Raw genomic sequence first — 72,089 nt, forward strand, 5'->3', positions numbered from 1 at the left:
ACACGAGGTAACGGGCAGAAAATATGTACATAAATTACGTTAAGTCGTAAAAGTATACTGATATCCTGAGGGAAATATATATTTTGCAATATATTGCATTGGTGTCACCCCCCCCCCCCCTAAATGGTGTCGGCCGGTGCGGTTCGCACCCCCCACCCCGCCCTCGGTATACCTCTGATGATGGCTTCGTAGTAACTATTATTTTATTATTATATTTTTATTCTTTTATTGAAGTTATACAAATTTCCAGAAAATTAGTGTTTTTTAATTCTTTTATGGTTTTTTAATTATTTTATGGTTGATATAAAAAATTTCCAAGAAAGTTCCCTAGCCTTTGTTCTTCGAAGCCTAAACTACAAGGCAGCAGTTATTTGATTGAGCTTATCAGAACCCTAAACTTAGGCTAAAATAACAGAGCACAGAAAAAAAGGTCTAGTCAGAATACAAAATACAGACTGCAAGAGTAATCTGCAAGTATAACTCTAGACACATTACTACCCGAGTTTAAAATCACTCGTAAAGTGTGTGATCGGGTTTTATTTCGCTATAACATTTGCAAAGATAAGATATGAGCTGAACCATAGTTTTATGGCTCAACGTTGAAGTGTTTGAGGTTATTTTAATAGCCCATCTCTCCACTCCCACACCCAATGACGTAGTAATCCTACCCATACATGATCACCCAACCGTGGCCTGGGTTTTCATTATAAAAGCGGACGTACTAACGTTTGGCCGAGTATTCAGCTCGTAATATATGACCTGGTAAATGATAAGCTCTTGACTTTTATACAACGTCACAATTTGTTCCTACGACGGTAGGCCATTTTTTGGCTCAATATTTTACTTATATTTCTTTATTAGTAAGTAAATTTATTGAGAATTTTTTTAAATTGTGTAATACGTTCATTTTAGCGATTAGTATTCCCACTAATTATACTTAATTATTAATTTGTTTGTTGTTTTCTTATGGTTAAAAAAAAAATTATGCACAACATTCAAATAGGCACATTTGTAAAATAGACACATTCATCACTACAAAAATGGCTCTAAATATTTAATGTTACGCCAAAGAGATCGTAAGCGTCCATGTCCACTAACAAGAGAAATAGACTTTGAACCCAGAAGGCGGATGCAGACAACGTCGCTATTTTTTAAAGTACATTTTATTTTGATACTTTTTCATAATTAGAGAGGGGATAAAATAACTGGAAGTTTTAAATAAGAGGAGAACAATTTATATTTGTCAACAAGTTTTTCTTTTCTTGCATCTGGCCTATTTGCTATAAATAGATGTGTTTACCTGTTGTATTTTAGGCCACGTTTTAGGCCACGTACATACAACGATACAATGTGCTAACTTATGTTATCAAGTACACAAATGTAACCTATAAAAACATACATTTAAAACCATCTATTGTTTCTAGTCGTTTCTATCTATTTATAAATCTACATTCCACTAACTGTAATATTTTTTATTCCCTTTTGTAAAGTTGGAGAGTCTCTGTTTTTCCAACCAGGTAATTTCGTATGGTGTGCCACTAAAGAATGTATTGTAATTGAAACGAACTTGTATTATATTACTGTAGTTAATCCATTATAAGCGTTAGGGACTGTGAATAACAACTTTTACTGCAAAGGGTACTAAACATATAAGGCATATTCGTATAAAAAAACACTATAAAAACATAGAACCACATTGCCAATGATAAAAGGTAGCTTAAATCCTCTTAAAAAATACAATGTATATATATATATATATATATATATATATATATATATATATATATATATATATATATATATATATATATATATATATATATTTACATTTGAACAAAAATATTGTACAGCAAAATTTCAAATACCTAGACTAGCATTTATTTATTTTATTTAGATGGCTTGATGTCAGTGTATACATTATTCAATATTTACATAGACAAATAATTGAGTTGTACAAATGTTAGAAACCCAATGCTTTGTCTTTTAAATTTCTGTAATTATTATAAATGTTATTTGTCAATAAATGTGAATAAGCAAATTGAAAAAAAAAAAAAAAAAAAAATATATATATATATATATATATATATATATATATATATATATATATATATATATATATATATATATATATATATATATATATGTGTGTGTGTGTGTGTGTGTGTGTATGTGTGTGTGAGTGTGGAAAGAGAAAAAAGACATTTTCCTGTTCATTCAGCAATGTTCTTTGTTTCAGGTGAGGCCTTAAAAGCATTTTGATCTACTGACTTAGTTAACACAATGTCCGGAAAGCTGTATTTTGCAGCATTGGCTGTTTTCACTTCTGTTTATTCTCAATCGGATGGTATGATTTTAATTGCTAAATTTTCTATAAACAAGGAGTCCAATAGAACTGAGTTTAGAATTTTTAAAAATGTATCACTCAACCAAACCGTGTAATAGTTATTTAAATAGTAGTGTGTTATTATATATTTAAAAAAATAATATTTTTTTCCCTTTTTAATGCATTACTAAATAAAAGCTTGTTATTAAAACGTTTATATGCATTATTTTTACAATATTTTTTCTAGCATTTTTTAAATTAAAAAAAACTACTATTTAAATAACTATAAACAAAAGCGTGGGTCGCTTCCTAAATATTAGTAAAAGTATCCGATACATATTATAGTGACCAACTCATTTCTGAATAATTATTTAAATAGTACAGTGTTAAAAATTTTAATACATTTAAAGGGGAAAAAAATTCTCCTTTTAGTGGATTATTGCATAGAAGCTTGTTATTAATACGTTTTATACAATTTGTTTAGCACTTTAACATGTTTAATATAATAGAGCAGCACGACTAAAAACTATTATTGTGTAAGAGTAGCACAAGTCTGCCTACCAATTTTAGAAAATTTTAATTAGCTCATTAAAAATATATTAGGCATCCGATTATGTCCAATTTAATGACATATTGCATTTGCTTCAAGTCTTGACCCACGTGCCTACTTTGAAACGAATCTGTCAGTTAGAGGTGTCCGAAATTTCGCGCGCCCGTTTCGATCTATGACGACCGACAGACTGAGGACAGACAGACGGCAGACAAAGGAAGCAAGTTAAATAAAAGCTTGTTAAAACTGAGAAATATATAATAGACTATAGGAAAACTGATACCTAGACCGTAGAGACGTTTATTAAAAATACACTTTATACGTTCTTACATATTTCACGTCAACTCTACAGTTCGCTTGCCACCCAATGTGATAATTCCTGACGCCCCAAAAGTCGTATATAAGAATACTAAAGATGGTTTTAGTTTACCATGTCAAGCCAAGGGAATACCAGAGCCCAGGTATTTTTAGGTTTTATTTTTTTATAGTTCATAAAATTCTAAAGCGATGTGTACACGATTCATGGTGCAAGGATGATAATTTTACTGTTTGTTTTCTACATAGAGCTTGGTAGAGTAGTAGTACTTAGTGCTCTAACCAAGTCTTGTACGATAACCCATGAAATATTATATATATATATACGAACATCATACGAACCCCTCCTCTCCCCCACCCCCATCCCATTCCTCATCCCGCAAAATAACAACGCCTAGATTACGTTTCCGTATGATACCGTCTATATGAAAAATTGTATGCTTATATGTATTACACACATAATTTTGAGTATGTGTTATATGGAAAGATACATAGTTTAATACATACATTTCATAAGATAATTAAAAACATGTTTTATGTTATTCAACTTTGCACGATATAACATTAGTTTGCTTCAATGTAGTCCTATATTAAAAATCAATTTTCCTTCCTTAGCTATGCATGGTTGAGAGACGGGATACCTCTTATAGCAAGTCCTCAGATCACATTTGATTCAGTAGAAGGGGACATAACCTTCAATGATTTTACAACCAGAGAAGAAGGTGTTTTTACATGTGTGGCAAGGTCAATGTTTGGCACAACAATAGTCAAAAGTTTTGCTCCAACATACACATTAAAGCAATCTCGTAAGTTTATTGTAACAACAGTTAGATACTCTCATATTTTCATGATTTGGTAAAGGAAACTGATAATTGAATAGGTATTGGATGTTATTACCTTTCTTTATTTACATTTACCAGGGGTAGATGAGTTCAAATCAAACGCCACCAGCTCTGTAGTAGCGGATGAGTACTCCTACATCAAGCTAGATTGTGCTAATAAAGGTGAAGCTGTTGGTGAAGAAATTGGTTACGACTGGTATGATGTCAATTATACTCAAATTAAAATAGATGACCGTCAGTTTATTGATCAAAACGGTTAGTATTATGTAAACAAATGATAAAGTTTGTTTGTTCAAATGGATTTGTTTTTGCACAGGATTAACATAACAATAGATGTTATAATTTGTGTTATATTTTTGAGTGATATGTGTAAAGAACAAATAATGGAAGAGGAAAAGCAATAGACAAAATTAAATTTTAAATTACTCAAATTGTTTTAAATACATCTTAAACAATGTTAATTAGCTTGCCGTCTGAGTTAAATATATTTTTCCGATAGAAACAAGATTAGCACATCATTTATTTTGTGCATGTTTTACAGAAACAGTTCTAAAATTGTGTGTAAGAAACCATGCTACTGTGCTATAGCCCTGCTACACTATTGTTAGGGAATACAAGTTGGATTATGTTAAAATATTTACTTGACCAATTGTTTTTTCTGATCGCCAGGAAACCTGCATTTTGCTTACGTTACGACAGTAGACGGCAATATAAGACAGTACAAGTGTGGCATTTCAGCCATTGGTTTGTCATACATTACGTTTGGTGGATCGGTTCTACTTTCTATCAAAACAGTAGCTTGTAAGTTTTTACAGTAATAATAGTTTGACATCAAAGACAATATGTACACAAACACAAGCTATTTCAAGTACACAAAACTAAGAAACAGTGGCTATAGACTTAAAGTACTGTCCTACGCTAACCTTGTAGAGGTAACGTAGTGGATTGAGGCGATCGTACACGTTCTCACACACCTTATATACACGTACACAAACAGGTACAAACCTGATTATGATTACGTGATTGACACAACTCACAGCATGAGGAATAAACAAGGAGAAATGGGGAAAAATACAAGACTTTTGAGTGTATCAAAATTAAAGAGAGATAAAGTAACATATATTATTTACTTCCAGCGCCAACTGCCATTGCTCCACAAGTGCAGTACACAAACTCTGGCACCAAGTTTATTAGATTTTCGACAGCTACACTGGAATGTTTTTTCTCAGGATAGTATGCGTATAATACATTTTAATTTCTCATACTATACAACATTTTCCTATCGATGTAAGATGAACATTATTTTATAAACATGCTTTCTATTAATAACTGACATTTCAGTGAGTTTATTAGTTTACCTGTTTTGCTCTAAATAGGTCTACTATATATTATTTTGATCCTATTAGCTAATAAATATTATACTTTTCAGGCCGGTTTAAATGTAATTTATGCTATGTATTACCAGTGACCCTCAATACCCGAATGTTCCTGTGACCAAATGGTATTTTGATGACGGCAATGAGATCAAAGCAAGCGGCAGATATTCTTTTTCTGCGGATCATCGCCGTCTAATCATCTATAATGTAGATGAACAAGATGAGAAAAACTATTACTGCCAAGCACAAAATACCAGAGGAACATCTAACAAAGAGGCTGTGTTTCTTGATATTACTGGTTAGTAACATTCTGTTTACACGGCTACAGGACATTACCCCCCTGGATATTTCCCCCCGGACATTTCCCCCCCGTATTTACCCCCCCCCCCCCGGAGCAATTACCCCCCCCTGTCAATTATCCCCTGTCAATTACCCCCCCCCCCCTCTCAAGTTAAAATCCTAACTCTAACTTGAATTTTATACCTATATACTACTTTAATCCAAAACTTAAGAAAAAGACCAAAACCTAAGCATCCACCTTAGCCTACAACGTCACACAAATCCAAAACCAAAGCTAAACACAACCCTAACCCTAAAACTAGCTCTAACCCTAACCCTAACCCTAACCCTAACCCTAACCCTAACCCTAACCCTAACCCTAGCCCTAACCCTAATCTTAATCCTAACCCTAACCCTAACCCTAACCCTAACCCTAACCCTAACCCTAACCCTAACCCTAACCCTAACCCTAACCCTAACCCTAACCCTAACCCTAACCCTAATCCTAACCCTAACCCTAACCCTAACCCTAACCCTAACCCTAACCCTAACCCTAACCCTAACCCTAACCCTAACCCTAGCCCTAGCCCTAGCCCTAACCATAGCCCTAACCATAGCCCTAATCCCTAATCCCTAGCCCTAGCCCTAGCCCTAGCCCTAGCCCTAGCCCTAGCCCTAGCCCTAGCCCTAGCCCTAGCCCTAGCCCTAGCCCTAGCCCTAGCCCTAGCCCTAGCCCTAGCCCTAGCCCTAGCCCTAGCCCTAGCCCTAGCCCTAGCCCTAGCCCTAGCCCTAGCCCTAGCCCTAGCCCTAGCCCTAGCCCTAGCCCTAGCCCTAGCCCTAGCCCTAGCCCTAGCCCTAGCCCTAGCCCTAGCCCTAGCCCTAGCCCTAGCCCTAGCCCTAGCCCTAGCCCTAGCCCTAGCCCTAGCCCTAGCCCTAGCCCTAGCCCTAGCCCTAGCCCTAGCCCTAGCCCTAGCCCTAGCCCTAGCCCTAGCCCTAGCCCTAGCCCTAGCCCTAGCCCTAGCCCTAGCCCTAGCCCTAGCCCTAGCCCTAGCCCTAGCCCTAGCCCTAGCCCTAACCATGTCCGGGGGGGGGTAAAGTCCTACTGGGAAGTGGGTAATTGACAGGGGGGTAATTGACAGGGGGGGTAATTACTCTGGGGGGTAATGTCGGGGGGGGGGGGGGAAATATCCGGGGGGTAATTGACAGGGGGGAAATGCCCTGTTCCCGTTTACACATATAGGTTAAACTAATTTTTATATAGTTTTTTTGTAATATTGAGTTTAACATCTAAATTAAAAAAAAAACTAGCCATCGGTTAAAACAAGTATGTAAATAGTACTTAAATTTTGAACAGCCTCACCAATCTTTTACCCAAACGGAGCACCAGTGGACCAAACTATGTCAGAAGGTAAAGATGCCGTGTTTAACTGTAATGCCAGATCAGCACGTGGAGAAACAGAGCCTGATCCACCTGTGTGGTACATTAATGGAGAGCAAGTTGGTGCACAAATAGGTGGGTTTGTTACGTAGACTGGCAGCTATTGTGTAGACTGGTAGCTATTGTGTAGACTGGTAGCTATTGTGTAGACTGGTAGCTATTGTGTAGACTGATAGCTATTGTGTAGACTGGTAGCTATTTTGTAGACTGGTAGCTATTGTGTAGACTGGTAGCTATTGTGTAGACTGGTAGCTATTGTGTAGACTGGTAGCTATTGTGTAGACTGGTAGCTATTGTGTAGACTGGTAGCTATTGTGTACATCACAGAACCAGTTGTATTTTCTTGGATTGTACATAGTTAAAAATAGATTAATAATTATACACTACAGATGATTCAATTTAGCATCAGCTGCTTTCTATTGTCTTTTAAATTTATGCAAAGTCTTGAACATCAAAATTATCTAGTCAAGGGAATTTAGAGTGTCTCCGTAGATGCACTATGGCTATTATTCGCTGGTGTGCAACGTACGGTCTTTGAATTAGTACAATTTCGCTAAGATTTATCTACGTTATATTCCAATACAGTTGGGACTAAATGCAAAACGAGTTAAACTTTGCTGCTGTGAATTTGCCATTTGATTATTTATTTATACACTTTGCTGCTATTACACATTTGCCATTTCGTTATTTCTATATTTCAGACACGACAAAATTTGTATTTAGTGATGGGAACAAAACGTTAACCATAAAATCTTTAAAGAAAGTTACAGACATCATGTGCATTCAGTGTTCTGTTTCTAACCTAGTTGGTACTACATGGGCCGATGGATGCTTAAATGTGCTCTGTAAGATTATCTTTGAATTTCAGCTATCTTTTTATCCATATCTCTCTTACTTATATATATATATATATATATATATATATATATATATATATATATATATATATATATATATATATATATATGCTTGTGTGTGTGTACAGTTTCACAAGTCAAATGCTCCCCTGTTTGGATATAAAGTGACTTAGGTGACAATTCGTATTTATATTTACATATATTCGAATCGTGTCATTTCTAGAATGTCAGTGATCCATAACTTATATACCAATGCATTTATTTATTTTCTGTCCTGACAGTGCCCATTATAATTTTGTACCAGCCACCATCCACACAGAACATTGATTTTGGAGATGTAATAGACCTCACTGTGATGGCTATAACTGATCCATCTCAAAATATAATATACAGGTATTTGCTGTATTGCTTGTCAAGCTATTTGTCAATGATATTTGATAGACCCTATGCTGCTTTTTAAATGGATAATTAGGTTTATTCTTTAGATTATTATGTATAATATTTATAGTTCTGTTTTTGTATGGTTTTGAGGGATATTTACTGGATTAAATGAATTCAATATTCAACACTGAAACGCTAATCTGTGTTTATTTAGTTTAAGTTTTAACTTCACACCTAAAAGGCTACTTGTATCAGTTCTACTTTTGATTACACTTATTCCACTGATCAGATGGAAACACAACAACGTGGAATCCCTCAACCCTCCGCCATTTGTCGTCTACAATACAACGACTAGAGAGGCCTACATCAACACAAGCAATCTAAACACTGATCAGTACGAATCTGTGAGGGGAACCTACATCATCAATGTGACGCATGTCTTTGACTACAGTGTGGTAGAAGTGAATGTTGTACTGAGGGATACACCAGATGAAAGTGGTGAGTGATACATTTAGTTAAATTGATAGTGTGTTTATAAGTCAAACATTATTGTGTTTTTGAAAATCTGTGTATTTGAATGCTATTTGACACTTAGTGCTCATTTTTCTTTATCTTTAAGGAATTATGGTAAAAAAAGGAATTAATTTAAAATCAATTCTCAAAACATTATTTTTTAAAAACATTTGGTTAATAAAATTGAACGTTAATATTAACGATTCAATAGATTAGCTAGTTTCCAAACATAAGTTATAACTGTAAAGAACTATTGGTCAGGAAAGTAGTCATTTAAAAAAAAAATACTATTATTTTTGTATTTCAGTAACTAAAACTGGAGTCAGAATATCAACCGAAACCGGAGCTGTTGCAGAAACCAGCACAGGTTTAACATTAATCAAAACTGTAACTGTAACCGTAAATGTAACAGCACATATATTCTTAACTTCAAACCTGAACAGGAACCTGAACTTTAACCTTGGCCTAAACATGAACTTTAACCTGATTCTAAACCGCAACTATCACCGAATTCGTAACCCTAACCCTAGGCGTAATCATAAAGCTAATCGTACCATAAAGCAGTCACGCTCATCTTCTTGAACCTTATTCCATCGCTGCTTACTTTTTTTTTGCCTTTCTTACATTATCGTTAGTTTTTGTATTTATCTTTTAATATTTGCCGTATAAATTAGAAGTAATTGAGAAAATTTAATGCCTGACATTTGTTTTTGTGTGTGTATTTTCTGGTGTCTTATTATTTTATTTTTACTTTTTGTGTTCACTTGACTTAGTATTTTTATTGTGCTTACATTATGCGTCGGTGCAAAATTTTCAAATCCAACGACACATTCACTAAATTAATATAGAGATTTTTCGATTATTAAAGCTTTAAAATATAGACATTATTATATTTAACATACTATACTTATTACAATAAAAAAGAAATAACTTTTACCATTACAAGCTTTCAAATGCACATGTATTAAATAAATAAATATTTACTTTATTACCCATTAACATTCTGTATTTATTAGAAATGAGAAAAATGGCCCGTTGAGGAAGGATACAACGGGCGCTAGGTTGATAGTGCTGTCTATTTTCTCTAAACTAAAACCAACACCCCCCCCCCACACACACACCTTAAAACATGTCTACCGTCCCATTCAACGAAATATTAAATTTATACTTTTTCCAGTGTCCCCCCTCCCAGAAAATTCCCTCTCCGGGGAGAAAAAGTCTGAAAGAAACACTGGCCGCATTTGTAGATCATACAAACTAAAAGAAGAACCCGGGCGGGGCTTCGCCCCTACCAGAAGAGATGCATGAAAAAAACTGTGCACGCTAAACACATTTTTTATATTAGAAAAAGTTCCTCCCTCCGGGAAGGAAAAAGTCTGAAAGAAACACCGGTGTCGCGCTTAGCCACTACCCGGAGAATTGCATGAAAGAAACTCTGCACGCAAACCACTTTTTAGATTAGACATATGAATTAGGCTGTAATTTTATTATAGAGTATCGATGACGACATTTCTTTTGATTTGAGGGCGAAGGGGGGGGGGGGGTCGGCTAGGATGTTCTTACGCCGGGGATGGGCTTCGCCCCTACCCGAAGAATTGTATGAAAGAAACTCTTCACGCAAGCCACTTTTAAGATTAGACAAAATTGGCTTTTTAAATCAATGTTTACTCGAGAATCGATGACGTCATATTACTGTGTGCACTCTCCGGCTTGATACTATTTTCTACTATATGCTAAATGTGACGTCATATTTCGCTTCCGCTTTACTGTGAAAGTTTTTAATTTGCTTGTGTTTTCTCTAGAGCGTTCTTGTCAGACATAGATAGAAACATAGATACATAGACAGCGAAACTATTATTATATATATGAGCTCTTTTCTGCCAACTATTTAAATGACACACACGATTGCTAACTTTGCAGATGAAATATTGCGAAGTCTATGTTTGTGTTATATGCCTGACCTGATGCAGAACGACAAATTACATAGTATGCTAATATATTGTTTTCTGCTTTAACACAGGACATGGAAGAAATGTTGCCACAGGTGTTGGTACAGGAACTGTTCTAATCCTGCTCTGTCTGGCACTTGTGGGAAGTTTCCAGATTTGGTCTACAGCCTGAGAGTCGGTGACCTACAACCAGATTTGAGGATTACATTTCTGTGTTGTATTTTACATTAATAATAGTGATTGAGAAAGTTTTTATTCTATTTTAATTTACACTAGCATTATTCTCAATGTAGCTTAGTATATATCATATATTTTTACTACAACAGCTTTGAAAATACCATTGTATTTTGAAACATTATTTACTTTCGATTTTTATAAGTCAATTAAAATATTTTTTATAATTAAGGCATAAGTAATTACTTCATAAAATCTATATGTGTAAGTTAAGTACAGGATTACACAATTTCACTTTATTACTTGTAAGCCACATCATAGTGCCTGGTAAAAATGCTTTAGTTTGATGATGAGCTTGTTTACTGTGTTTAGTTGGTGTTTGTTTGTTTTGCAGTTTTTACTTTCTCGTATAGAGAATGTATTGTAATTGTGCAGAAAAAATAAATCGTTTTACATCTCCCTGAGTCGGAAAACATTGTTTTGCAATCTTGTCCGTATGTCTCTCTGTGTGTGTATGTGTGTATATGTTTGTCTATGAATAAGATAACTTAAGTACCGTTACAGCTATGTTGATGAAATTTCATATATAAGTATTATATCAAATGTTTATTTCTGTATTAACTTTTCAGCGATTTCCGGTAACCGGAAGTGAAACGTATTCTACTGTTAGTTTTTCAAAAGCATATAACCTGAGTACTGTTTGAGATAAATAAATGAAATTTCACTCATAAGTAAAAGATCTAATTCTCTGCCTTCTGTCAAATTTTGAATACTTTCCGTTGACCGGAGTAATAATGTAGGCCTACGCTATTTCTGATTTCTCGAAAAATGAAAATGAATTTATAAAGTACTAATAATATTCCGCACTATTATACACATATAATATTGTTAACCATTCACTTGGTGCACAATTCTTTTTTTTTCTGCGATATTCTGTTCTATTTTTAAAAGTTTAAGTAATTTAAAATGAATTAAAAATCGTGTCTGTATCCCGCGTTGCCGTCTCCCGTAGTGTTAGAATAGAAGTTAAGGGGAGATCACTCCGGGTTTATTTTTTTGGAATAAAGATTAAGTAAAACTGATTGGCTTTTATTTTTTATCTATATTAAGGTTAAGGGGGCAGTATCACCCAGACTAAGGGAGGGAAACAAAAATATTCACGAAAAAAAAACTATTTGACATACGTATGTCAAAATTGTACAGCAGTAGTAACGTATCTTCTGCTATAATACAGTATATAAATTGTAGGGTATATGTATAGCAACATATTTGCAAAAAATTATTTTGTTAATATTTTATTACATTTTGAATTTTTTTTGTAAACAATTTTCCGAAACCATAAGTAAAGTACTTAAAATTTGGTATAAACCTTCCTTGCGTTTATGGCTATCGTCGGAACTAAATCATCGAATTCTGATGAAGGATAAATTTTTTAGAAAATTTCTAAGATCAATTTTTTTGGTCTGACTTTGAAAAATTCTAAAAATTTCAAAATTTGTAACAATGGATTTCTTCTAGTTCCAGCGATAGGCTATCCTGTTATGCATCTCCCAGTGTATTTTCAGCAGGAAGGGCCTAAATGTTGGAAAACCGCAGCCACAAATTACTTTGTAAAAATTTTTTTGTCAAATTATTTATAAAAAATGTTTGCATCATACGTTAACTTTCTTTTACGTGCTGTTTTATAGCTCCTTATTAATTACTATTATGGTAAAAAAATTGTGTGTGTATGTGTAATAGTTTTTTTTTGGCAAATTTTTTCGTCAATTTTCAAATATCTGGGTGATACTGCCCCCTTAAGGTTTAACCACCGTGGGTATAGCTACGGTAGTACTGACGCCTGATTGCTGATTAAATTTAGGGCTAGATTACAGTTGGGTTTTAGACACCCCCCTCCTGTTGTTGTTTACTTATGTAAATAAAATAATTAATAACGCCAAAGCTTACTGATATTATGCTGAAACATCACTTTGATAGCATGGATAAGAGTAAGTTATAATTACTAAGTATTTAAATATCTGACCTGTCATTGATGTGATCGACCACCTGACCTTGTACTTTAGAAAATCACAGATAAGTTCAGATTTTCTTTCTTAATTGTAATGTTGGACGGAATTTCCTCAAACACAGTTAATTGTTAGCTGTCAACATATTATGCGTCATATTGTTCATTTACTTCGTCTTAAGCCTGCTTTTCTTTCTGGATTAGCTTCCGTAGCCTTTGTCAATCCAAACGTAAACTAGAAGGCAGCAGTTTTTTTTTATTTAGCATAACACACCCGCCCACGCCTAAACTTAATTGGTTTAAATGACAGAGTTCAAGAAGTAGAAAAAAGTTCTAGTCCGACTACAAGAATACAGTTTACCCTAAGGACAAGAATATTAAATTTTAAGATCACCTAATGCCTAGGTTGTGATAATGTGTTCTTATTGTTTTGTTGAGATATGGGGTGAATCATAACTAATATGGCTTAACGTTTAAGCTTAAGACGTGTTGGAAAAACCCCTTCTCACCACTCCCACAACGGCAGACGGTGTAACCCTACCCATACAAGATCACTTGATCCTAGCCTGGGTTTTCAATATAAAAGCAAACGTGCTAACTTTAGGCCCAGTCATTTCTCAGAAAGCGTGACATAGTGAAGGGTGTGATCTTGTGATTTTTTTCAAAATATCTCTACAATCAGTATCTTTAACGGTAGGCCATTTTTTGTTGCTCAAAAGTTTACTTATGTTTCTTTATTAGTAAGATATAAATCACACCCTTGAGGATTTTGTTTATTAATTGTGTAATCTATTTCTTTTAGCAATTAGTATTCACACTAATTGTACTTAATAATTAATTTGTTTGTTGTTTTCTTATGGTTAAAAAATAAATTATGCACAACATTCAAATAGGCACATTTGTAAAATAGACAAATTCATCACTACAAAAAATGTTTATAAATATTTTATCTAACCTTTATATAACACTAAAGACGTCATAAGCGTTTATGTCCAAAGACCCTTGAAATATACTTTGAACCCACAAGGCTGATGTAGAAGACGTCGCTAATTTGCTAAAGTTAACTACATTTTTTCGTACACTTTTTTGTAGTTAGAGGGGGGGGGGGGGGGGGGAACTGAAAGTAAAATACAATATTTGTAAAACATGTAGCGTGCTAAAGAAAGTTCTCAACACTAGGAACCTGTGCCTTAGATACAGACGGGTTTTTAGAAAAGAAACGAAACAATTTATATTTGCCAAAAAAGTTTTTCTTAATTTGTATCTGACAGTTTATAAACTTTGACCTGATTTCTATAAATTAATATGTTTACTTTTTGTATTTAAGGCTACGTAAATACAATGGGTCAAATGAGCTAACTTATGACATCAGGTCAATAATATAGGCTTGTAAGGCCGTATAGGACGATGATTCACCACAAAACATTTTTTTAAATATAGTTTAGTATATAATAATATTAGTAAACATATTACCTATTTTAATAATTGGTATAACAAAATAACCTATAAAAACATAATTTAAAAAAAACGTTCTATTATTTCTCGTGGTTTCTATCTATTTACTATTCTACATATTGATGACGGTAATCTTCTTGGTTCCTGTTTGTAAATTTAGAGAGATCAAACACGGGTTCGTAGCCCCAGTTTTTCCAACCAGTTATTTCGTATGGTGGGCCACGATGTAATGTCCCATTTGCCACCTTTGATTTCAATGTTTAATCCAACCCTGAACCTAGCCCTAATTTTTAAATAATTTTAATCAATACTGAAACTGAACCAAAAAAAAAGCATTACTGAAGAAATCAATGTTGTCATTCAACTGCAACTCATATAAGCTAATGATTTTCTATAAGTTGAAAGATAATAGAACTAATGTGTATTTCTCATAAATAAGGTTCAGCAGTTCTTATAAAACGTACCAGATAAACATTTTTTCTTTCTCAATATTCGTTATATATATATATATATATATATATATATATATATATATATATATATATATATATATATATATATATATATATATATATATATATATAAAGATCTATCAATTAATGAAACAGTTTTACTACAGTTTTCTTGAAACAAAATTCTAAAGGAAGTGTTTAATATTAACAGCTGCTTAACATTGATCCTTGGGCATTAGCTACACTTATTTTTGGTGGCCTATTTGTACTATTGATTGTTTATATAAAGGACCACACAGTATCAACACAAGCGATATTCTATCATAACCATTGGTAGTTGGGGTAGGATTTATTACAAGGGTTAGTAGTAAGAAAAATGTCACTTGGCTTTAACTACCACAAAAGCCCGGGTCGACTACTACTGTAAATTCAATTTATTCTACTTACACCTAGACGATATAATAAATTTAAGTAACTTAGTTTTTAGCCTAATCTATTGTAATTCTTAACTCTCCATTATTTCATAGGCTAAATAATTAAAATACAACTAATGGCCTGTACAAATACTAAGTAGTTTTAAAAATTCTTTCAACATTTATAATTGGTCACTAGAAAGATGCGCAACGGAAAAAAAAAGTGCAACGAAAAAAAAAGCGCAAACAGAAAAAAGCGCACAGAAAAAAGCGCACACAGAAAAATGCACAAAAATAAATTTAAGCACAAAGACTTTATATGGACTAGATGACACATTTATGCATTGATTGTTAGGGCTGCTGTGAGAGGGTCGTGTTTGACATGACGGGATCTACTAAAATTTAAAGAATACCACTACCTTGAGCATTCACATCACAAAGATACAGGCGATAATCGCTTGACACAATGCCTACTATTTTCTTGTTCAATATTTATTTAACTAATATTCTCGTTTAAATAAATATAAAACTATACTTGATATCGGCATTACACGGAGTATCTGTTACCTACCTATATAAATTTACTGGTTGGTAGGTGGGTAAGTGGGTTGGTGGATTGGTAGTTTGTAAGGTGTGTCCGTGGGTAAATGTGTGGGTGGGTAGTTAGGTAGGTGGTTGGGTGTTTTTGTAGATGGTATAGATTATGCACATTTCCATTTTGCTAGCTTAAAAGTGTTACAAAACTCGAACTTTTAAACTGGTTTGGATTAAGGTTAGTTCATTGAGCCAATTGATCTCTACATTAAATAGTTAATCAGTTTAATAATGTAGACGCCATTTGAGTAGGTCTAAACCATAGCCTGATGTTATAATAAAACTTTTCTCTTTGTTTCGTTGTAAAAAAAAAAGTTATGGAATGTTTTTGAAGGTCTTTTTCTGAAAATGTTTACCGGACGAATGCAAAGTGATATTAATAACCATAGCTTTTCTGTTATATAGGCTACATGCTGCCAGTATGCTGTTCAGTACATGCTTTGGTTGGGTGACGCTAACCTTGTCATATAAAAACAAATAGCATGTAATTGAGTTAGTTCAGAGTGAGTTTTTATACTTGCTCAACACACTTATTAGGCTGTCGCAAGAGATGTAACATATATCAATGAATTTTCATTTTTCTGTCTGCACTTTATTCTATATGTAATTTTTCTGTGTGCGCATTTTTCTGTTTGCGCTTTTCTTCTGTGTGTGCATTATTTGGTGCACTCTTTTCTGGTTGCGCATTGTTCTGTTTGCGAATTTGTTCTTCATGCGCCTTTTTCCGTTGCGCAATTTTTTGCGCTTTTTTCCGTTGCGCTTTTTTCCGTTGCTCGTCTATTATTTTTTGGGTAATGTTGCTATTTAGACTAAATCTAATGCAATTAAAAAGCATATTCTAATAAGAAATCTAGCAAACTACATAAGGCATTCTATTTTTTGAGCTAAGTTATAGGCTATGTTGTTGATCTTGCAAGGGTAGTTAAGAAGGGTAATCCGTAGTATAGCAGTAATTAATAAATTAATATGTCAGGTAATAGAATTTGTCTAGCCTCGCCGGATCCCGCTGAGATTTGTTATATGTAAGTGGTTTATTGTTTTATGTAAAATCTATTAATAGTTTTAAATTATAACTCTACTACCCGCCATCCCTTGGATAACTGTGGGTTTCGGGGGTCATCCATAAAAAAACAACGCGTCCGTCACTTATCGTAACAAAAAACCAGACCCCACATTCAAAAAGACGTTTTTTTATCTTTTAAAAACACCGATTTCTGCTGAGCATGGGTCTGACCACACTATCCCTTCATATGCTGACGTCACATGTCACCTTTTAAAAGTTATATTAATTTTAATGACACCGACTTTAAAATTTAGCCTTCATTCTCCAAAGCAAATTTTAAAATGCTTTTCTGGTATATCTAGCCCTGGCCACATATAGTATTTTTATATAACGTGAAAACCCGCCATTTTGCTCGTGGTAAACATTTTTAATAGTAATTCTAAGAAGGTCTCTGGCATTTGGCCTAAAAATGGTCGGAAGTCATGCGTCCGGTTCGGACGCCATATTGTTGTTAGCAACCGACTACGCCTCCAAGTTAGCTAGTAATCCTACTGTATCTAGATCTAGAACCTAGATAGATAAATCCCATGCATTCTCAAATCAGATGATCATTGAAGCTCAACAAATATTTATATAAAATAATTAAGGCCTGAAATAGATTCTAGATCTAGAATTTAATAGAGAAATGTTTTGTATAATAAGATAAAAAGAACTGTTAAAACATTGATAATAGTGTTGAAATGTAATAAAAAATAGAAAACGGACGTATTGTTAAAGTTATAGCCGACAGAAAATTAGCTTTAGAACGCGTTAAGCATTGGAATGGGATAACAATCTTCGATAGAACCGCCATTGTTGTTTTAAAAAGTAAACAAAACATAAGACGTCACTATTCTTCGTAAGTAAAGTCATTGTTTAGAACTTTTAAAATTAATGTATCTACCAATGAATAAATCAATAAATTAATTAACTTCTTTCAATAAATTTGTGATTTACAGTCTCTCTGAAAAAAAAATTTTTTCTCTACCTACATACTATTTTACAGCTCTACAAATAGTGCAGATTCTCTCCAGTAGCCAATCAGACAAACAAATAAATATTCAAGCGTAAACAAACTTGAGCTTTAGTAGTATACTAGACTACCCGTCATCCCTTGGATAAATGTGGGTTTGTGGGGTCATCCATAAAAAACATCACGTCTGTCACTTATCGACACAAAAAACCAGACCCTACATTTAAAAAGATGATTTTTATCTTATAAAAACACCGATTTCGGACTATCCCTTCATATACTGACGTGACAGGTGACCTACACAACTCTATTTCACCTGCCCAGTGTCCCGCCAAGTCTCAGACAACATGTTTTTATCGTTTAGAAAACGATTCCAGCCAAGCATGTGTCTGACCACAATATCCCTTCATATGCTTAGGACAAAGTAACATATGAACTCTACTTCACCTGCCCTGTATCCCGCCAAGTTCAGATAGGCAAATTTATCATTCGCATGTAAAAAAAAAATAAAAAATTGAAAATTTTTTTTTTACATCGACGTATTGGTCTAGAACCCGTGCCACCCGCATGAATGCCGATTACACTAACAACTTAGCCATTTAACTCGTGACGTCACTGATGTTTTTTTATAGTATACTTTAATACTTTGAGTCTCCTTATGCAACTTGATTTACGCGCATAGATCTAGATCTAAGTCTAGTAGTAGTAACTTTCAAATTAAATTTTATCTTAAAATTAGCCAATTACATAGCTAAACAAAGATTTATATAAAATAATGAAGGTCTGAAATTATCTAGATCCTGATAGAATTATCTAGATCTAGATTCTAGGACTCGTTTGCTTAAGTATTGTGTCTAGTTTTTGCGTAACTCTTGCTAAATCTAGATCTAAACATTAGACCTATTCTAGCTAGATAGATCTAGATCTAGTTAGATAAAATCACAAAGATTTATATCAAATATTTAAGGACTAAAAATGTATTATGATTATAAAATGGATTGTATTTTTATCTAATTAATGTTTGGTTTGTATTTAATTAATCTTTGGTTTGACCTAGATTCTAGATCTAGATCTATAAATAACTTTCTTGGCCACCTGATATTTAGATCTTTAAATAATTAGATAACTTTCTTGGACAGATTGTAGAGCTAGAGAAATTTATTGTAAAACTAAATGAAAAAGACATCTGAAAATTTATATAAGTGTTGGAACGTAATAAAAACAGCAAAAGGACATATTGTTAAAGTTATGGCCGAAAGAAAATTAGCTTTAGAACGCGTTAAACTTTTCAATGGGCCACAAAGTCTTTTAAAATTTTTAAATTAATGTGGTTAATCTACGAATGAATAAATCAATAAAATAATTAACGTCTTTAAATTAATTTGTGATTAACAGTCTGTCTGGAAACAAAAATTGTTCTCTACCAACATACTATTTTACAGCTCTCCACCTAGCGCCGATTCTCTCCAAACAAATAAACAAACAAAAAAAAAACAAATAAATATTCAGACATGTAAACAAACTTGAGTTTTAGTAGTATACTAGACTACCCGTTATCTAGTTAGATAACTGTTGGTTTCGGGGGGTCATCCATAAATAACATCACGTCTGCTAGCATTTATCATCCCAAAATAACCAGACCCCACATTCAAAAAGACGTTTTTTATATTTTGAAAACTCTACTAAACTCTACTTCACATGTCCAGTGCCCCGCCAAGTCTCAGACATGTTTGTATTTAAAAAAAAACCATTCCGGCCGAGCATGGCTCTGACCACACTATCCCTTCATATGCTGAGAACATAGAAACAGGTGAACTCTACTTCACCTGCCCTGTGCCCCGCGAGGTCCTGATAGTCAATCTTATCATTCACATATAGGTCTTAAGAAAAAATAATTGAAATCATTGTTGTAAAAAGAAATTTTTTTTTTTTACTATTACTAAAGTCATTGTTCTAAACTTTTATAATTAATGTGGTTAATCTACCAATGAATATATCGATAAATTAATTAACTTCTTTAAATTAGTTTGTAATTATCAGTGTGTTTAAGAAAGAACAATATTTACCACCCAAAATCCTATTTTACAGCTCTACACATAATGCAGATTCTTTCCAATAACAAATCAGAAAAACAAACAAACAAAAAAAAATTAGTTATCAAAGGTCACTATTCAGTCAAAGTTAAGACATTGTCCTAAAACTTTAAAATTAATGTGGTTAATCTACCTATGAATAAATCAATAAATTAATTAACGTCTTTAAATAAATGTCTGATTAACAGTCTGTCTGCAAACAAAAATTGTTCTCTACCTACATACTATTTTACAGCCCCCCCCCCCCCATATAGAGCAGTTTCCTTACAGTACCAAATCAGACAAACAAACAAACAAATAAATATTCAAACATGTAAACAAACTTGAGTTTTTGTAGTATATAGATAGATAGATAAAGAAAGTAGAATCTAGAACGTTATGCAAAAAATAAGTGGCTTTTGAAGCATCTCGACATTTTATATTTACAGAGTCAGCAAAGCGCACTTTCGCATCACGACTATATTGTCTGTGTGTGCGTGTGTGTATGTACGTATCAATTAACTGGATAAATTTTGATTTATAAGTAGAAGGGTGATTTTCTTTCAGCAAACGGAACTGATATTTTATTATACTTCCAATAGAACAAGAGACTTTGAGAACCGTCTCAATTTTTTATTGTAGAGTATATGTTCCAGGTAACTAGGAATTTAATGTGAATTTTGATTAGTGTGAAAATCGTCATTTGTACAACACCCCTTCCAATTAGTCCATAACATAACTACCTAATCAGAAAGGCCTATTTTTTATAAAGAGACAGCATCAGTAAAACTATGTGTCATGTGACCCTTATCCATATGTCCTGCGACATAATGACTGCAGTCAGTTGGACTTCGACAAACGACCCCCGATAATAGGTATCCCTTCTTTTAAAAGCCCAAGATAATACGACCCCGTCAATACTCTTGCCCCGTTCAATCTTTTGTCTTATATACGAGTTACATTTTATGTCTATATTTCCTAAAATTCATTACAAATTATTTTTCTCCAAGGTCTTTGTTCAGTTAAATGTAAATGACTTTAACGCAACTTATTCTTTAAAATACAATACAAGGAAAAAATAATACCCTTGTCAGAGCTAGATTGACATAGGAATGCTAATCGTCGTGAATCTAGGCCAAACAAAGCTAGGTGGACAAGGATGCCCACGTTATCAAACAGTTGTCCTCCATGGCGCACCTAACTCGGTGACCACACCATAGCTAAGGTGTGTCCATTGGTACTAGGTTGTTTCGTGGGTGTCCGCTGTTTCTAACCTAAATTCATCAGAGATTGTGGGCCCCTTGTGACGACAAATAACTACTCTATTTGAGAAGTTCAGCTAATGATAAAGAAGATTAAAGAGAAAAATTAAATAGGGATAGATAGCTCTTTTATGTTGATATGCTCAGGAATAAATGGATATCAGGAAGGAGAAATGTAACTTCCAAACTACGCATGTGAAAATTAATGTGTTTGGTTTGCTTATGAACAAATGTTTACAACACACATTGACAGTCTTCTTGCCAAAGGACAAACTGAAATGTTGAGTTAATAAGAAAAACACACATTTAACCGTTTAAAAAAGTGTTGAGACTTAGAAGATGGAGATGATGGGGCCATGCTAAATCACAACAGAGGTGTACACCACAGGGCAAGAGAAACAACATTATATATATATATATATATATATATATATATATATATATATATATATATGTATATATATATATATATATGTATATATATATATATATATATATATATATATATATATATATATATATATATATATATATATATATAAATAAATGTGTGTGTGTGTATGTGTGGAGAGAGAAAGAAACATAAAGATACCCTTATTTCGTTATGTATCCTTATAATTACAAAATAGCCTTAGCCTAATTTTCTTTTGATTTAGCAATGTTCTGTGTTTCAGGTGAAGTCTTAAAGGCGTTTGGATCTACTGACTCAGTTAACACTATGTCTGGAAAGCTGCTCTATGTAGCATTTGCTGTTTTCACTTCAGTTTATTCTCAATCGGATGGTAAGATTGTAAATAGTTGCATTTTCTATAAACATTATTCATATTTTAAAGAAAATCGGTTTAATTAAGACAGTCAAATACAACTGAGTGTAGAATAGTTTTAAGAAATGTGATTCCCACTCGACCAAACAGTGTCAAAGTTATTTAAATAGTAGTGTATTATTATATATTTAAAGAAAATAATTTATTTTCTACATTTTAAAGCATTACCTAGACTACCCGTTATTTTTGGATAACTGTGGGCTTCGCGGGTCATCCATAATGACGTCACGTTTATTTAACGATTTTTATCTTTCCCCTCCCCTCCCTACAATCACACATTGTCATAAAATGCTAGACCCAACATTCAAAAAGACGTCACACCTCAGACATGTTTTTGTCTTTTAAAAACACCGATTTTGACTGAGCGTGGGTTTGACCACAATATCCCTTCTTATGCTGACGTCACAAGTGAACTCCGATTTTGGCTGAGCATGGGTCTGACCACATTTTGATGTCAAATAGCATCATTATCGGGTCTTGACTCACGTGCCGTATTCCAGAGAAGCTGGTCGGTGCTCGAAATTTCGCTCAACCCTTTCGCCAACTTGGATGTCAGATTGCATTGTCTTCAAGTCTTGACCCACGTGCCAACTTTGAAACGAATCTGTCAGTTAAAAGTGTCCGAAATTTCGCTCGCCCGTTTCGATCTATGACGACAGATAGACTGACGACAAGTTAAAAAAAAAGCTAGTAAAAACCGAGCACTTTGGTAAGATCTTGTTCCATCTCTAAGCTCCAGAGGGTGTCCACAAAAATGATTTATGTATTAGACTCTAGAAAACTGATAGCGAGACCGTAAAGAAGACGTTTATTAAAATTACACATCATACATTCTTATATATTTCACTTCAACTTTTCAGTGCGCTTGCCACCCAATGTGATAGTTCCTGACAGTCCAAAAGTTATATATAAAAATAATAAAGCTGATTTTAGTTTACCATGTCAAGCAGAGGGAATGCCAGAGCCCAGGTATTTATATGTTTTATATTTTATGGAGGTCATAACAATCCTCAGCAACTTGTACACGATCTATTATAGAAGGATGATACTTCACTGTTTTTATCCATAGAACTTAGTAGAGTATTTGTACTTAGTGCCAAAACAAAATAAGTCTTGTATGTTAGCTCATGCAGTGGTGTACAGATTAATCTGTTTGGGCCTACGGTGTTAAATATATATCAACATATAACATCAATATATATATATATATATATATATATATATATATATATATATATATATATATATATATATATATGTGTGTGTGTGTGTGTGTGTGCTTGATTAAAGTTTGAATTAATGATCTTAAAGTTATAAACATTAAATTGTGGGTGAATAAGAGGAGACATCATACTAACCCTCCTCTTACCCACCCCCATCGCACTCCTTTTCCAAAAAATAACAACGAATAATATCCCTGTCATGATGGCAAAGTCTACATGAAAAGTTGTATTCCTATATGTGTTACACAATTAAGTGTCGAGTACGTGTGTTAATACATACATGTCATAAGATAATAAAAAGCATGTTTTGTTGGTATTCAACTTAGCACACTATAACGTTAATTAGCTTTAACGTAGTCCTATATTAAAAATCAATTTTTCTTCTTCAGTTATGAGTGGTTGAGAGGCGGGATACCTCTTATAGTAAGTCCTCAGATCACATTTGATTCAGTAAAAGGGGACATAACCTTCACTGATTTTACAACCAGAGAAGAAGGTGTTTTTACATGTGTGGCAAGGTCAATGTTTGGCTCAACAATAGTCAAAAGTTTTGCTCCTACATACACATTAAAGCAGTCTCGTAAGTTTATTGTAACAACAGTTAGGTGCACTTTTATTTTAATGATTTGCTAAAGAAGACAGATATTTGAAATAGTATGGGATGTTATCGCTTTCGGTTATTTACATTTACCAGGGGTAGATGAGTTCAAAACAAACGCCACCAGCTCTGTAGTAGCTGATGAGTACTCCTACATCAAGCTAGAATGTGCTAACAAAGGAGAAGCTGTTGGTGAAGAAATAAGTTACGACTGGTATGATTTTGGTGGATCTAAAATTAAAATAGATGATCGTCAGTTTATTGACCAAAACGGTTAGTATTAATTAAACATATGCTAAAGTTTGTTTGTTCAAAAGGACTTGTTTTATATGTTGGGTGATATGTGCAAAAGAACAAATAATGGAAGCAAGTGAAAAATTAAATTTAAAACTATTTAAAATGTTTTATATAAATTTTAAAATTATGTTAATATCCTTGCCGTCTGAGTTATATAAATATATTTTTTTGGATATAAATAAGATTAGAAGATATGTTGTGTGCAGGGTTTACAGACAGCTCTAAAATTGTGCTTTGGTAGACATTTTAAAACTATGTAACAGTGCTATAGCCCTGCAACACAATGAAATACAGTTGGATTATGTTAAAATATTTACTTGACCAATTTTTTTTTTCTGATCGCTAGGACGCATGCATTTTGCGTACGTCACGACAGCAGACGGCTATGTAAAACAGTACAAGTGTGGTATTTCAGCCACTGGGTTGTCATATGTTCAGCTTAGTGCAGTGGTTATACTTTCTATCAAAACTCTTGCATGTAAGTTTTTTTTTTTCAGTAATATGATAGTTTGGGGTCAAGGGATGTATTTGATGCGGGATGATGATCTGAAAGTCTAAGCCCGTCAATTGAAATGTTGTTCTAGTTTTGAAGTGCAGTATACAGTTAGTATGTTTTGTTAACCGTTAACATCTTTTTTTTGGTTCGAAGCAGATTAGGAATTAGTACTATTAAAAATATTTAAATAAACATTTTTTACTTTTTTGTCAACCAGTGGCTTAATATTTGATTCGTTTTTTTTTGTTGTTGAGGAAACTGTATCTTAAGGAAGTGTTTAACAACCCAAAGCAAAACTCCTATGTGCGTCAATTAAAATACTCTATTCCACTAAATTTTGAGAATCAGCAATTACCCAGTAAATTGACAATTTTCACTTCCAATTAAAAACAAACAACTCTTAAAAGTATTAAGTAGGTTTACATATGTGAACACACTGACAAGCCGTTATGGGAAACAAGTTCGTCGCACAACGTATAAGACGAACAAACAGAAACGATATACAAAACACACGACTAAATAAAACAAAGGTTCGTTAACTCTAAAACGAGATTAATACTATCTACATTATTTACATAAACTACAGGCTATTCCAAATACTAACAAAAACTAGTACACACAGCTAATGCACAGTAGCTTTAGGATTACAGTCCTAATCTACACTGAACTTGAAAACGTAACGTACTGGACTGAGTCGATTATACACGTTCTCACACACCTTATATACACGTACAAAAACAGGTACAACCTGAAGTATAATGACATGTCACTCCCATTTATCCGTTTCACGTGTTCAGAGCAATGTTAATAAGATTTATTCTACCTATCTTCCCACCGGCAGTGGACAATATATGATCACATCTTTGTACGACTATAATTTGGATAAATTATATAGGAGAAAAAATGATTTATTTTTATTTTTCGTGTATGAAAAACTTAAAGAAAAATAAAGTGAGAAATACATTACTTACTTCCAGCGCCAACTGCCATTGCTCCACAAGTGCAGTACACAAACTCACACACCAAGTTTTTGAGATTTTCGACAGCTACACTGGAATGTTTTTTCTCAGGATAGTATGTGTATATTACATTTTAATTTTTGATACTAAACAAAATTTTCCTAACTATGTCAGATGAGCATTAGTTAATAAACATGCTTTTAATTAATTACTGAAATTTCAGTGAGTTTATTAGTTTACTTGTTTTGTTCTAAGAATTCTATTATTTCGATCATATTAGCTACTAGATATTAATTCTTCAAACCAGGTTAAAAATAAGTTATGTTATATATTACCAGTGACAACCAATACCCGAATGTTCCTGTGACCAAATGGTATTTCGATGACGGCAACGAGATCAAAGCAACCGGCAGATATTCATTTTCATCAGATCATCGTCGTCTTATCATCTATAATGTAGATGAACCAGATGAGAAAAATTATTACTGCCAAGCACAAAATACGAGAGGAACATCTAACAAAGAGGCTGTGTTTCTTGATATTACTTGTTAGTTACATTCTATTTACACATATAGGTTAAACTAATTTTTATATTGCTTTGGAAATGTTGAGTTAAATAGCAGTCTGCATTCAAAGCAAAATGAACGAAAAATGTTAAAAGAATTTTCTAAATTGTACTTAAAAATTTTGGACAGCCTCACCAATCTTTTACCCAAACGGAGCACCAGTTGACCAAACTATGTCAGAAGGTAAAGATGCCGTGTTTAACTGTAATGCCAGGTCAGCACGTGGTGAAACGGAGCCTGATCCGCCTGTGTGGTACATTAATGGACAACAAGTTGGATCACAAACAGGTAACTATTGTGTAGACAGGTAACTATTGTGTAGAAAAGTAACTATTGTGTAGACAGGTAACTATTGTGTAAACAGGTAACTATTGTGTACATCACAGAATGTGTTGTATTTTCTTGGATTTTATACTTGGCAACAATCTATATATATAATTCTCTTCTGGGAGACGCTAGAAAACAAGCTGTAAACGCGCTCCCTACCACCCCCACCCCTACATTGTCTGGTGAGCTGTGGTTCACTCTAAATATTTACATTAATCATAGAGCCGGGTTTAGTGACGGCTATTAGGGGCAGATAATTTAGTTTGAAACGATTTTAAACGTAAGGGGGGGGGGGGGGTAACAAAGTGGAGTTTACTTTAACGGGGGGGGGGGGTAGGAGGGGGGGGTATCGTCCTTAACGAGCTACTTATAGTGTTTTAAAGAAATATTTTCAGTGGCAGCGTTGGTAGTGACGAATTCACAAATTATGAATAACTGAAAAGTAGAAAAAACAACAACTAAATAGCGGCGTATGATATGCCGCGGGTCGGCTCGTAAATAATAATTATACACAGTAGATTATAAAATATAGCATCAGCTGCTTTCTATTGTCCTTTAAATTCTTGCATCGTAAACTCTTGAACAACAAATTAATTTGTCATGGGAATTCAGTGTTTCTCTTTCAATACACTACAGCGTTTACTCTCTGGCGTTCAACAAACGGTCTTTGAATTTGAACAAGTTCGCAAAGATTTACTCGCATTATATTACAATATAACTGAGGTTAAGTGAAAAGATATTTAAACGTTGCTGTTATTTATTTGCTATTTTGTTAGTTATTTATATATTTGTTCTTTATTTCAGACAAGACGAAATTTGTATTTAGGGAAGGGAACAAAAAGTTGACCATAAAATCTTTAAAGAAAGCTACAGACATCATGTGCATTCAGTGTTCTGTTTCTAACCCAGTTGGTACTACATGGGCCGATGGATGCTTAAATGTGCTCTGTAAGATATTATTTGAGTTTCAACTATCCTTATATCTTTTACTTTCTGTATATATATATATATATATATATATATATATATATATATATATATATATATATATATATATATGTAATTTCACAAGATATATGCTCCCCTGTTTGGTTATAAGGTCACTTCGGTGCAATTCGTAGATACATTTATAATATAAGCGGGCTGGTAGTGTGTCAGTCCTTCCTTCCTTCCGTCATCGCTATAGATTTTGGAACCATAAAAGTAAACATCGCACTAATTTTTTTTTACTTATTTTTTTAAATTAATTAATTCAACTTTTTTTTTGTTATTTTTGCAAGGGAGGTAATTTAAAAATAAATTTAACTCATCACTAATTTAAGTTAATTTTTTTTTTATTACTACCGCATTGATTATTTTATGTTAAAGTTCATAATTAAAATAGAAAAATGTTAAGATTATTTATATCATTTTCAAATTAGTCTATGATTTCTCAAAATCACTATTTTTTGTTTTTGTTTTTCGGTGTTATTAAAATATATGGTGAAATTTTAGAGTTATAGTATAGAGAATGCTGGAAAAGCTCTCTCTGGGCGCGGAAGCCTGTGAAAACGTGTTTTTAATATTCAACTCACTCTCAATAATTTAAGTTACTTTTTTTTTATTACTACCGCATTGATTACTATATGTTAAGGCTCATAAGTAAAATAGAAAAATGTTGAGATTATTTATATTATTTTCTAATTAATCTATGATCTCTCAAAATCACTATTTTTTGTTTTTGTTTTTCGGTGTAAACAGATGGTGAATTTTAGAATTATAATATAGAGAATGCTGGAAAGGCTCTCTCCGGGCGCCTTTTCGTGGTGATTCTAACTACATTGCTAATGTGTTTTCTTAGAACCATAAAAGTAAACACCACTTGCCGTACATTTATTTGCATCGCATTGTTTTATTGTAATTTATGGAGTAGGATCTATTTATGTGACTTAAATTTTTTATGCTGGACAGGCTCTCTTTAGACGCTGAAGCCTAGAAAAGCGTGTTGTTCGGTGGTGATTCTAATGTTGTGGTTGTGTTGTGGTTGTGTTGTGTTGTGGTTGTGTTGTGTTGTGGTTGTGTTGTGGTTGTGTTGTGTTGTGTTGTGGTTGTGTTGTGGTTGTGTTGTGGTGTGTTGTGGTTGTGTTGTGGTTGTGTTGTGGTTGTGTTGTGGTTGTGTTGTGGTTGTGTTGTGGTTGTGTTGTGGTTGTGTTGTGGTTGTGTTGTGGTTGTGTTGTGGTTGTGTTGTGGTTGTGTTGTGGTTGTGTTGTGGTTGTGTTGTGGTTGTGTTGTGGTTGTGTTGTGGTTGTGTTGTGGTTGTGTTGTGGTTGTGTTGTGGTTGTGTTGTGGTTGTGGTTGTGGTTGTGCTGTGGTTGTGTTGTGATTGTGTTGTGTTTTTGTGTGGTTTTTTTGTGGTTGTGTTCCTAAGTTGGTACATTTAAAAAAGATTTACCATGTCGGAGCACGTGTATGCAGCTAGTTTACATATATTCGTATCGTGTCAGTTCTAGAAAGTCAAAGGTCCATAACAAAAATACCAATATATTTATTTTGTGTCCTGACAGTGCCCATTATAATTTTGTACCAGCCACCATCCACACAGAACATTTATTATGGGGATACAATAGACCTCACTGTGACTGCTGTAACGGATCCATCTCAAATCTCACATACAGGTATGTTTTGTTGTTAGGCAATTTGTTAGTCTGTTATTTTAGGATCATTTGGTTTATTTTTTAGTTAGTATGTTCAATAATTATATTCTGTTTTTGAATTGTTTTGAGGGATGTTTCCTTGATTAAATTAATTGAATATTCAATAACAATGCCATTCTACGTTTATTTATTTTAATTTTTAAGTTCACACCTAAAAGATAAGTCGTGTCAGGTCTATCATTGATTACAATTATTCCACTGATCAGGTGGAAGCACAACAACGTGGAGTCCCTCAACCCTCCACCATTTGTTATCTACAATCCAACAACGAGAGAGGCCTACATCAACACAAACAATCTAAACATTGAGCAGTACGAATCTGTAAGGGGGACCTACATCATCAATGTGACGCATAACTTTGATTACAGTGTGGTAGAAGTGAATGTTGTACTCAAGGAAAAACCAGATGAAAGTGGTGAGTGATACGTTTCGTTTCGTTTCGTATATATATATATAGATATATATATATATATATATATATATATATATATATATATATATATATATATATATATATATATATATATATATATATATATATATATATATATATATATATAAAGTATGATGTGGGGTGCAAATCGAAAGTTTGAGGGAGGGTTCAAATCAAAAGTTTGAGGGGGGGGGGGTGCAAATCGAAAGCTTGAGGGGGGGGATGCAAATCGAAAGTTTGTCCCCGGGTAAAGATTGGAACCTCCCCTTGAGACGATCCTAGCTACGCCACTGGGCCTACATATCTTTTTAATGTCTGACGTATAATTAGTCATAATAGAGAAAAATTTACCGCCTAAAATCGTTATCTGAGTATGCTTTTTCCGGTGTCTTATGTTTTATTTGTACTATTTGTTTTGACTTGATTTAATATTTTTGTTTACATTAGGCGTCCATGCATTTTTGTCGAATCCAGCGACGTATTCGCTAAATTCATAATTATTAAAATAAATTATAAATAACTTTAACTGTTACAAGCTTTCAAATGCACAGGTATAAAAACAAAATAAAGAAATGTTTTCATTTATCATCAATCGTTCTGGATGAAATAACACCATTTAATTTTTTAAAAATATTTACTTTATTATTCCATTAACATTCTGTATTTATTAGAAATATGAGCTTTTTTTCTTCTAACTATTTTAATTGAAACACATGCATTTCGCACTTTGGAGATCAAATATTGCGAAGTATACGTTTATGTTACCTACCTATCCTGATGCAGAACGACAAATTACCTAGTATAGTAACAGATTGTTTTCTGCTTTAACACAGGACCCGGAGAAAATGTTGCCGCAGGTGTTGGTACAGGAACAGTTCTAATCCTGCTCTGTCTGGCACTTGTGGGAAGTATCCAGATTTGGTCTACAGCCTGAGAGTCGGTGACCTACAACCAGATTTGGGGATTACATATCTGTGCTGTATTTTACATTAATCATAGTGATAGAGAAAGTTTTATGTTATTGTAATTTACACTAGCATTATTCACAATGTAGCGTAGTATGACTACAACAGCTTTGAAAATACCATTATATTTTGAAACATTATTTACATTTGATTTTTATAAGTCAATTAAAATATTTTTATAATTAAGTCTTAAGTTATTACTTCATAAAGTCTATATTTGTACGTCAAGTAAAGAATTACGCAATTTTACTAAATTACTTGTACTCTACATCATGGTGCCTGGTAAAAAGTGGATATATTAATAAAGCAAACGCTTAGCAACTAAAATCAATTTGAATACGCACATGGTATGAAACTGTGATGACCATCAGAAAGCAGTACGTGACCACCAATATTATTCTTCCTTTTGTATAGTGCTGAGGACAGGAGTAAGTCAAATGACACCACATTAGGCACTTTTCATACATCCTTGTCTGGCCTACAGATGACGATAATTACTTCTGAGCGGGTCAAAAGATTATTTGTTTTGTTTTTATTTTGCGAATGTTCAGCATGATAGTAGTTCATGTTTTTGGTATTGATTTTTCCTTCCTGTCAACGGGGTTTCAAAGTGACCGGCCGAAGGTTTTAAATTCTTTCTACCTAAATATTGATTGGAAAATTTTCCGTTCATATGAGGAATGTAGTTTGTTTATTCATCTCATAAGTTTGAGTGTGTTGATTGTGTACGCAAATGGCTGCGGGCTGTGAAGGATACGTTATCTCTACCGTAGTTTTGTACAAGTTATTTTTTATTGTTTAGCAAATGTTTTTTGCTATGTTTGCTACTGGTGAATATATTTAACCCTTTGCTTATCTTGGTAAGACTGCGATTACTTTAATGATAACAACCGATTTTAGAGTTTTAGATTCTAGAAGTAGTATTGATAGTAGTTAGAATTTTACTCGAGTCCTTAGAACGCAGGTATCATTAGAAGCTCATATTAGTATGTAAACATTTTCTAAACCACGTGTATAAATTTATGTATCTTTCGCATTTTATTCATATTTTCTTTTTTCATCTTTTTCACCCTTTATTCAGTTTACGGGTTTAACTTGGCTGGGTGTTAGTTGGTTATTTTGGTTCCTACATTTGATGCGTTTGTTTGATGATTTGCTTGCTTACTGTGTTTATTTGGTGTATGTTTTTTAGTTGTTTTTTTGGGAGGGCTTTTGGAGTGGTTTAAATTTTTTGGTACAAACTTTACGTAAAATTGATTCTCTTTTATTTTTTATCTAATGTGGACGTATCATATCCCTTACGATAGTTGTAGACACACAATGGGTAAGTTTGTATTTTAAAATTAGTTCTACGAATATTCGATTCAAACATTTTTAAAAGAACAAAATAAAACTTTACATTATTAAATACTAGACATGTACTGATGTGAGGAAAAGTAACAATAGTGCTCTAGACAAAAGGGTTTGAGAACCTATTACTGTGTTAACAAAACCCACACCAGTTTAGATTTGTCATCTAGTGTTAGAGTTGTTATAAGATGATAGAAGAAAACGTTGTACTTAGTGTTAGTACTAAATACACATTAAGTGTTCTAATGAGAGTACAAGTATTTTAATTAGAAAGAGTCCATTAGACTGACGAGGTCACCAGATGGTTGACTCAGGCTGTACACCATACCAGGACTGGCTAACACAGGATCAGAGACGTCACCAATAAGACATTCCAGTTTACAGGAACACCGCCTGTGTATGCTAAGAACAATTGGTGTGTTGAATGAACCGGTTACGTGACTAGCCGAATATGTTGTACTGGATTGTAAACGATTCGTTGTGTCTATTTTTGGCCTGAATTGTATTGTGACATTTTAAAGGAACGTTTGTTAAAACTGCCTGTTACTATTGGATGTCGACAGATGTGTACAAAGGGTGAAGCTGTACTCTCTGTCTATCAGTTACATTATTGTACACAGCAGTGGGGGGGGGGGGGGGGGGGGGCGGGGGTACATATGTCCCCGGGCGCCGAACTTGGGGGGCGCCAAAATAGGTTGGAAAAACTAATTGAAAGTTTGAGGGGGGGGGGGTGCAAATTGCAAATTGAAAGGTTGTTCCCGAGGGGGTGCCAAATCTAAAGTTTGTACCCGGGCGCCGGGAAGGTTGCTACGCCTCTGGTACACAGCAACATTAGGGCGACTTCCTGGACCTACAAATGAGGCTATGCATTAAATGATGTACTTTCAAAATAGTTTATTTACTCATTCCAAAGCAATAAATGCTGTAAAGATTTTAAAACAGATGATTTTCTTATCTTGCACAAAATATAAGTTCTCACAAACATTAGACCATTTAAAAACAAAAATACTTTAGTTTAGTTAATTTGAGAAAGTATCATTATCTTATGAACATATACGGATCTTTTACACAATATTTGTGAGAGTTTGCTATATAACTGTTTCAATAAACTTAAATAAAAACTTACAATTGACATTGACGACGATAGATTGGATTTCTATTGACCTGACGTCAAGTATCATCACCAGAGATGTGGTACCATTACTTGAACTAATTTGTGCTACACACTCATTTGTGTCGCTGCACTCACAGCTCGCTATCAGAGTGTAGGTTTTTACTGTCGAAGTATTCGTGTTTTCTTGTGTCTGGTACAGAATATGTGAACAGTGATCTGCATCCAATGTTAAAATAATAGAGGATAATAATAATATTCTATCTATATTTCTATTACAACTGATTAAGGACGACAGAAATATACCCAATGCATAAAGAATGTTTGCATTTTGTTTTCGAAATTGGTCAACTAACAACCTGCCTTTTAATAAGAATTTTATTAAAATTGGGGATTAAAATAATCATCGAGGATGGTTTAATTTAATGACTCTGAATTGTATATCTATTGCAGCTGCATGTGCACGTAGCAGACTTCCATCAGACCAAGAAACTGGTTAAATATGAGTTTACAAAATCATCACTTTGATAGCATGGGTGAGAGTACGTTATAATTACTAATATCTGACCTGTCATCGATGTGATCGACCACCTGACCTTGTACTTTAGATAATCACTGATAAGTTTACATCTTCGTTCTTAATTGTAGCGTTGGACGGGATTTCCTCCAACACAGTTACTTGTTTGACGTCAAGCTGTTATGCGCCATATGGCCCATTGGCTTCGTCTTCAATCTCATTTTCTTTCTGGGTTTGCTTCCGCAGCCTTTGTCAATCCAAGCGTAAACTAAAAGGCAGCAGTTATATGAGTCAGCTATACAGACCCGCCCACGCCGACCCCCAAACTTATGCTCAAAAGACAGAGTATAAAAAGTAAAAATAAATTCTAATCCGACTACAAGAATACAGAGTACAACTACAATCTACAAGTGTAACCCTAGAGACAAGAATACCAAATTTTAAGATCACCTAACACCTAAGTTGTGATAGTGTGTTTCAAAGTCGTCGCGAGGTGGTTTCGTCAGGTGACACCAAGACAAAAATTGGAAGATATATAGAATAAATATGTTTTTGTCAGTTCAATGACTGTCTAATAGTTTAAAAGTATTTTAAGTACATAATGACGATCCCGACAAGGGGGTGGGGGTGATACCATAACGTAAACATGCAAACTATAGAGAAAACAATGCTACACCCAGCTGTTTTAACAACAGAAAATAAAAAAAAAAAACATCATTAGTATTAAATGTAAACAATTTAAATCAAGCTTTAAGGGGGACACACCAACTACATAATTTTCTAATTTAAAAAAGGCGGGGAGGGAGCTGACACAATGAGTTGACACCCGACCTAGAGGCGCCCTGACGAGCTTTATTTCGATATAAAATCAATATTGTTAAGATTTAAGGTGAAACATAACTGTATGTCATACCGTGTAACGTAAGATATTTTGGTAACAGCCCTTCTCTCCACTCGAGCAACATAAGACGTTAAAAACCTACCCATACACGATCACCCAACCGTAGCCAGGGTTTTCAATGTAGCTGGCGTTCTAACATTAGACCCAGTCTTTCAGCTTGGAGAGTGGGACATGATGAAGTGTGTGATCTAGGTTTTTAAACAACGCTACAATTTGTATCTGTGACGGTAGGCCATTTTTTTTGCCCAAAAGTGTACTTATATCTTTATTGGTAAGATATACGTCGATTCATTGACAATTTCGGTTTATTAATTATGTAATATATTTCTTTTAGCGATTATTATTTCTACTACTTGTACTTCAAAACTAGTTTGTGAGTTGTTTTCATGCACAACAATGAAATAGGTACACTTATAAAATAGACACATTCACCGCTACAAATGTAGGCTCTAGATATTTTATGTTACCTTTATATAACACTAAAGAGGTCATAAGCGTCTACATCCAGTGACTCGTGAAATACACTTTGAACCGAAAAGGCGGATAGAGACGATAATTCTATTTTGTTATTCTTAGTTAACTACATTCTATTTTGTTAGTTTTAGTTAACTACATTCTATTTTGTTAGTCTTAGTTAACTACATCATATTTTGTTATTCTTAGTTAACTACATTCTATTTTGTTAGTTTTAGTTAACTACATTCTATTTTGTTAGTCTTAGTTAACTACATTCTATTTTGAAAGTTTCTAGTAATTAGAGGAAAAAAGAAAAGAAAGTTAATTACAATATTTGTAAACTATGTCGCGTGTTAACGAAATTTCTCAAAGTTAGGAAATGGTTGTCGTATATGGTTTTTAGAAAAGAAGCGAAACAATTTATTTTGGTTTTTCTTTATCTGTATCTGACAGGTAAATAACTTTTACCTGGTTGTTAAAAATAGATGTGTTTACCTGTTGTATCTAAGGCCACGCAAATAAAATAGGTCAAATGAGCTAACTTATGTCATCAGAACAGAAGAGGACGATGTTTCATTAAAAAAAAATTCAGCTTATAAGAATATTAACAAACATATTACCTATTTAATAATGGGTATACAAATGTATGCTATGAAAACATTTAAAAAAAAAAAACAGTATAATATTTCTAGTGTTTTCTATCCATTTAATAATGTATATTTCAATGACTGTAATCTTCTTCGTCCCTGTTGTTTAGAGAGATCAAACACGGAATAGTGGCCCATGTTTTTATTACCAGGTAATTTCATATGGCGTGCCACCATGTAATGGCCCATATCCCACCCTTGATTTCAACTTCAACTGTTTGATATCTATGTGCTTCCAAATAATTTTTATTTACACAAGAACGTCTGCATACTCACAAAATGTACTTTTGTTATTACTTTCTGCTATACATAGTATAGTATTGTAATCATGCACAAAAATTAAATGAAATTTTGACAGTTTTCCCTCATCTTTAGCCTAATTTTCTGTACATTTAGCAATGTTCTTTGTTTCAGGTGAAGTCTTAAAAGCATTTGGATCTACTGGCTTAGTTAACACAATGTCCGGAAAACTGTACTTTGTAGCAATGGCTGTTTTCACTTCTGTTTATTCTCAATCAGATGGTATGATTTTTAAAAAGTTACATTTTCTATAAACAATTTTCATATTTTTTAAAATGCGGTTTAATTAAGACAGTCAATTACAAGTGACTGTAAAATAGTTTTGAGAAATATAATTTCCACTCGACAAAATTAAAAAGCCTCAAACCCAGGCCTGTGCAACATGACATCAACACACGTCCACAAATCAAAGTTAGCTAAACCTCACCTGCCCAACAGCTTCACACAACAACACGCCACACATTAATGTTGCCCACAAGGAATTGGAGATTATATAAAAATCAACCTGTGTCGAATAATAATTTCATTATGTAGACGCTATTAATGTATGACCCCTAGACCTCTTCTACAAAACTTCATACTCACCTTGTTCCATTTTGCAAAACGTACTATTTAGTAAATATTCAAGAAAAAAAATGCAGCACCTAAATACATCCAGCCAATATAAGACAACGAAGAGAGCCGTAGAAGTAGAAGAATAAGTAACGCGATTAGTCCATATGAGAATCTACTTAGCGAAAATCAACACAAGCCATAGCCTATTAAAAACAAGAATGAGGGGCGAAGGGAAAATTAATTGATTGTTTGGATGAATAATGAACCGTTAGGATTATCAAAAATATAATTATCATAACCACAAGGCCACAATCAAACCCCTAAAAGAAAATTTGTTTGCGAAGCACATACAGACGGAACGTCATGTCCCTAACTTGTAGGGATCATCAAAAAACGAGAAATCTGATAAAAATCTGCTTCCTACTTTAAGCTTCAGAAAGTGTCTACAGACACCAAGAAAGTAAAGAAAACATTTAATAAAATTATATTTCATACATTCTTATATATTTCACTTCAACTCTACAGTTCGCTTGCCACCCAATGTGATAATTCCTGACGCCCCAAAAGTCGTATATAAGAATTATAAAGATGGTTTTAGTTTACCATGTCAAGCCAAGGGAATACCAGAGCCCAGGTATTTTCATGTTTTATTTGACTTAAAGGTCATGACAATCTAAGGCAACGTGCACATGATTTATGCGACAAGCATAAAACTTCAGTTGTTTGTATACATGTAGCTTGATAGAGTAGTTGTACTTAGTGCCAAAACCAAATCTTGTACGTTAGCTCATGCAGTGGTGTACAGTTTAATCTGTTTAGAGAAGGGTGTTAAATGTATATCAACATATTATATATATATATATATATATATATATATATATATATATATATATATATATATATATATATATATATATATATGGGTGTGTGTGTGTGTGATTGATAATTTTTTTTAATGAACTTTAATTTATAGATATTAAAGTATAGGTCAAGAAACATCACACTAACCCCCCCCCCCCCCCCCATAGCACTCCTTTCCCGCTAAATAACCACGCCTAGTATTCCCTCATTATGGCACTGTCTACATGAACATTTTTATTCTTATATGTATTAGACATATAAGTGCTGTGTATGTGTTAAATGGAAAGACCAATAGTTCAATACATATGCTTACATGTCATAAGATAATTTAAAAACATATTTTATTGGTATTCAACATAGCACATATAACGTTAATTTACTTCCATGTAGTCCTATATTATAAATCATTTTTTCTTATTTAGCTATGAGTGGTTGAGAGGCGGGATACCTCTTATAGCAAGTCCTCAGATCACATTTGATTCAGTGAAAGGGGACATAACCTTCACTGATTTTACAACCAGAGAAGAAGGTGTTTTTACGTGTGTGGCAAGGTCAATGTTTGACTCAACAATAGTCAAAAGTTTTGCTCCAACATACACATTAAAGCAATCTCGTAAGTGTAGTCATAACAATAGTTAGATACTCTCATATTTTCATGATTTGGTAAAGGAAACTGATTTTTGAATAGGTATTGGATGTTATAACTTTTCGTTATTTACATTCACCAGGGATAGATGAGTTCAGAACAAACGCCACCATCTCTGTAGTAGCGGATGAGTACTCCTACATCAAGCTAAATTGTGCTAACAAAGGAGAAGCTGTTGGTGAAGAAATTCGTTACGACTGGTATGATGTCAATGGCACTCAAATTAAAATAGATGACCGTCAGTTTATTGATCAAAACGGTTAGTATTATGTTAACAAATGATAAAGTTTGTTTTTATAATGGATTTATTTTTTCACAGGAATAACATAACAATAGACATAATAGTTTGGGTTATATTTTTGAGTGATATTTTTAAAAGAAAAAAGTAATCGAAGAGGAAAAGCAATAGACAAAAATAAATTTAAAATTACTCAAAGTGTTTTAAATAATTTTTAAAAAACATGTTAATATGATTTCTGTCTGAGATAAATATATATTCTCGGATATAAATAAGATTAGAACATCATTTGTAGTGTGTATGTTTTACCGGGACAGTTCTAAAATTGTGCTTTGTGAGACATGTAAGAAACCATGTTACTGTGCTATAGCCCTGCTACACTATTGTTAGGGAATACAAGTTGGATTATGTTAAAATATTTACTTGGCCCATTGTTTTTTTTCTCTGATCGCTAGGGAACCTGCATTATGCGTACGTCACAACAGCAGACGGCAATGTAAGAAAGTACAGGTGTGGAATTTCTGCCACTGGTTTGTCATACGTTCAGCTTGGTGGAGTGGTTGTACTTTCTATCAATACAATAGCTTGTAAGTTTTTTTTCAGTAATATGATAGGTTGGGGTCAAGGACATTACCCACCAAGCAATAATTAAGCCCAGGAATTTATCTCCCTTGTAGTGGCGTAACTACCATTTTGGGCCCCCTATGCAAAAAATTATTAGTGGTCGCCTTCGTCAGCCGTAAGGCTAAAACAGAGTTAAACATGGGCATCGAAGAAATTGATTGCTTCTTACGATGGGGGAGTTTTAAATAAGGACGAAAAATCGTAGAATGAAACTGTCAAAACTATGTTTTATCCAGTTTAAATGATAAAATATTAGGAAGTGAGTGATGACACCCCATAGAAAATGCAACATTGTGTGAGGAGGGAAGGAGGTGGGGTGACTGACGTCTTCAGTAAACGCCCAGGAGGACAGCCGGCCTTGTGACTACTAACCAAACACAATTTTTAAAAGTTGCTTATGATTTATTTAAATTTTTTAGGCTTTTAATTTTACAAAATGATTAATGAGTTTCTTAAGATCTATGTTGGCTGACCAAGTTATTGACCAAAAAGGCAAATCAACAGTTTGTTTCATAACATCATCACAATAAGCAAATAATCAGATTTAAAAACCCCATCATAGACATCAAAATTTCCTCTATCACTATATAATGCTAAATAATTTTTATAGGGAACTACCGTACAATTCCACATTTCTGCGACCTAGTCGTACATATCAGAGTTTCATCACCGCGTTATCTATTGTGCATTTTTAGAAGTGTGACCTTATTTAATTTTAACTGAGATAGTTAAAATTTAAACGTCACCGGTGCTAAAAATGTAAACGAAATCGGTGCTATATTTTTTCGGATTTTTTATGCTGGGCGAGGGTTTGTCCACACTACCGCTCAGACGCCCCAGGGCGTGGTGCATGAAAACCTTGAGTGTACGTTATCAACAATCCGTAAATAGATTACCATAGGTAGCCGAATGCAATCCCTGGTTCGTATTAGAAGTCCACCGTGTCCCTAGTGTAGGGTGGTGTAGTGCTTGGTGTCATCCGTACTCCTGGGGCGTCGGAAGCCACCCCTGTTTCATTTTGACCATCGAATCAAGTAGTACCCCTTACTCTGCAGGAAATCCAATCAACTTATCACTTGAACTCAGGTAGCTACAGGGTAACTTCCGAGGTCCAAACGTTACAACTACCGAGGACGCCCCTTATTCGATTTAGTAATCGATTGTGTAGCCCTCCGTATTTCTATTGTATGGCGCTCGTTAAAACGAATATAGGCGCCGTAAAGCTCAAGGGGGACCGCGAGGCTCACCAGATAACACGGCCACTGAGGCGCTGGCTTATAAGCCTGTGTACCTCGACCATTGAATCAAGTAGTAACCCTGACCCGTTTTGCAGGACACCCAACCTACGGACCCCAGGACAGGCAGACAAACCCAAATCTTATAGCAACTTTTGTCACGAGGTAATTGTGATGACTTTCATAAATAAAAAGTATTTGGTAATTATTATGCAAAGTTTGCAACTTTTGAATACTAAAATACTATTGGCATAAAAGTAACCATGTTGTACTACCTCCAATACCACTATAACCTCTTTTAAATGCCTGAATGAAATTGTTTTTCATAAACCAACATCAATTCACAAACAAATCGAGCCCTCAACAGCTAAATTCCACCAATTCTAAAGTTTCGATAATGTTTAATTTACAACAGTAAAGATCTGTTGCTTAAAAGAGAGCACAGAAGTGTAAATATATGATATACATGATGTTTACAGGATAACGGCATTTTGTTTTGATAACCTACAAGCATACTGCAGGTAGGAATGTACAGAGTGGAACCCTCTCTCCACACACTGAGTTGGAACAGCCTATAACCGACTCATTTATGGAAGTCATAGATACTATTTCTTATAATAGATAAACTATTATAAAAATAAGGCCTGCCGAACAAGAGATGCGTGTTGGATAAGCTAACTCTAAAGAATATTGATGAAGGGGTCCTGTGATGGTGTCATATTCAATGAGACCGTGTTGGCGGGAGACTTTGTCTATACAGAAACCGTATTGTCAGTGGCCCTTTAGTCGGGAGCCAAATTGACAGCAGCCTATTTGTCGTGAGCCAAAATGACGGGAGCCTATTAGCCGGGAGTCGTAATGACGGGGGCCATTATATCGAGAAACTAAATGACGGGAGCCTATATGTCGGGAGTCTAAATGACGGGAGCCTATTTGTCGGGAGCCTTATTGACCGGAGCCCTTTTTTCGGGAGTTTTTATAACGGGAGCCTATTTGTCGGTAGCCTAAATGAGTCTATATGACGGGGTCCACATGTCGCTGGCCCTTTTGACGGGGTCAACTTGACGGGGCTCTTATGTCGGGGCCGATTTGTCGGGGTCGTTTTGACGGGGTCGTTTTGTCATTGGCTGTTTTGACGCCGCACGCTTATATACACGTTCACAAAGAGGTACAAACCGGATTATGATAACGTGACTGACACAACTCACAGCACGAGAAATGAGAAGGGACGAACGGGACAGAGTACAAAGTACAAACACCGTTCACCCCCATTCGCCCCCTTCACATGTTCACTGCAATGTTAATAGGATTTGTTCTACCTTCGCAGTGACAAACGTCTATTATTAATAACATCTTTGCACGACGATATTATGAATTCATTTTAACAAACTCATGGAGAAATACATTTTTTATATCAAAATTAAAGAGAGATAAAGTAACGTATATTATTTACTTCCAGCACCAACTGCCATTGCTCCACAAATGCAGTACACAAACTCTCGCACCAAGTTTATTAGATTTTCGACAGCTACACTGGAATGTTTTTTCTCAGGATAGTATGTGTACATTACATTTTCTCATTACTATACAACATTTTCCTATCGATGTCAGATGAACATTATTTGATAAACATGTTTTCTTTTAATTACTGAAATGTTAGTGAGTTTTTTTAGTTTACTTGTTTTGTTCTAAGTATTCTATTATTTCGATCCTATTAGCTACTAGATATTAATTCTTCAAACCAGGTTAAAAATAACTTATGCTATATATTGCCAGTGACCCCCAATACCCGAATGTTCCTGTGACCAAATGGTATTTTGATGACGGCAACGAGATCAACGCAACCGGCAGATATTCATTTTCAGCAGATCAACGCCGTCTTATCATTTATAACGCAGATGAACCAGATGAGAAGAATTATTACTGCCAAGCACAAAATACCAGAGGAACATCTAACAAAGAGGCTGTGTTTCTTGATATTACTTGTTAGTAGCATTCTATTTACACAGATAGGTTAAACTAATTTTTATATTGTTTTGGAAATGTTGAGTTTAATAACTACATTCAAAGCAAAACGAACGAAAAATGTTAAAAGAATTTTCTAAATTGCACTTTAAAATCTTGGACAGCCTCCCCAATCTTTTACCCAAACGGAGCACCAGTGGACCAAACTATGTCAGAAGGTAAAGATGCCGTGTTTAACTGTAATGCCAGGTCAGCACGTGGAGAAACAGAGCCTGATCCACCTGTGTGGTACATTAATGGACAGCAAGTTAGTTCACAAACAGGTGGGCTGGTTGTGCAGATATGTAGCTATTGTGTACATCACATCATCAGTTGTATTTTCTTGGTTGTCATATATCATATTGTTAGAGTCAACAATAAATTAATAATGATATGCGTGAGCTGCTTTCTATTGTCGTAACTCTTCTAACAACATATTAACTTCGTCTTTAAATGTATACACACTCGCAACAATTTACCGGCATTAAACTGAGATTAAATGTAAAGCAAGTTAAACTTTACTGCTGTGAATTTGCCATTTGATTATTTATTTAAACATTTTGCTACTATTATACTTTTGCCAATTTGTTATATCTATATTTCAGACAAGACAAAATTTGTATTTAGTGAAGGGAACAAAAAGTTAACCATAAGATCTTTAAAGAAAGCTACAGACATCATGTGCATTCAGTGTTCTGTTTCTAACCCAGTTGGTACTACATGGGCCGATGGATGCCTCAATGTGCTTTGTAAGATTATCTTTAAATTTCATCTATCTTTCTAGAATTCTATCCTAACTTTTCTTACTTTATATATATATATATATATATATATATATATATATATATATATATATATATATATATATATATAATGTCAAACTCGAAAATTCTTAGTTTTTTTTACATATATCAAAAGCGGGGCTGCTTCAACATAAAGCCTGATGTACTGAAGAAATCTGGTGTATGATTATCGGGATATCATCTTTTGAACAGTCCAGCTATTATTTCTAGCGCTAAAATCTCGGCGCATAACTAATCACGCTTTTTCTGTCCTTATACATTTGATTCCGTTGTTTGGATAAAAAGTCACGTCGGTGACAATATGAATATACATATACATTATATTCGAAGCGCGTCAGTTCTAGAATGTCAGTGATCCATAGCATTTGTACCAATATATTTCTTTTCTGTCCTGACAGTGCCCATTTTAATTTTACGCCAGCCACCATCCACACAGAACATTTATTTCGGAGATACAATAGACCTCACTGTGACTGCTATTACTGATCCATCTCAAAATCTTACATACAGGTATTTGTTGTATTGCTTGTCAACCTATTCGTCCAGGGCATTTTTTAGGCCTTTTAATGGTGTATGTTTTAAGGAAAATTAGTTTAACGAGCCGACAAGCGGCATATCATACGCCGCTATTTAGTTGTTTTATTTTCTACTTTTCAGTAATTCATAATTTGTGAATTTGAAAGTACCAATGCTGCCACTGAAAATATTTGATTTCAAACACTATCAGTAGGTCGTTAAGGACGATACTACCCCCACCCTCCTTTCCCCCAACCCCTACCCTACACCCTCCCCCCCCCCCGTGAAAGCAGCCTCCTCTTAGCTACCTCCCATAAGTTTAAAATCATTTCAAACTAAATTATCTGCCCCTAATAGCCGTCACTAAACCCAGCTCCACGAATGTAAACATTTAGCGTGAACCACAGCTCACCAGACCATGTAGGGATGGGGGAAGTAGGGAGCGCGCTTACAGCTTGTTTTCCAGGGTCTCCCAGAAGAGAATTATATATATATATATATATATTGTTTGCGTTATTATGTGTAATATTTGTAGTTCTGTTTTTGAATTGGTTTGAGGAATATTTACTAAATTAAGTGAGTTGAATATTTAATAATATAATGCAATACTACTTTTATTTATTTTAATTTTTTAAAGTTTACACTTTAAAATTACACTAATCCGAGCTACTATTGATTACCAGTGGCGTAGCGAGGTCGGGTGTCACCAGGTGCGGCACTTAATGGTGTCACTCCCCCAGAGGCGTTGCGACCCTTCCCGGGGACCCCCTCAAACTTTCGATTTGCACCCCCCCCCCTCAAGTCTTTCTCTATATATTTTGCTATTTTTTGCCTTGGTGTCACCCCCTAAATGGTGTCACCCGGTGCGGTCCGCACCCCCCGCCCCCCTCGCTTCGCCCATGTTGATTACAATTATTCCACTGATCAGATGGAAACACAACAACACAGATTTCCCCAATGTTCCGCCATTTGTCGTCTACAATTCAACAACGAGAGAGGCCTACATCAACACAAGCAATCTAAACATTGATCAGTACGAATCTGTGAGGGGAACCTACATCATCAATGTGACGCATAACTTTGACTACATTGTGGTAGAAATGAATGTTGTTCTTAGGGACAAACCAGACCTAGATGGTGAGTGATAATTTGAAATGTTACGCCCTTATTAATGCTTGGCAAATGTTTCCATATTTTTAAAATATATCTATTTAATTTAGTTTTTACTGCAGCTATTATTATCCCTCTATTTTACTTTCTCGTATACGAAGTATAGAGGAAGTACTGTAATCGTATACTGTAATCGTATATATATATATATATATATATATATATATATATATATATATATATATATATATATATATATATGTATATATATGTATGTATATATATATATATATATATATATATATATATATATATATATATATATATATATATATATATATATATATATATATATATATACACATATATATATATATATATATATATATATATATATATATATATATATATATATATATATATATATATATATATATATATCCCGAGTAGCCGTTGTTTTATATCAGTATATTCGAGAAAATTTACGGGAGATTACTCCCGGTTTATTTTAAATTTATGTGATACAATCTGAAACATTAGTCTTAAACCATTTATAACAGGACTTGTGCCGTGACATACGGTGATTTAATGTGTATCAATACTATCGGTAAGCGTACGACCGTGCCACCAAACACCTCTACCATTTTATATTCACCTGTGTATTGGTGCTGTTCGACGTAGTTACATTTTACTTCAAAAGTAGAGCAACCAGTGTCTCTAACCGCCTCTACCGTAATAGCTGCCACATTCACCATTAGTGTTGGTATTTCGGTGCGATATGCAGTAACGGTGCTTCTTCTACTCTCTCCTTGTCTCATTGCCTTATGGAATACTGCCAATGTTGCTGTTAGTTCTCTTATGTCGTGATCTGTTTCGTTGGACGAGGTATTCGTCAGTCCCGTGTGTGTTTGTATACACTGGGCGATGGTAAGGACCACTGTGTTGGTTGCTCATACCGAAACTCAAATCTCTATAGGAACACTTCCTCATTGAGGTGGAAACACCTCCCACTGGGTTGGTAGCCCACAACATAATCTCTGTTGGTACAGTTCCTCATTACGTGGCCCTGTTGGTGGCAGTGGAAACACATCACAGTGTAACTAGCTCCATTGTTTTGTGCTTCATATTACCTTCTGTTTGAAACTCGACTGTCGGATTCGTCTTTTCCCGTCTCTACTCCTGCGTGCACTTTTGTTCCACTTGTCGTCTTCGCGAGGAAAGCCGATCCGTACTTTGGTTCTTCATTATATGTGGGTCTCTCTGGGTGGGCTATAATGTATTTTAGACTTTGTTCTGTTACCTCTTTTAACATGGTACGTTTTCTTTCCAGAAAATAACTTTACAAATGCTTGTCTACTGACAGTAACACATCCTCGCATTCATTCCTACACACCTTCTTTCTCGCGCTCACAACACACCCGCTGTTACTCGACCAGTCGCTTCCATTTTTACCCTCGTTCAATCCATACAACAACATACACGCCAACACAACCGGCCTTGTGTATCGCTACAGGATACATACACACACGCTGTGATCCGTGACACGTATACACCGTTCATACACATTTCTTCACCACACATGGGCGCCTGCGGAGGCGCTAGATTCAATTAAGCGAACATCTATGGTAGTCCGCCGTTTCGATAGTGTGTCATATTCTTAACAACGAACTAAAGCGCCATAGTGCTTGCCTTGGCGCAGCCCCACTGAAGTTTAAATATTTCATGCGCAGAAACATTCCCATGTTTATTCTAAACAATATATTAAAGTTTAATGGCAGTGTAATAAAATGGATAGTAATAAATTAAGGACAGAGAGACAGACGGACAGACAGACGAACGGACGTGCGGACGGACTGACGGACGGGTGGATGGACCGGACGGACCAAACGGATGGGCAGACAACTTTAAAGTTGGATACTCTTTTGTTTATTAATTTGGTAGAATCCTGATTTTGTATTAGGTTTTGATTTTGTCTTATTTTTTAAAATTTACATTTACCAGGGGTAAATGAGTTCAAACCAAACGCTACCAGCTATATAGTGGCTGATGAATATTCCTACATCATGCTTGTATGGGTTAACAAAGGAGAAGCTGTTGGTGAAGAGATTGGTTATAACTGGTATGATGTTAATGGTTCTCTGATTGAACTAGATGACCGTCAGTTCATTGATAAAAATCGCGGGTATTCAAGATATCACCAAAGACATTTGTTGAAATTGATCTGTTTATGCACTTCCTTTTACATATACGCTTATAATTTTAATTGTTTTAACATTTATTCTAATCTCTTTTTGAAACAATATCAAAACATCATGTGTTATAAGCTTTGTTTAAAGTCATAAATCCCAAGAAATCACAAAACATTGAGACACATGTAGGAGTAAATGTAGAAGCTAAGAAGGATTTATATGATTTTTTTCTGATTCTTACTAGGAGGTCTACATTTTACATATGTTACACTAGCAGACCCCGCTAAAGGACTGTTCAAGTGCGGTATTTTAGCCAATGGTTCATCAAACATACAGTTTAGTGGAGGAATTATTTTTAGCGTTCAAACTATATTTTGTATGTTAATTCATTGATATGCTAGATTTAGAGCTGGGTTAATGTCAGACAGTGGGACGGAGTGGTCTAGCGATAGAGAGCTTGACTGCCAACCCGTAAGTCTCTAGTTCGAATCCGGGTTCAAGTTAGTAGACTGTCCTGAGTCCACCCAACTCTGATGGGTACCTAAATCAGGTTAGCGAAAGTAAAGGAGGCTGGGCATAGTGCTGACCACACTATTTCTCCATATGCCGAGGTCACAGAAACAAGTGAACTCTACTTCACTTGCCCCATAGACACGTTTTGGATTTCTTGCTTTGGTTTTTGTTAACTAGTGGTTAAGGTAAAGTACAAAGACTGTATAACGGCAGGGCTGAGCATTAGGTTTTGGTTTCTTTAAGAGTTAATTGCGACTTGTGCTAGAATTTTAATAGAAACTAAAATGTCTTATGTACACTAGTTCAAACCTTTGCCCTATTTTTACACGCCCTGCCGATGAAAGACCAATTAATAACCGAAGAGTGTTAATATCTCAGGTTCGGGCATCAGACAAACAACAAGTTCTAGATTCCTTAAAGTGATAAATTCCAAAGGGGGTCGGCGTGGTCGAGTCGGTAAACTCATGGTTGCTAAACCGAAAAGTCTCAAGTTCGAACCCTCAGGCAGATGAGGCTCGTTAGGGGATCCCTTCAAACATTAACAATTAAGAACGAAGAATAAAAGAAGAAGATACATTCCAAAATAATTGTTAAATTAAAATTATTCAAATTGGCAGTTATAGTTATATTTGTTTCTAGTACATAAAAAAATATGTTCCTCTCACTCTGAGTTTTCTAAATAATTTTAGCTGGCCCCTATCATCCGTTTATCTTAGTATTGTACAACTCAAATATAGTTGAATTATAACACACATAATGTACAACTAGTAATTTACTTCGTAAATAAAATAAACCGGTAGAGATCTCCCCTAAACGTTCTCGAATATTCTTATATGAAACAACAGGGAATGGCAACTTTTAATCCATTTTAAATACTTAAAGTTTTAAAAATAGAATAAAATTAAAATGTGCATAATAGTACGGAATATTATTCGTACTTTTAAAATTCAGATGCGTTTTTTAGAAATCAGAAATAGCAAAAATTACTACGTTTCGGTCAACGGAAATTGACAGAAGGCAGAGAATTAGATCTTTTACTTACATGTGAAATTTCATGTGTCTATCTGAAATAGTACTTAAGTTACAGGCTTTTGAAAAAATTCAAAGTAGAAAAAGTTCCACTTTTGTTTATCGGAAATCGCTCAAAAGTTGATACGGATCTACGATTTTGATATAATACTTATAAATGAAATTTAATCAACCGAGATGTAACAGTACCCAAGTTATCGTGTTTACAGACAGACACACACATATACACACACAGAGAGACATACGGACAAGATTGAAAAACTATGTTTTCCCGACTCAATGAGCTGTAAAACCTCGAGATTTATAAAAATCTCGATTTTTTTTTTCACGATTACAAGACTTTCTCTATACTTGGTATACACGAGAAAGTAAAAAATGGAAGGAAATAAAATATTTTTATTATTCTTTCAGCACCGAATGCCAATGCTCCACAACTGCTTTATACAAACTCTAACACCACGTTTTTGAGATTTTCAACAGCTACACTGGAATGTTATTTCTCTGGATAGTATGTGTCTAATGTATTTAAATTTCTTATACCATTACAAAAAATTTCTTTCGATGTCAGATGAACGTTATTTCATAAACAATGCTTTCTATATTGCACAGAAAATCTAATGAGTTAATTATGCGTTTGCTTAGTAATGACTCTGCCTTGTGATTTAACAAATTTACAATCATTTAACAGTTAATAATCTCTTTATTAGCAATGACCCCCAATACCCGGATGTTCCTGTGACCAAATGGTATTTCGATGACGGCAACGAGATCAAAGAAACCAGCAGATATTCATTTTCAGATGATCATCGCCTTCTTATCATTTATAACGTAGTTGAAACTGATGAGAAAAATTATTACTGCCAAGCACAAAATACCAGAGGAACATCTAAAAAAGAGGCTGTGTTTCTTGATATTACTTGTTGGTTTTGTTCTTTTAACACAATTACAATTTTACTCACATTTAGGCTTTTAAATTGTTAAGTTTAGTTTAAAATTTTTTAAACATTCAAAATAAATATAATGCATTGGTTAAAACTATTTTCTAAATGTAACTTTAAATTTTAATAGCCTCTCCGATCTTTTACCCAAACGGAGCACCAGAGGACCAAACTATGTCAGAAGGTAAAGATGCCGTGTTTAACTGTATTGCCAGGTCAGCACGTGGAGAAACAGAACCTGATCCACCTGTGTGGTACATTAATGGAGAGCAAGTTGGTGCACAAACAGGTAACTATTGTGTAGACAGCAGTGGCGTAGCCAGGATCTTCTCAAGGGGGGCTTCCAATTTTTACCCGGGGACAAACTTTCGATTTGCACCCCCCCCCCCTCAAACTTTCGATTTTCACCGCCCCTTCCCCCCCCCCCCCCCCTCAAACTTTCGATTTGCACCCCCCTCAAACTTTCGATTTGTACCTCCCCCCTCAAACTTTCGATTTGCACCTCCCCCCTCAAACTTTTGATTTGCACCCCCCTCATACTTTATATATATATATATACCGAGGGGTCTATGGGGGGTTATAACCCTCCCTAACCCCCCCTGCCTACGCCACTGGTAGACAGGTTACTATTGTGTAGACAGGTAACTATTGTGTAGACAGGTAACTATTGTGTAGACAGGTAACTATTGTGTAGACAGGTCACTATTGTGTAGACAGGTAACTTTTGTGTAGACTGGTAACTATTGTGTAGACAGGTAACTATTGTGTAGACAGGTAACTATTGTGTAGACAGAGAACTATTGTGTAGACAGAGAACTATTGTGTAGACAGGTGGGTCTTTTTAACTAAACATGAAACACAATAGATATGTAATCTTTCTATCAGCTAACGTTCACTTCTTAGTTCTTACTTTTAATGATTGAAATACTTTCCTTTAATACAATTAAGAATTAAGTGTCAATCTTTTATTCTCCACATATGATGTTAACACCGATTTTAGCCTGCTGTTTTTTTTTATTTGCTTTTATAGCTTTGGTCGTCCCAAGAATTATATGCAAAACAGACGTTGTTTGATTTTAGTTTTCTTTTCTAGATGGGTTACTGTCCCCAACTGTTGCTGTCCCCAGCTATCGATCCTTATCTGTCCTGGGGTTCAGAACATGAATATGAGCTTTACCAACCCAACGCTGAACCCAAGTGTTTTAAGCTTCTTCGTTTTTCCTGGATCTTTAGAATTTGAACTAAATAACAAATCATGGGAAATAAGAACTTCCCCCCCCCCCCACCAACTAGAAGACAAAGTTACGATGAGCTTTTAAGTGCCCATGTTTTACGTTGGCACTACGGTTTTCGAACTTTTACAACTTCATCTGCAACATAATTTAATTCAGCAGAGGTTATATGTAAAGAGATTAAAATTTTGCTGTTATTTTTGTTATTTTTCAGACCAGACAAAATTTATATTAAGTGATGGAAACAGAACGTTAACAGTAAAGTCTGTAAAGAAAGCTTCAGACATCATGTGCATTCAGTGTTCTGTTTCTAACCTAGTTGGTACTACATGGGGCGAGGGATGCCTCAATGTACTTTGTAAGTTTATCTTTGATTTTTTTCACGTTTATTCTCTTTCTCTCATTTTCAATTAAGCCAGGGAGACCAAGAAAGAAGAATAGCTCTCACGCATCTTGAAACTCTTGGGTTTCTCAAACAGTTTCTTCCAGGCATCTCTTCGTCCATAATAGATCGCTCATTATGTATCAACATTTTTGTTTTACAAAACGTATGGGAGTTTTTTTATGATTGTTTCGTCTTTTGAAAATTTAAATAGTATAAATGAATTAGTTAAGTATTTTCAGGTGTAAAATTACGATGTCTTATCGTTTATTTGTCTACTCTCCTCTCCTGTTATAGATTTACAGAAATAATTACTTAGTAAATTAAAACAAATATTTTTTTCTTTTTAAAAAATTTAATCAGCGATAAACGGCGCTGATTGGCTTGGATTAGGAACAGCTTCAATCCTGGCGTGTCTGGCACTGCTGGGGACTGTCCAGACTTGGAATACAGACTGAGGGTCAGAGTTTAATACCTACAACCAGATGTGAGGATTGCAGAAATATGCAGTATTTTACAAAAATAGCCTCGGTTGTGAGCTTTTTTTGGTTATTGTAGTATCATTCACAATGTAGCGTTGTTTACATCATACTTTTTACTATAACAGCTTTAAAATAAACTATAGTCTTTTAATACATAATTAACTTTTGATTTAAATCAATCAATTAAAATATTTGTATAATTACAACTTGAATTTTTCATTAATAAATTCTCTGTTTTTACGTCAACACAAATTGTAATCTTACTCGTATTCTACATCGTATTGCCTTGTTAATGAGCATGCTATCTATATATATAAAAAGCAATGTATGTGTGTCTGTGTGTCTGTGTGTTTGTCCTTTATGCATTACTACACCTCTCATCACATCGCCGTGAAACTTTGGGAAGTTGTTGAAAATATTCCTGGGGAGGTTTCTGCGAAAAAATAAATTTCAAATTCGCAGGGGTGGCGCCCCGACAGGGCGCGATTTGTTTTTTTCTATATACGGTATATAAAAATAAAAGTCGATTTTGGTTTGGCATCGTTCATCCGATCGCCATGAGACTTTGGGGAGTTCATTATACCACTCTAGGGAAGGGTTCTGTAAAAAAATAATTTTTAGTTTCGCAAGGGCGGCGCCACGGAAGGGTCCGATTTTTCTCTATTTACGGTATATAAAAATAATAAAAGTGAATTGCAGTGACACCGTTTATCTGATAGGCATGTGACTTTGGGGAATTCATTATAAACTCTAGGGAAGGGTTCTGTAAACAATCATTTTTAATTTCGCAAGGGCGGCGCCACGGGAGGGTGCGATTTTTCTCTATACACGGTTTATAAAAATAAGTCGATTTTGGTGTGACACCTTTATCCGATAGCCATGAGACTTTGGGGGAGTTGATAAGAACAATTCAGGGAAGGGTTCTGTAAAAAAAAACTTTATTAATTTCGCAAGGGCGGCGCCACTGGCGGCTGCGATTTTTCTCTATATACGGTTTATAAAATTTCGTTTTCACACCGTTCATCCGTGTACCACGAAACTTTGGGGAGATGATTAGATCACTCAATGGTAGGGTTCTGCAAAAAAAATTGTTTAATATTGCAAGGGCGGCGCACCACCGGGGGGGGGATCGATTTTTTTCTCTAATACACGGCATATAAAAAATAAAACTCGGATGCAGTTCATCCGAGTGCCGTGAAACTTTAGGGAGTAGATGAGAATATTCCCGAGAATATTTCTGCGAAAAAGAAAACTAAAGTTTCTTACGGGCGGCGCCATATAGGGTACAACTTTCGTCAATACACGGTTTGGCGCCCAGAGTTTTAGAGCGACCAAGTTGGCACTTGGCATCCGTTAATCGAGCGTCCTGCATAGCGAGTAAGGGGTACTACTATATTCAGCGGTAAAACTACAACAGGCTTCTAAAAATAACTTTGTAACGCAAGGAAATCCTGTACAGTTTCGTCACCTTGCGAAAGATGAAAAAATAACTTTTTGAATATGAGGAGCCTACTCTAGAGTTTCGTCACTTTGCGAATGATGCAATAAGCATCTATTTTTTTTGACAATCCAGTCAGAAATTGAGATCGAGCATCTAATAATAGACCATTAGTAACGCTAGCATATTGCATAAGTCACACTGATATTAAAAACTTTTCAAATAATTTGTTTACGTGTTAAAGAAAAAAATCCTGTTCATTTGTGTCACTTTAGCGAATGACGAAATCTGCATCATTTTTAACAGGATGCTATTTGGCCGATTACGCCTGTTAGTTTTAGGGAGCCAGGGGTCTTTATGCCGCGCCTATGCGGTAGTGTAATCGGGGGTGGAGGCCCTGAGAGCGCCCCTCTACGTCTCTGACACTGAGGCGGTCACCGAAGTGTGTTCTACCATATTATTTCGGTGAGTGATTAATGTACACTTAAGGTTTTCATGCGGTAGTGTAGGTAAACCCGTGTCCTGATATTTATGATCCAAGAACAGGCATTGTTTACATTTAAATAACTCATTTTTAGAAAAGAAGGTCACGCGTCTAAGAACATATGATTGGTAACGCGTTGGTGAAGTCCTTCTAATATATTTCGTCAAACTTTCTCCGATCCCCGCGGCAACGCGCGGGGCTCGGGTACGCTAGTAATTTATAAAGTAGACTTTTGAATGCGCACAGGGTATAAAATCCACTAGGAACCTGTACGTAAGCTCTGAGATTATTCCTCCATTGTATAAAGCTGAGGCCAGGAGTAAGAGAAATGTTACAGAGGGAATATTTCATTCATCCTGGTCTGAACTACAAATAACGATAAATAAATTGGAACTAAACTCATCGCTTATTTTATAGACGTGTTATAAGGATAATCCTAATATATAGAAATCCATGTGCGCACTATTCTCTCCCCCCCCCCCTCTCTCTGTCTGAGTCTATAAGATCAGTATCTTCAGCGATATATGGAGAAATTAAAGATTCGGACTTTTGGCGAAAATCATATGTTGAGTCTATTAAAAGTGTAACCCTCACTTAGTGGGGAAGCTTTTACCCACTGAGGTGTTGTGGTTAAGACGGGCTGACCCTGAGATTAAGAACACACTGACACCGACAGTTGTTGTCAAGTACTCCTTTATTCACAGCATCGAGCCATGACGGCGATGCCTAACACAGTAGTACGACGAGAGAAAATACTGAAGCAACAGGAAACCAAGAAAACAAAAACAAACTAGCCAAGATATAACTGTAGCCCTAAAACAAATGTAAATAAAAAGCTACATTCATGACAACACCACGTATAGGCTACAATATACACGGGTACAATAAAATATGTTTCGGCCAGTACACAATACTGCCAACAAGTACCAATAAGTAGTAGTACAAATAAATACTTATATTAATACTCACCCTAACTAGTGTGCACATGCAGCACTAACAGGAATACACAATTAAGTATTTTAACAAACATAATGTATATAACTACCTTCTTTAGGTCTACATCTTGGTCACCGTGTCCACAGACAGCAGCCTTGCGTGTGACTGACACGGCTAGGCATGAAACTACCCACAGTCCCATGTCACATGACATGGGACACAGGTAACATCGCTCACAATAGCATGAAAAAAACAACTACGTCAACAGGGCCACAGCCCCACAGGGGCCGCAACTCAATGAATTAAAACTTCATATTTTTCCCTCCCCTGGCTGGTAACCATATGTGTTACAAAAGTATAAACTAAATTTCTCCTTTTTTTCAAAGAAGGAAAGTAAAAATAAAAAGCATATTCGAATGTAGAAACATATTTTTAAATTTGCAACCGGAGAAGTTTTTATGGTAGTGACAAGAACAAAAAAAACACAATGACGTCACACATGTCACATGTTTAAACTAGGGAAAGAACACTAATGGCGTCATTGGTTGTAGGACAAAAATAGAATTATACATCGAATGTCGTGAATGATAAATACTAATGACGTTATCTTCAATAAGATTTCCTTTCCACAGCTTCCAATTTTGGAATAAGAAGAAATGAAATATTTCTTTAAAAATTTGATTTAGATCAATAGATCTACTTATCAAGACTTACGCTATGAATTTTTTACAATTTTCTCGGCCAAGACTAATAAAAATTACAACATAAATACAGTTGAAAAGCAGGGTTTTAAACACAATCATTCAGTCTGTGCATTCAATATGGTGTTATATTGAATAATTATTTATGTAATTTGGTTTTAATTTTTGTAATAGTTATTAGTAGCCTAAGTTATTTTTAATGTGTCGGATTTTTAGCTATTTGTTTATTTGTTTGTTTTGCCACTAATATCGTTTAACGTGTAGTAAAACACATGCCGTTTTGACCATTAACTATTTTATAAATTATTTTTCTCAAACAAACATAATATTTTATAATAATAGTTTCGCCATTCGGGGGTGGAGGTGGACAACATTTTCTTCGAAGGCAGCGAACACTGGTAAAAGTAGGTTTTCTATATTAATTCTATTTCGTTGAAGGGGACGGTACAGTTGGGGTTGTTCTGGCTGTCTGGCGGCGGGGCAAGCCCCCCCCCCCCCACCACGTACACCTCCCCCACGTAGAATCGCCTTAAAAAAATCAAAATACGACTTTTGTCATGTTTGAGATTATGTGCAAGGTTTAAGGGTATGGCAACGACTTATTAGTATCAATGTGCAGTATAACTACGTGTAAATTAAGGTTAAATCCGATTTAAATGCCGAATCTGGATACAAATTTGTTTTCAATCACATTTTTCGTTTCCGGTTAAATTTGAAGTTGAGGTGGTGACTTTGGATTTGGTACTGGCTTCAGTTTAGAGAAAAGAGACAACACTATCAACCTAAGGCCGTTGTATCTCTCCCTCAACGGGCCATTTATCTCGTATATATATATATATATATATATATATATATATATATATATATATATATATATATATATATATATATATAATATGTTCATAATCTTTCTTATTTAATAGGTTGGTGTTAATGTTTATATATTGGCTGGATGTCATATCTTTTATCCAGCAGTTTATTAGTAAGGTAGTACTTTTAATTTTCTTCATGACCCAAATAATGCACGAAGGCTGGACTTAAGAGGAGGTGGTGGCACTGGTCGTCACCACCCATTCCAGCGCCATAACAACACGAGCTTAACATTTTGTGACATCTAAGTGTATGCATTGTTCAATATATTTAAAATTTCCAGGAATGCTTTACTTTGTAAGTTTAACAGTAATTCCCATATTATATCAAGTGATCTCTAAGCGCTAGCGAACAGAATGTAAACAGATGAGAGCTTGTTTACATTAACTTTGGAAGTTGTCTCAGCAACTTTTCGCAGAAACTTTTTGTAATATCTCAAAACGTTTAACATCAAACTTTGTAGGAACTTGAAATAGGTTATTGCAACCTTTGTATGCATGCTTGTTACCACACTCTAATGTACTTGAGTTTAAAATGTATATGAATCTGGCTTTGAGTTATAGTTAATTGTGCCATAGGTTCTTCTAAGTAAACGGGCAGGTCCGTTTCAAATTTACGTTCTGCTGGTATTGCTACCCACACACTATTCTGGACGTATCATATCCCTTACCCTAGTCGTAGATACATAATGGGTACGTTTTATTAGTAGTTCTACCAATATTCGACACAAGTATTTTTGAAAGAACAAAAATTAAAGCTTTACATTATTAAATTCTAGACAAGAACTGATTTGAGCAAAAGTAACTATTAGACTAAACAAAATGGTATTTCGATCGTAATACTGTTTTAACAAAACCCACTAGTCATCTAGTGTTAGAGTTGTTAGAGAACATAGAAGAAAACGTTATACTTGGTGTTAGTACTAAACACACATTAAGTGTTCTAATGCAAATGAAAGTGTTTATTTAAGTAGACATCGTCCATTAGACTGATGAGGTCACCAGATGATTGACTCAGGCTGTACACCATAGCAGGACTGTCCAGCCCAGGACCAGAGACGTAACCAGTAGGATATTTCTTGGTACAGCAACACCACCTGTGTTACCTGTAAGATGTTCCAAAATACAATAAGAAATATTACGATAGGCTAAAATTAAAATCACAGAATGGAGCAGCAATACAAATAAGCGCGACGAAAGTAATTTATCAATTAATTTTAATTTTCTCTACATTTCATGTCTAGACAACAATACTTGTAATCATTTGGGTTTAGGTTTTTAATAAAATTCTTTTTCAATGCCAACATGAAAACCCCACAATAATGTTCATTAATCCTTCTCTATACAATTTTTCTTTTTGCCACATGCATACATCCAAATGACAAAAACGGTTAACAAACAGATAATGATTAAAGTGCTGAAGTTTTACTACTAGTTTATTTATGTGCTGCCAATATTAATAAATGTTATAAATATTTGAAGTTAAGTATTTATTTAGCAAATTTGCAAAGACTTTTTCCATATATTGTTATTAGATTTTCTTCTACATATTATTATCTATTTTGTTTTGAATAATTGTACAGTATTTTTACTCAATCAGGAAAGGTTTCGGAAATAAAAACCAATGAAGGATTTAGTTTCGTTTAATTGAAAATGTGTAGTTTTGGAAATAAAATAAAGTTTTAGAAATTAATTGCCGTCGGTGGCCTAGATCTAATACGTAATCAGTTAATAATAGTTTACTGCAACATGCAATGTGTATAGTACATGTTGCTGTGTTTAAGGGCCATAAACTAAAACACTAGGTAATGAAGTGCCAATTGGAAACAGCTGATATCTCCTGTAAATCCTGCAACTCGCGTCAGGTCTTTAGAAATTTCGCAGTAACAACATACTTGGGGTCAGACAAAACATATGACATATCTCATCACATATGACATCTATCAACACACCTGACATCTTTTAAGACAGGAGACATTTAACAACACATGTAACATTTGTCAACATATTCTGCAGAAAACTGTGAAACCCTCTGAGCTTACATTAGTTTCTCAAGCACGTGATACACCGTGTGCACATTAAACATCTTTCAGCACATGTGCACATTGTTAACCAACTTACAAACAGCGTCCACTTGTAACGTCCGTGTGTCACTCAGCATATTTGCCAATGTTGCTGTACATTCGTAAGTCTCCGTCTTCCCACATTCAGCTGCTGTCGTTATTTCAAAGCTTCGAGCTGCGCTTGGACAGGATCCACTGTACAAAGTCTTACCTGGTATAATACACAAGGAGAAATATATGCTATAGAGAATTTGATTATATAACATCAGCAACGTGCACAATGTTAGGTTGTATAAGAGTAAGTTTTGGTTAATATAAGATTGGCTCCAGTCTTACATGTTTGTATCATTGTTCGTATTAGTGCCATGGTTTGTGGATTATACAGAAGTACTTGCAAGATTTAGAGTTGGGCTCAGTGATAAGAGTTAAAGATAGGGCGAGGACCACGATCATTATTGCAATAATGCTACGGAATACAGTACTGCCCTATCTTTAATGTATACCACTGTTTTATGATGTACCTGAGGTTTTTGCCTGCAGATTCCACGCAGTATTGGTGATGTTGTCGAAAGTACTACACTCAAACTTGATTGGTCCGTTGCTCTTGACTTTCACAAATGCACTCTGGCCATTGGCTGTAAACTTTGCGATTATCGGCGTCGTTTGGCTTATGCTAAGAACAAATGATGTGTCGAATGATACGGTCACGTGACTTGCGGAACACACACATCCTTGTTCATTCATTGATTTGTTGTACTGGATTGTAAACAATCCGTTGTATCCATTCTTTGTCTGGATTGTATCGCCACATTTTAAAGTAACTTTTGATACCATCTGCCTGTCACCTTGAGCTGTACATTGAATGTCGACAGATGTGTACAAAGGATGAAGCTGTACTCTCTGTCCATCAGATACAACATTATTGTACACAGTAACAATAAGGGGACTTCCTGGACCTACAAATTAAGGCAATGCACTATATGTATTGTCGATTTTTTTTTACTCTTATTAAATGCTTTTATCACATACGCTGCAAAGATTAAATAAAAGGTAATTTTATTATCTTACACAATATACAGCTCTTGCGTACATGATACCGTTTAAAAACAAACATAAATTGAGATAGGGACATATTATAACTATATCAATAAACTAAAGTAAAAACTTACAATTGACATTGACGACAATAGATTGGATATCGATGGACCTGACGTCGCTAGTCAACAAACGAGATGTGGTACCATTGGTTGTACTAATGTGTGCTATACACTCATATGTATCGCTGCACCCACAGCTCGCTAACAGGGTGTAGGTTTTTACTGTCGAAGTATTCGTGTGTTCTGGTGTCTGGTGCAGTAGATGTGAACAGTAGCCTGCATCCAATGTTAAAATAGTAGAGGTTAATAAAATTATTCTATCTATAATTTTTACGACATTCAAAAGCAAGGTGACGAAAAATGATACCGGACGCATAAGGAAATTTAGCTTTTTATCCTCGAAACTGTAAACGAGGAAAAGTTTATGTTTGTTTAGCTATTACAGCTACATGTGTACATAACAGACAGCCAAACCATCAGACCAAAAAAATTGTTTAAATATGACAACAAAATCAAACTTTAATAGCACGGTATAATGTAATGAATAATTCATAAGTAATTTAGTATCTGACCTGTCCTCGCGGTGATCGACCACCAGACATTGTAATTAACATAATCACTGATAAGCTCACATCTGAATGTCACAATGGTGTCTCTGTTTATATTTAACAGACTGGTGTTGCCGTTGGCTGTGTAGGTGGCGATTAGGGGAAATGCTGCAAGCAGAGATTACAATACATTTTAGTAAAAGTAATAAAATAATCCTCTTCAGACCTATCGAAAATCATTTTAAATTGCGTTTTACACTTAGCCGAAAGCTTGCGAAGATAGATTTCTTTGTTTATGTAAAAACGTGTTTAATGACATATAATCATCCTTAAAATAGTTGTACTCATTAAAACTGAAAAAAATATATTAGCTTAACTTACATGTCTTTACAACACCTACTTCTGACATTCTAGAATCATATCCACTTGTGTAGTTGTAATAATTAAAAACTTGGCAGTAGTAGAACCCATAATAGTTGGAAGTTGCAGTGAAAATCCTCTTTACATACTTGACTGACACCAATTCATTATCTCCAAATGGATTGACCGCTGTAAACATGTAATTAAAAATCAATGAAATTTAGTTCAGGAAGACGCAGTGAGAATATTTAGCGCTTGATTAGAGAAATCGACGTTTGGTGTTTTAGATTACATTTAAAAAAACTGTCTCGTTAGCTGGAAATAACAACAATCAAAGAGAGAAAGCTCTGAAATCTTACAGAAGTAGAGCCCTTTAGTCGACCGAATTACAAACTCATGCAACCTTTCGACAGCTCCTGCGACAAAGCTTATGCTAAGTTGTACATCAGCCGTGGTACATCAGCCGGTACAGATAAAAACCTGACCCTTCTCAGATCAGACTTTGTGCTTGGATTTCAAAGTCGCAATTATCCAATTATGAAGCCATAAAATATATTTAAATAAAGCGGGAGTGATCTCCCCTAAACTTTCTCGAATATTCTTATATAAGGCTACGGGGGATGGCAACTCGGGATATAGACTTGATTTTTACTTACTTAAACTTTTTAAAATAGAATAAAATCTCCTAGAACAAAGAATTGCGCACTAAGCGAACGCCAACCAAAATATGTATAATAGAGCGGAATAGTAATAGTACTTTATACGTTCACATGCGGTTTTTTTTTTTGGAAGTCGGTTATTGCTTAAATTATGACTTCCGGTCAACGGAAATTACTCAAAATTATACTTTCATGTGAAATTTTTATCTGAAAAAGCACTCAAGTTATAGGCTTCTGAAAAACTGAAAGTAAAAAAATCCACTTCCGGTTATCGGAAATCGCTGAAAACTTAACACGGATGTACAAATATATTCGATATAATACTTACATATGAAATTTCATCAACCTAGCTGTAACGGTACTCAAGTTAATGTGTTTACAAACACACTCACTCACACAAAACCACACGCACCCACACACACACGCACACGCACACATACACACACACACATACGGAAATCGATTGCAAAACTATGTTTTCCCGACTCAGGGAGGTGTAAAACGTCGAGATTTGCAAAATCTCGATTGTTTTTGGTACAATTACAATACTTTCTCTATACTTCGTATACGAGAAAGTAAAAAAAAAAAAAACAACGAACGGCACGTTGCATCTTCATGTTTTTGTTAAAGAAAACGTACCGCTGTTTACATATTGCATGAACACGTAAGGCGGTGGGTTTCCATCAGCCTCGCACACCATTTCAACCTGTCTCTGTTTTGTCACATTCAGAAAACCTTGGACTCCGTTTGCTGTAAATCTCGTCACAACCGGGGCATCTGTGTAGGTGTAAAAAGACAGATTTTTATTAAATATCAATTAAAACTACAAGGAGACCAGCATTATCCAACTGTATTAGATTGTAAAATAATTGAAGAACAAGTGTGCCAAAGTATGCACAATGATTGGTGTTTTAGTACGCGTGAGATTTGTTTGCATTCTCTAATTTGAAGCGTTAATTCGGTTGTCGTCTAGACTTCAGAATGTTTATCATAAAAAAAGCTCTTAATTGATGATTTTAAACTTCATTAATTTGTTCTGTTTGAATCCACTAGAAGAAAATTGTTAAATCAAAATGTAACAAAGTTAAGTTAAATAAGTTAAATACAAACAAAATAAAAAGGTTTCTCAATTTGTATGGCTTAAAAAACAATCTAATATATAAAGCTCAATTCTGTAACGCATATGTTTGTCGTTGGCATTTCTACGGATTTAAGTGTTAGATCAATTATCGTACGCGTTTGTCTAAATTTATGAGTTAAAAAATTACTATTAAAAGTGTTGGGAAATCATTTTCATTTTTCAAATTATAGTAATAATTGTCGGCATGTTCATTAAACACAAGTTTTAAAAAAAAATCATCTTTTACAAAAATTCTAATTATGTTTTTATTTAGTCCTATAGCGCTTACTTCCCTTTGATAAATTAGGCAAAACACAATTACTTCCCTTTATGAAATCATTGCATTAGTTGAAAAGCATTTACTTTTTAATTACTTTGTTTTGGTGTTGGGAAAAAAATAATTACATAATTAGCGGGGATTGATCAAGTGCAAATGTTTTAGGTATTTTACGGATAAGCTTGGAGTATTATAATTGTTCATTAAATTGAAACAGGCGCGTTCGTTTAAGTGAGTGCAAAAACTATGAATAAGTTGGGGTACTATAGTCGTTTATTAAGCTAAAACAGGCGATTCTGCCCCGGGCGTTTATGTTCGCGTTAGTGTTTTCTTTGTGTTTAGGTGGGTTTGCGTTAGTGGTTGCGTTTTGATTTGGTTCGTTTTTGTTCTTTCTTTTTTCGTTTTTGTTTGTGTTTTTTTTTGTTTGGGTTTGTATTTGTGTTTTTGGTTGGTTTTGCGTTTGGATTTGGTTTGTTTTCGTTCTTTCTTTTTTCGTTTTTGTTTGTGTTTTTTTGTTTGGGTTTGTATTTGTGTTTTTGGTTGGTTTTGCGTTTGGATTTGGTTTGTTTTCGTTTGCTTTTTCGTTTTTTTTTTTTTTTGTTGGTATTGGTGTTTGTGGTTGGGTTTGTTGTTAGGTTTTTGTTTTCGTTTGCTTTTTTGTTTGTTTTTTCTTTGTGTTTGTATTGGTGTTTGTGGTTGTGGTTGGGTTTGTTGCTAGGTTTTTGTTTTCGTTTGTATTTGTAATTGTGTTAGCGTTATGTTTGCGTTTTGTTGTTTTGGTTTTGGTTGGTCGTGGTTTGGGTGAGCAATGCCGGGTTTATGATGATTACTAAACACACAGGTAATGGTCTTTAACAGAAAGGTTTTTCACAGAAGCCAGAGCAGGGCCTGGCCGGGACGGCTAGTATAGTCTAAAACACAATACATGTTTGTCTACTCACAATGAACATCGAGTAGAATGGTAGAGTTCCGTTGGTACTGCCCAGTCACGTGAGTGGCCGTACAAACACATGTTTGCTGGTTGTAGACTTTGTTGTAAGGGATGGTGAAATCTCCGGTGTAGTTGAGTACTGTTCTAGTGTAGGGTCCGCACTGGAATGTGACTTGTTCCACACGGGGATATCCATCCAGCACTGCACAACTGATCGTCAACTCCGCTCCGACGGTTACAATTTCACCTTCAGACAGTACTCGCTCCCCAACGGAAATAATGGGAGCAGTTTGTGGAACGTACGGCTGAACTAAAGAGTAAAATTGTTAATACATTTTTGAGCCTTAAATATATTTGAACAATTTTTGAAAGTTTCAATCGTTTCATTTTTGGTAAAATTTAATATTGTTCCGTTAAATTTAAAAATCAATATATTTTTACCATTATATTCAATGTAGAAGCTGGTGGTCCTGTTATACAACCCTGTCACGTGATTAGGTCTACAGGTACAGTTGCCGTGTCCCTGACCTTGGACATCCAGCATGAGGTCATCGTCAGGCTCCAATGTAGAACTTTTGTAGCCGTTAGATGTAGAACACGTGATGGTGTAGTTGCTGATTGGTGGGTTCCCATCAGGCACGTTACATCGTATGTTGGTTATGTACTTGTTGGCCTGATGGCTGTAAGTGCTGCCTCGGTCTATGATTTGTCCAGCGATGGTGACCACGGGGTCTTGTTCTGGAACATCTGTAGAAAATAATCAAGTAGGCGTACGTTTTATTTTGGAGTCAAGTTCCCGAATATGAGACTAAAAGAATTCCAGTCTGTGTTAAGTAGATGTTTAAATTTATTCGGAAAAATTAACCACAGGCGAGTCTCATTACATACCAGAGGCGTAGCGACCACACCCGGCGCCCGGGGACAAACTTTCAATTAGGTGTTCCCCCCCCCCCCCCCCCCCGTATAATTTTTATATTTATAATTCAAAATACCAGTTAAAATGAGCTTATTTTGGCGCCTCTAGGGTCGGCGCCCGGTGACATATGTGGATTTCATTGATTTCCATCACCCTTGATTCTTATCTGAGGCTAAATAATAAACCAATAACTACATAATTAACGTATTAATTAAGATAACAATTTGTAGACTTACAGGCGATATTGAGTAGAAAAGTGATGTTTATATTATTGGCAGCAGAAGCGAACCGTAGATAGCAGGTACATAAAATTTTATCTGAATATTTGTTGTACGGCACCAAAAACACGCGTTGTTCATCTCCTGGTACTTTCAGACCTCGGCACACAAGTTCCACGCCTGTAGCCAGATCTGTGGCACGTGGTTCCCTACACTCAACACGGGCCAATGTCTCGTTGGTCGAGCTGGTGTAGGGAAGTGTAAACTCATCTCCGTCAGTCAAACTCTGACCGTCAACAGCTATAACTGGCGGTGGATGGGTTGTTCCTTCAGCCATGGCTAAGAGTATTTTCAATATTAAGTCTTTGGATATAGTCTACACACACGCATGCACACACATACACACACAAACGCATGCACGCACACGCACACACGCCATCAGCCATGCGCAAGCATATTCTATATAAAAATATATATTCTATGAAAATGTAGCATGCATGTTCAAAATGTCTACAAATGTAAAGTTGTATTACAATATATGGGAAAATTTAAAAGTTTAATTGTAGACTTCATATAATACCTGATAGTATAAACAGAAAGACCTTGAGTCTCATGACATAAGCCATGATTCCTCCAAGTATTGCTGCTGTCTGTGTGAAATCAAGATTGTATGACAAACTATAAATTTGTGATTGTTTTAAATCCATGAAGTCTTACATCAGAGAGAGAAAATGCATTCGCTGCAGCCAACTAAAGTGACGACAGTTCGTACAGAAATGGACAATTCACCTCCTAAGATTGAAGTTCTACATGCCAGTCCAGGTGTGAGACAGTGTTGACTTTCCAGGCCTTTATTTCATTGGCTGAAGGATTTGAATGTTGAACTTTTCCATCCAAAAGTAAACTCGTGTTGAAAATCCCTCCCCTTGTGCAAACTAAAATCGCTTCACGTCATTTGATGACTTAAGAATAATGTTACAAATTCACCACTCTACTAAAAAGTTTAATATTTAACATTTTATATTCTATAAAACGTTTTTTCTAATTTTTGTAACGAATAGTTTATTAAATAGAAAGACATGAAACAAAATCCAGTTGTATTTGTAAGGTAATGTGCACATTACAAAAAGTGTGTTGGTGGTTTATCATTTTCTTGTATGTTGTCAAACAAGGTGATGGTCAAGTTACAAGCGCTGTGTTTAATTGTATTATTTAAAACATCTAAACTTTTGTTCTGTTTACAATTGTATTCATTGTGTGATTATAAAAACATATTTTGTAAGTAGTAACACCCGTAATTATAAAAATATACAAATCGGCTGTAATCTATGTGTGAGCGAACATGGGATGAAAGGGGAGGGGTCACGATGGTTTTATAATTAAGCCATGGGTGGTCTATAAAAGGTGTTACATCACTATCATAAGTTGCTTTGGTTAGTCAAAATCTTATGTGTTCGTGTTATATAACACGTGCTATGATAATGAGGTCAATATGCAAGTCACTAACAGGTAGAGTAATTAACATATATATTTTTTACCTAACTGTTTAGTTCTTAGTTGAGATATTTACAATTGTAGTTATTCGGTAAGTAGAGATATTTACTATTGCAGTTCCTTGGAAGCCAATTTTAACTGTTGTTGATAAAATAAATATCAAACCCCCTTTTTATAAAGAGGAAGTAAGTAAATATCAAAGCTAATTTTAAGCAGATTACATTATATATAAAGCGTGTCGCTAGATATAATTTGTAAAGTGTTTACCACAGTTGGATACATTATTTATTTAGGAGAGCTATTTTCTATCAAATTAAACATTAAAGCTTTCCTTTAGACCAGCTTTATTTTATAATACATGTATTTTAAATAATAGAAATGGCACGAGTTAGCCAAAATAGACCCAAGTGTAAATGGGCGTGGTTGAACCAGAGTAAAGTTAAACAAGGGAAAAAAACGATTTCTAGTGTTTGTACTTTTTATTTTATTCTAATAACCATTTCCGTTCTTTTATTCTGAGCTTCGTACTGCATCCTGAATTGTAGGATATCATTTTTAAACCAAATTGATTCATTTTGACATGTTGGCCTTGTAGTCGGACATATTGTATCTTGGCGTATCTAACCCATTTTTTAAACGAAACAAGAGATATATATATATATATATATATATATATATATATATATATATATATATATATATATATATATATATATATATATATATATATATATATATATATATATAGCTTAATACTAAGTGTTACATTTTTTAAAATTATTCTATCAACATATATAATTTCTTTTTCTTAAGAGTTAACCAGCGATGTCTCCTTTTTACTTTCTCGTATATACGAAGTATAGAGAAAGTCTTGTAATCGTGCAAAAAAAAAAAGAAAATCGAGATTTTTACAAATCTCGACGTTTTACACCTCACTCATACGGAAAAACATAATTTTGCAATCTTGTCCGTATGTCTGTGTGTGTCTGTGTGTCTGTGTGTCTGTGTGTGTGTAAACACGATAACTTGAGTACCGTTACAGCTAGGTTGATGACATTTCATATATAAGTAATGTATCAAAATCGTAGATCAGTATAAACTTTTGAGCGATTTCCGATAACCGGAAGTGGTACTTTTTCTACTTTGAATTTTTCAAAAGCCTGTAACTTGAGTACTATTTCAGATAGATAAATGGAAAAAAAATCACATGTAAGTAAAATATCTAATTCTCTACCTTCTATCAAATTATGAGTAATTTCTGTTGACCGGAAGTAGTAATTTACGCAATTTCTTAAAAAAAAGCATGTAAATTTATAAAGTACTAATAATATTCCGCACTATTATGCACATTTTGTTTTGGCGTTCGCTTGGTGCGCAATTCTTTTTTCTACGAGATTCTATTCTACTTTCAAAAGTTTATTTATTTAAAATGGATTAAAAATCATATCCCGAGTTCTCATCCCGTGATGTTTTAAATAAGAATATCCGAGAAAGATTAGGGGAGATCACTCCCGGGTTATTTAATGAAAATGTAAAAACATTATCATGTTGAACGTTGTCTTGAAGCATCATGGTGCCAGTTAGCAAAGTAACCTAAAGAGACAAAATTACTAGGTAACCCCTACCCCTTATATAAATTTAAAATGTATGATTTGTTGTTAGGTTGGTATTACAAAATTATGCGAATAGGGCCTACCGTCCTCGACAAGCCATGAGACACGATTAACATGAAATAAGGGAAACTACTGTGATAAGTTTTTAAATGTTGTGACTGTCTCCCCTGTTTTGAATTTTAAGCAGTCCTTAATATGAACTTCATCTGGTGTTTAATAGTTTTAGTTGGAAGTATTGCATGTCGCGTTTTAAGGGAGGGGGGGGTATGTGGGAGAAAGTTGGTGAATTTGGATTTTATCACGACACACGATAATAAGGGGAGGGGTGAGAGAACACAAATAAAATAGCGTTACCACTTTTGACGATGATGCCTACTCAAAGCTTAACAACTGTCTGCTATTAAAGCACAAGATAACTTTGTGCCCTTCAGTTTCTTTGCATTGATGTTAAACTAGCAAACAATTCGTTTTTATTATTTAATCTAAAGTAAAGAATAGATCGTCACCTAAGTGGTAGAGGGTGTTACTTTTAATACAGGGTGTGTTCTGGGGGTGTGTAATACGTTGTTTTGTGTGGATGGGTAGGGGGGTGTTTGGCAGTTTGTAACATGTTTGGTGTGTGGATGGATAAGGGGGGGGGGGTTTGCAGTGTATATGTTTTAGTGTGTGGATGGGTAGGGGGTTTGCAGTTTTTAATATGTTGTGGTGTGTGTATAGGTAGGGAATGTGTGTTCTGGTTAGAGCCGGCGTTTGGGGGTGGCGAACGGGGCGGTCGTCCCAGATCCCGCGCCTGAAGGGGCCCCGCGCTTCAGCACCGTCATTGTTACCTAAATTAGTTTGTAAACTAAAATAATTGTTGCTGAATTCAATTGGGAAAAACTAAATGGTCGAATGCCGACGTTGTTTATTGTTATAACTGAGGCCCCGGTTGACGTGAGTGAGTTATCACCCACCTAAACTGGTACAAGCCGTAAATTACAGAGTCACACACCTCAATGTGTGCAGGGTACGGTCGACTCGCATTTGAACTGAGGTGACTAGAGATGGGTGGACTCGATTTAGCCCTTGACCTTACCAGGGAGGAAAATTTGGTAAACACGTAATCAGATACCCTATTGTAAGCGGGCCAATGAAGACGTTTAGTAGTGAACAGACGAGATGCCTGTAGTAGACAGTGAACGCTAGTCCTGACTTTCTTGTAGTTGTACTTATGGCCTACTTGTCTTGGTATAACAAAATTTACATTCATAGGCGGGCATAGGGGGTGGGAGAAAGGCTTAGGGGCGGGTTTGGGGATCCAAATCAGAGGGGGGGGGCATCCAACTGAGTGATTTATTATTTATTGTTTTGGAAGGAAATAAAAGTGTTGTTATGTTGTGTCATCTTAAAGATTCATCAGTTCCCGAACAGAATTATAAATGTACCGAATTCATTCGAATTGTTATATGCTATTGTTTCCAAAGGTGCTGACATAATATAGTCATCGAATAGTCCGCGTCGCACAAATGTTATGGAGGAATGGGCATCGTTGTAGGGCAGCGATATGGTAGTCATAAATAAACGCACATTTTTTTATGTAGGGTATCCTTTACAATAGTTAAGACCATAATGAATTTGGTTTTAAAATATTGTACGGATTCTAAACAAATTTAAATTTTGAAGTCTATACTGTTTTTATATCTCGGACCGAGTTCGCTCTATTGTAAAGTTGTCCTGATTTCTCACACGTTTAAAGTACCGGCATTCGCGACAGCCCGAACATGCCGTCGGGAAACTCATAAATAAGGTGTAGCTAGCTGTCACGTCATTTTCTCCCTTATTATAGTCACGAACTTTCTTTTGTGAGACCGCGATCATTGCCGGTAATGTAATATGTGGACGCTCTATAAATACAAACCTTCTCCGTTCAGAGATCCAGTAACGTAATACTCGAGCTTTGTGTTTATTTCTAAGGGTTTGGCAACCCAAGTCATAGATTTAAATACGCAGTTATCTTTTACCTCACCCCACCAATTGCCACCCACCCTAAAGCACCACCCTATTGAGCCTCAGTGATTACATTTTAGAATCATTTCTTTTTTATATCCATAAACATTGAGTGAGTTTTCACAATTCGTAACCAGTGTTAATTCACTATTCGAGCCAAAAATTCCAAAAGCTATCGTTTTTCTATTTGTTTTAACTTTAATTACTTTTATGTTGTTGATATTGTAATTTGTCTAAAGTTCTGCGCTTACTAAGTTACTAACAGTACAGTCTCTTTTTTAAATACACCTAAAACGCTTGACTTTTATATTAACTATTGGTCATTAACATTTTAAACAACTTTGTCCTAATTTTTTGGCACGTCGTTGAATTTCCTAGAGTGTTTTGGTATAGATTACAAAACTGTCAAAAGTGGTTTAATATCTTAGCAAAAAAAAAAAAAAAAAAATTAAAAACATTGGGTTAAAACGTGGGAGAGGTAAACATCTGTTATTAAAGTGAGAAGTGAACGGTGTCACCGCAATTCACTTTTACTATTTTTATATACCACATGTAGAGAAAAATCGCACCCTCTCGTGGCGCCGCCCTTGCGAATTTGAGAATGTATTTTGCAGAAACCTCCCCAGGAATATTCTCAACAACTGCCCAAAGTTTCATGGCGATCGTGTGAACGGTGTCACTGCAATTCCCTTTTATTATTTTAAATACCGTATATAGATAAAAATCGCACCCTCCCGTGGCGCCGCCCTTGTGAAATTAAAAATGATTTTTTTTACAGAATCCTTCCCAGAATTGCTCTTATCAACTGCCCAAAGTTTGAAGGTGATTGGATGTACCGTGTGAATCAGCAATCGACTCTTATTTTTTATATATCGTATATAGAGAAAAAACAAATCGCGCCCTGCCGTGGCGCCACCCCAGCGAATTTGAATTTTTTTCCCCCCGCGGAAACCTCCCCAGAAATATTCTTAACAACTTGCCAAAGTTCGACGGCGATGTGATAAGAGGTGTGTGTTAGGATTGTTACATATAAGTATTTGCGTAGATTTAGAGTAGCGTCCCTTTTGTTTACATGTTTCCATTAACCTTTAATCTATAGTCTATTTTAGTATATTCAGATCAAAGAATGTAAATAAATAGTACACACACATTTTGTAGCATAGGAACGATTGGGAGGGAAGTGACATAGAGCGCAGAAAACTTAGATGTTAGGCGGGGTATAAAAGGTGGGGTTAGGATTATTAGGGGGTCCATTCTCTTATAGGCATCCTAGGTTGTGTGATATTACAAGCAATAAAAGTAACGAATTGTGAACGGACTTCGTGTTGGTTTCTTGTCGACCCTGTCCTCAACTCACAACAGATGGTGGAGCAGCTGGTTGCTCAACGCAGTAGAACAACGTACATCCACCCGATGGTTCTTCCTAACGACCGTTGTGATCTACACTACGCCTGCATTTAGATTCGACTGCCAAATATTGCAGTGCACCGTGATCTACAGCCGTACCAGATTCGCCCGCCATCTATTGCAGTGCACCGTGATCTACAGCCGTACCAGTTTCGCCCGCCATCTATTGCAGTGCACAGTAATCTACAGCCGTGCCATATTCGCCTGCCAACTATTGCAGTGCACCGTGATCTACAGCCGTGCCAGATTCGCCTGCCAACTATTGCAGTGCACCGTGATCTACAGCCGTACCAGATTCGCCTGCCATCTATTGCAGTGCACCGTGATCTACAGCCGTACCAGTTTCGCCCGCCATCTATTGCAGTGCACCGTAATCTACAGCCGTGCCATATTCGCCTGCCAACTATTGCAGTGCACCGTGATCTACAGCCGTGCCAGATTCGCCTGACCTTGGACCGTGAATGGACCTTTCGACACTTGATTTAGCTGCTCGACTCGTTATCGTTTGGGCAGAGACGGACTTCTGTTCGACCGTTACGATATCCAGCGACCATATCAGGTCTCTGATCGTCTATTGACTCCAATCAAGTTCAGGACTACAGACGTGGAGAGTGGACCGAGTGCGCACCGTCTGACACCATCGTGGGATACAAGCTTTGGATTATTTAAAGATGAGTACCTTTTCCTTCATTCTTAGATAGCATTTAATATTTGTATAGTTTATAGTTTTCCTCCATCGCTTACTTCATAAGGGCGGTTAGGGTAGGAGGATTCTAAGCGATTCCTCTATTGTCCAGTAGGTTCTGTTTGTCTTCAGGTGGGGGACATACCTGGGAGAGGGCGTTATTGTTAGAAGATAACGTTAGGACCCCCGCCTGCAGATAATCACTGCGACTGTTGGCTTTCTTGGTAATTTATTCCTCCATTGTTATTACCCATACATTGTGGTACACGGTTCGGTATGGGAACGGCCGAACATCTGGGTCTCCTTTTTGAGTTGGGGGAAAGGCTAGGCTATTCAGGCGAAGCTCTGGATGATTGGGCGCAGCATCAGATTAATGCAGAACATGAGCGTAAGACTAGTGAGGCCAAATTAGATATTGCGATCGCTGAACAAAGGGCGAAGATAGAGCTAGATTTAGAAAGACTTAGACTAACAGAAAAGTCTAGAGCGGAAATAGAATTAGAAAAACTTAGGCTGGCCGATCAACAGAGTAGGGCTGAGTTAGAACTTGAAAAGCTTCGATTACAAGTACGCCTGGAGGAATCCAGGCATCAGGTAACAGCAACAGACAATAGGGACCGTGATGGTACGGGACTGGGAATATTGGGTAAGATCCCGAAATTTGAGGAAGGTAGGGACAATCTCGATTCGTTCATTCGTCGGTTTGAAACCGTTGCTAGGTCAACTAATGTCCCTGAATCCCAATGGGGCACCCAACTCCTCGTGCTAATTGGAGGTAGGGGGCTGGATGCCTGCCAGAGTCTGACCGAACAGCAGATGAAGGAGTTTAAAATATTAAAACAGACTCTGCTAGAATATTATCACCTCACGGAAGATGCGTACCGCCAGAAGTTCCGTAATTTAAAACCTAGTAACTCGGATGATTTTAAAATATTCATCAACGAGATTAGTGTCACATTCAACAAGTGGTTTGAGGCCTCTGGTTTAGAACGAACTGCCGAT

The 72,089-nt window shown here is 35.2% G+C and overlaps 4 protein-coding genes across 4 annotated transcripts; 3 read left to right on the plus strand and 1 right to left on the minus strand.

The window, feature by feature from the left end:
* The first annotated feature begins 733 nt into the window (after positions 1–733).
* LOC131948897 (neural cell adhesion molecule L1-like) lies at positions 734–11,456 on the plus strand. Its single transcript, XM_059310617.1, has 15 exons — positions 734–815; positions 1,491–1,517; positions 2,237–2,344; positions 3,226–3,334; positions 3,804–3,994; positions 4,109–4,285; positions 4,700–4,831; positions 5,167–5,263; positions 5,496–5,704; positions 7,040–7,198; positions 7,825–7,968; positions 8,262–8,373; positions 8,651–8,859; positions 9,182–9,241; positions 10,895–11,456. Exons 3-15 carry the CDS (start codon positions 2,281–2,283, stop codon positions 10,993–10,995), a joined length of 1,764 nt encoding a protein of 587 aa, XP_059166600.1. The 5' UTR covers positions 734–815; positions 1,491–1,517; positions 2,237–2,280; the 3' UTR covers positions 10,996–11,456.
* A 2,172-nt stretch (positions 11,457–13,628) lies between these two features.
* Positions 13,629–30,737, plus strand: LOC131948898 (neural cell adhesion molecule L1-like). Its single transcript, XM_059310618.1, has 13 exons — positions 13,629–13,695; positions 21,940–22,047; positions 22,950–23,058; positions 23,702–23,892; positions 24,007–24,183; positions 24,554–24,685; positions 25,681–25,777; positions 26,001–26,209; positions 26,358–26,516; positions 27,360–27,503; positions 29,099–29,209; positions 29,455–29,663; positions 30,515–30,737. Exons 2-12 carry the CDS (start codon positions 21,984–21,986, stop codon positions 29,547–29,549), a joined length of 1,488 nt encoding a protein of 495 aa, XP_059166601.1. The 5' UTR covers positions 13,629–13,695; positions 21,940–21,983; the 3' UTR covers positions 29,550–29,663; positions 30,515–30,737.
* Positions 30,738–34,777: 4,040 nt separating this feature from the next.
* LOC131948896 (neural cell adhesion molecule L1) lies at positions 34,778–51,501 on the plus strand. Its single transcript, XM_059310616.1, has 17 exons — positions 34,778–34,796; positions 36,043–36,150; positions 37,009–37,117; positions 37,767–37,957; positions 38,073–38,249; positions 38,684–38,815; positions 41,547–41,643; positions 41,864–42,072; positions 42,217–42,375; positions 42,697–42,840; positions 43,293–43,404; positions 44,339–44,547; positions 48,663–48,759; positions 48,959–49,170; positions 49,320–49,478; positions 50,636–50,779; positions 51,167–51,501. The coding sequence occupies exons 2-17, from the start codon at positions 36,087–36,089 to the stop codon at positions 51,259–51,261; spliced, it is 2,310 nt and encodes a 769-aa protein (XP_059166599.1). The 5' UTR covers positions 34,778–34,796; positions 36,043–36,086; the 3' UTR covers positions 51,262–51,501.
* A 5,226-nt stretch (positions 51,502–56,727) lies between these two features.
* LOC131948908 (uncharacterized) lies at positions 56,728–64,606 on the minus strand. The gene is made up of 11 exons (XM_059310628.1): positions 64,483–64,606; positions 63,921–64,241; positions 63,210–63,515; positions 62,779–63,078; positions 61,080–61,217; positions 59,803–59,970; positions 59,446–59,589; positions 58,946–59,149; positions 58,298–58,732; positions 57,835–57,987; positions 56,728–56,819 (listed from the first exon to the last, which is right to left on the minus strand). Exons 1-11 carry the CDS (start codon positions 64,526–64,528, stop codon positions 56,728–56,730), a joined length of 2,307 nt encoding a protein of 768 aa, XP_059166611.1. The 5' UTR covers positions 64,529–64,606.
* Positions 64,607–72,089: the final 7,483 nt, after the last annotated feature.

The sequence above is a fragment of the Physella acuta genome, unplaced genomic scaffold (assembly GCF_028476545.2).
Source record: "Physella acuta isolate Inbredline_101_S28 unplaced genomic scaffold, ASM2847654v3 ptg000664l, whole genome shotgun sequence".
Taxonomy (NCBI): Eukaryota; Metazoa; Mollusca; class Gastropoda; family Physidae; genus Physella; species Physella acuta.

Bases quoted from the DNA above. Each gene is read 5' to 3' on its own strand.
- LOC131948897 (XM_059310617.1), top strand. From the start codon at position 2,281: ATGTCCGGAAAGCTGTATTTTGCAGCATTGGCTGTTTTCACTTCTGTT. The intron at 2,345-3,225 runs GTATGATTTTAA...TCAACTCTACAG, and splicing joins TGTTTATTCTCAATCGGATG to TTCGCTTGCCACCCAATGTG. The intron at 7,199-7,824 runs GTGGGTTTGTTA...TCTATATTTCAG, and splicing joins GCAAGTTGGTGCACAAATAG to ACACGACAAAATTTGTATTT.
- LOC131948898 (XM_059310618.1), top strand. From the start codon at position 21,984: ATGTCTGGAAAGCTGCTCTATGTAGCATTTGCTGTTTTCACTTCAGTT. The intron at 22,048-22,949 runs GTAAGATTGTAA...TCAACTTTTCAG, and splicing joins AGTTTATTCTCAATCGGATG to TGCGCTTGCCACCCAATGTG. The intron at 26,517-27,359 runs GTAACTATTGTG...TCTTTATTTCAG, and splicing joins ACAAGTTGGATCACAAACAG to ACAAGACGAAATTTGTATTT.
- LOC131948896 (XM_059310616.1), top strand. From the start codon at position 36,087: ATGTCCGGAAAACTGTACTTTGTAGCAATGGCTGTTTTCACTTCTGTT. The intron at 49,171-49,319 runs GTTGGTTTTGTT...AAATTTTAATAG, and splicing joins TGTGTTTCTTGATATTACTT to CCTCTCCGATCTTTTACCCA. The intron at 49,479-50,635 runs GTAACTATTGTG...GTTATTTTTCAG, and splicing joins GCAAGTTGGTGCACAAACAG to ACCAGACAAAATTTATATTA.
- LOC131948908 (XM_059310628.1), bottom strand. From the start codon at position 64,528: ATGGCTTATGTCATGAGACTCAAGGTCTTTCTGTTTATACTATCAG. The intron at 64,242-64,482 runs GTATTATATGAA...AAATACTCTTAG, and splicing joins CTTTCTGTTTATACTATCAG to CCATGGCTGAAGGAACAACC. The intron at 59,590-59,802 runs GTAAGTTAAGCT...CTCTGCTTGCAG, and splicing joins AGTAGGTGTTGTAAAGACAT to CATTTCCCCTAATCGCCACC.